The sequence below is a fragment of the Apium graveolens genome, chromosome 3, assembly GCF_009905375.1.
Source record: "Apium graveolens cultivar Ventura chromosome 3, ASM990537v1, whole genome shotgun sequence".
NCBI classification, from domain to species: Eukaryota; Viridiplantae; Streptophyta; class Magnoliopsida; order Apiales; family Apiaceae; genus Apium; species Apium graveolens.
The window spans coordinates 218921680-218993768 of record NC_133649.1 but is presented as its reverse complement, the minus strand read 5'-3'; the positions used below and the strand labels follow the sequence as shown (position 1 = coordinate 218993768).

Sequence of the window (72089 nt, the reverse complement as noted above, 5' to 3'; positions counted from 1 at the left end):
TATATATTATCCCCTGTAAGTTGGGAGGATTCGAAGAAACCTTGAGATAGTTCGAAGGATAAATAATGAGACGCGGATAGACTGAGGAGACAAGAAAGTAAGAAATCAAGAAAATTGGATGAAGGAAGTGACCTTCAAGAATGTGAAGTGTAAGACCGGTGGCTTGATACCCAGGAAGAGAGACGCCAGGTATGAAAGATATCCCAACATTGAGATGACTGTTGAGATAAACAACAAAAGTAAATAAGGATTTATTAAGAAGAAGTTCACGTTGAACACGACCAATATCTTCCAGATCATCCATGTGATCATTACCAAATCAGGAAAGAAAAACGGATAACCATTTTTATCTTTTGGAGGCCATGTGGATTGACCTTAACTTGAATAAGGATGCTATTGTGAAATTCGGTGTAGACTATCGAGGTGGAAATGATTGAACAAGATACCCTTATCAGGGATATATGACTTTATTTATCCATGGAAGGATGCAGGTACCTTTTAAAGGTGGAATTAAGGATAGAACACCGGTAACTTAAAATGAATCCTAGGGGAATGCATAAAGGTTGGCATTTCACCCTTAATAGGGATAGTATGAGTTTTGACAGTATGAATTGGAAAGGATTAAGGTAACAATAACCTTTAAGAATTAGTGGAGAAATTTTTCAAGATGTATATAGACAATGGTTCTAGTAATAGTGAATGGTATTTTGATATGCCCTGTATCTAGGGAATACAGGAGGAACGATTGAAGGATAACCTTAGAGGTTTTACAAGGAGAAAGGTAATATTCAAAATTCTCAAGAATAAAAATGTTGATAAAAGAAATATGACGTAATTATAATGATGCCAAGTGGGGCACGTGTTAAACCACGAGAAAGTATGGATCGAACCAGTAAAGGTCAAAATTGTTCAGGGCAATTAGGACTTAAAAAAAAAAAAAAAAAAAAAAAAAAAAGATGTTCTAATTATGATTGAGAGTCAGTCATGACAGTGATTAACCTCTAAAGACTGAGGCAATAACTTATGGAAAAATGGTGAATTTTTTTTACTCATCAGATTTTAAGGAAAGCATTTTCACATAAGCTGTGATTGAAATAAGGTAGAAATTTATTTGGAGGTGGTTAATGTGACATTGACTGTAAGGAAATTTTACTATCAGGAAAGGCCAAAGAGGTGGCCGACACTTTAAAGGTAAGAGGATAATTATAGGCGCTCGTGCGAGAGGAATACAGTGATGATGGTTAAAGTTGTGAAGGTTGTATTATGGTTTGGAAGATTGACTTTCCTTCTGATGACTGTGCAATACCCGACCGTAATAGTAGTTGGTAAAGGTTTAATTCGCGTAATCGCCATGAACGGGCTATCTATCTTAGGAGGTCCTATCTTGAGATAAGCCAGGACCATGTTTCAAAAAGGACTAAACAAACCTTTGAGTTAAGTCTTCTATTGAAGGCATATGATTACGAATGGTATTAACCTGCTATCGTTGCTTTGATTGAAACTCTTCTGCACTTTTATCTGCTTCATGTCATGAAGGTACGTCAGAGTTTGGAGTGTTCTTCATGAATTGTGATTGGTGGTTATGTTAACTCCTTAGGAGAATTAGATACGAGATGTATGGACTCCGTATGGTTAGTTATTAAGACTTCATGGAAAATGAATGACTACAGTAGGTCAGTGGTGGACCATAGTAAGGCAGTAATGATTCTGCGATTAATGAGCTGATTACAACCGTAAGAGTTGTATTGGAATGGGTGTTGAGATTGAGTACCACTAATCGGGTAGTGGTAGTGTATAAGTTATCATTGATAGACTAATTAAGTAGAGTATCTACCTAGTGAATAATTATTCTTTCTTATCAATAGAGAGTCGTATTATTATACGAGGAAGGTTGCGGTGCAAGCATAGAATTCAAGTAACGATGATGTCTAGAATGAGATCCCAGATTCGATTTTCGATGTCGAGGGAGTTTCAAAGGTGATTATGTATAAGCTCAAGGAAGAGTGTGGGTCCATAGAATGATGGACGGGATAGCGAAAATATTTAGGCATGGGAAATACGAGGCTATAATGCTTGATGCTGATATAAATACGTATATGTTTTGTTCTCCTATGACAAACCTCTATAGTTCAGAGGTAGGTTCCAAGCCAGATATTTTGTGGCAGTATATTTTTTTCATATATACAATTCTCTTCAGTTCGTTCTTTTCTCTTCTTTTCATTTCATGTAAGCTGAGAAGAACAACCCTTCCAAAAGGGGAGGTATTGCCGAATGACTATCTATCTGTGTGATAGAAGCCGAGTAGGATACCAGCTATTGTTTAATTGCTTGTCAAGTACTAAAGGCTGGCCACCTTCTGTACTAACTATGCAATATAACAAGTGTTCATGATCATAGTGATCTCTCAACAAATTCCTTTACTTCTATTTGATTGATCAAATTTTGGAAAATAGAAACAACTGATAAAAAAAGAGTAATAAAGTGGTGGTAGTATGCGGAATGGGAACACATTCGTGATACTAAGGTTGACGTGGTTATTAAAAGGTTATAGAACGCTAACGAGCAAAAGTATAACCAGTATAATATTAGGAACGGAAGGTAGTAGCGATTACGAACTGGAAAAGAATGGGTATTGAGAAGCAGAAGCTCTAATGATAAAAGCTATAATGAGAGTCTGTGCAATAGACTTGAAAGAATTTGGAATGATCACTTAATTCGGATTGAGTTATCTTACGACAATAGATCATATGTCATTATCGAGATGTCGCCTTATGAGATCCTTGAGGGAAGATAATGTCGATCTCCCTTATGTTAGGATGAAGTTGTAGAGCGCAAGATGCTCGGACCAGTAGTAGTCCAAAGGACCAAGGATATGATAGATCTAATCAGAGGACGGCTGGTAGTAGCCCAAGATGGACATGATAAGTATGTTGATTTGACACGAAAGGATAAAGAGTATGAAATAGGGGACCTAGTAATGTTATAGGTATCCCTTGGAAAGGATTGATGAGGTTCGGAAAGAAAGGAAAGCTAAGTCTACAATTTGTTGGACCCTGGGATATATTGAGACGTTTGGGAAGTTAGCATATGAGCTAGCCCTAACCCCGAACATGTAGCAGGTCGTAACGTGTTTCACGTATCAATGTTAAGGAAGTGTAATTCAGATGCCAGTTAAATAGGGGCATATGAGCGCATAGACATGCAACCAGACGTAACCTATATGGACCAACCAGGAAGGGTATAGATTAAGAAGGAACGAGTGCTTAGGAGAAGGGTTATCAAACTAGTAAGAGTTTGATGGTAGAACCACAATATGGGAGAATTGACTTGAGAGTTAGAAAGTGCAATACTAAGAAAGTATCCCTATTTGTTTTCTATCTGATTCCGGGACGGAATCCTTTTAAGGAGGGGAGACTGTAATAACCCCAAAATTTTTCAACTTTTTGTAACCCTTGTGAATAGTGTTTTAGCTGAATGAGAAAACTTTTCACGCCACACTATGTAGGGGTTCTGTTATGGATATTCTGGGATTTTATTAGTACTATATGAAGTATATAAGTGTATGTAAATATCGTCAGAACCCAATTCCGAACACTTTGGTTTTTCCCGGAAATCCACAAGATACGGAGAGAATTGAGTATAAGGTAACAGGATAAAAAGGATTTAAATTAAAGGATTATAATAGAGGATCATAAAAAGGAATATAATGTATTGAGAAAGGTCAAGGGAACCTAAGTAATAAGATCCCGGGTATGATCCTTCAAACGATAAACGAGAACGAAAGTTAAGCGAACCGTGCAACAGATCAGCGGTCATTAGGCAAACGATTAGGGAGTTAATCAAAGGGTTTAAGGGGAGTGATGTCATCCAACCAATAGAAAGGAGACAAGGAAGGGAGGATGACATCATAGGGGTGACATAAGCATGACATGGAAGGAAGGAGGTGTGGTTGATTTAGGACCACACAAATGCAAGGACAAGGTGGTAATTTGCTAAATCAAAAACAAAACCAAGCCAACCAACTAGCAAATCATTTCATCAAAAGTCAAAAAAAAAATCAGCCAAGGCATTGTTCTTCATCTTGCTCACGGCTTTTTGCATTTTTCAAAGCTTAAAATTTCCAAAATCAAGATCCAAGCATCCTTAATTGGTAAGAAAATTCCCTAACCTTCTTTATGCTTAGTAATGGCTATATCATAAGTTTAAGCCACAAATTCTTTCTCTAGCTTCTTGATTTAATCATTGGAGAAGACAATGAATAGTGTTTTCAAGTTTTAACTTGAGTTTTTTTCTTGTTTTCTTGAAGATCCAAGCTTTCTTAAGACTACTCCAAGCTTATTAAGGCTTCCTAGCTTCACCCACCAATCCAAGGAAGGTATACCACTTTCAAACCCTAGGTTCATATATATTATAAAGTGATTTTGATGAGTAAGATGTTATGGTATCTTGTTGTTATGTTTAGAGTTGAGATTTGGAATGGTGGTGAAATGAAATGATAATTTAGTGGTTTTGATTTAAAGAAACTTAAAGCATGATTAAAGTTAGGTTAAGCATATGTATGAATGAGTAATATTGAATTGTTTGGGATTGTTATGATGTGGTAAGGATGGGTGTTTGATGTGTGTGGATTTGAGGATGGTTTGTGATGATTGTGGGTAGTTTTAAAAATGGGAAATCGCGTAAACATAGCCGTCGTAATGTCCGATTTTCTTTGGACTGTTTTGTGCATAGCATTAGGACCCGAGAACCCCCTGTTAAATTGTGACCACTGCCATGTTTAGATAGCTCATGTTACGAGCTTCGTTTTGATATGTAGTTCGTCCGATTCCGATTTACGGTTTAGGAGAAACGACCGTTTCAAGTAACGGCGTTTCGCGAACGAAACTTTTTCCCTCGCCTTATTTTGGAATGTAGGTTAAAGACCAAAAAGGGTTAATTAATGTATGAAACATTTATGGTAAGTGTGTTAGGCAGTTGGTAAGTCATTCGCGAAGGAATCGCGTTAAAACTCGTAAAGGTCAAGTTATTAAAAATGGTGGAGCCGAGGGTACCCGAGTGACTTAAGCGTATCGGTGAGCGTAAAACTAGCATTAGAGTCTAAGTTAGTTAAAGCATAGACTTACAAGTGATTTTGGTTTAATTCCAACTTACTTGTTGTTTATAGGTTGCCAGACTCGTCCCGAGCCTTTCTCACCCCCAAGTCGCTCAGGCAAGTATTCTATCCGATACACTGTTGTTGTGATGTAAATGTATGTATATGCATTATCTTGTGATATTGCATGATTGTTATTTAGCAAATGTTGCGATATATTGTAGCATGTGATATGGTATATATGCATGCCTGTTTTATATTCTTGAGATATATATCTGTTGGTTTATTTGATAATACCTATGCTAGAGGATAGTTGTATCTTGCATATACCCTTAGTATAGGGACCCAAGGGTGAAAATATTTTCTAAAACCGGGAGTCGAGGATCCCGAGTAGATTTTATATGGATATGGATATATATATATATATATATATATATATATTTATATATATATATGGTTATAGTTTTCCAAACTATTAATCGAATAAGGTTTATTCGATAACTTTAAACTTCATTTTATTTATTGAATATTATTTGAATATTCATTTGAGGATGTATGACTCCTTTCTTTTATTTAATGAATATTATTTATAATATTCATTCGAGGTATTATGACTCAGCTTATTTTATTTATTGAATATTATTTGAATGTTCATTTGAGGATCTATGACTCCGATTATTTGCTGAGATATATTCTTTATTTTATTAAAGAATAAGGTGTCGATAATCAAACTTATTTTTGATTATTCAAATAAAGATATTACTTTCGTATAAGTATATCTTTGATTATTTGCTATTCATTTCAAGTATAAGTTTTAATACTTCTACTTCAATTATTTTATAAAGATTATTTTTTTTATGGGAATATTATTTAAATAATAATATTCAGACATTTTCTAAATATTCTGGGGACTGATTTACTTCATTAAATCAGTTTTACTCCAAACCCTCTTTAAAGTGTTTTCGAGTCTTTAAAATGATTTTCAAAAGATAGAGCGGATCCCAAAACTATTTTTATATTTAAGATCTTCCTTTTAAAAAGGGGATTTAAATACTCGCTCAAAACATGGGGGATCCGGCTCGGTGGTGTGTTTTATATTCGCAACAAGGTTGCTGTCTTGGTAAAAGAGTTTTTTTTGATTACTTACCCAATATTCGGGAAGTAAAATTCTTGGAACAAGTTAATCCATTAACAGGCATCGCCTGGGAAATATCGGTGAGTTTTCCTTTCCAACTAGGTACGACTTCTTGGTGGAGCCGTATCAACAAGTTTCTACTTGGGGAAAGGGGGAAACGAGCTTTACGTTTCAGAGTCATGGATTTCATCTGAACTAGGAGTGGCGTAAGTGGTCGAGTAGCGCCGGCCCAGCCTTATTATATTGGCCCAAATGGCCTGGAAGTTCCGCTAAGGCGGTCCATTCCTTAGGAGTTCAGTGTTCGGTTGACAAGTAAATCCGACAGGTTCTCCTCTACATGTAGAAAATGGTGGGGTTGTACTACTACGACTGATCATCGTAAGTGGTCTTCCTGGCGCGGTAAACTCCCGTAATGAGTTCATCATCCAATTGGATATTTCTGCAACACTACCCAAAGCACTTCGATAGAAAGGCTACGGTTGGGCGATTGTTGAGTGTTGGCAGGGTCAAGTTTTCAAAATAATGTTTGCATCAAATGAAGTATCTCATAACTTCATTTTATTTTGATGATATTTTAAAGGTTGAATCTATTCAAGTATTATCTTGTAGTCTCGTCTATGTGATGAACTTTGGAAACTAATTATAACTTGAATGGTGGTAGTTCAAGTAGTATTTGGAAAAGATATAAGTATATTGGAGTATTTTGTAACTTCATCTTTTAAACTTATATCTAGTAAATGATTATCTTATGCATGACAAAGATTTTCAGAAAAACGTTGAGACAAGGTTAGATATATGAGATCACCTCGCAACGATATTTTTATACAGTTATACACTGGAATTCTGTGTGTATTATGCATGGAAGAGGACTTCCAATATTTTGAAAAGTATATATGTATATATATACTGAATATTTTGCGACTTCATCGCATTAAGATATCAAACTTGGTTCATTTCTTTTGACCAAGACTTTCATGAGTATTATGAGTAGGCTCATATATTGTAAATCATTATACATACTATTTTGGTGGGCTTGCTGCTCACCCTTGCTTTATTTCTTCATCACACAACAACAGTTAGGAAAGATGGCCAGACTCCAGCAGACCCAGCGCAAGCGCGTGGGAAGCGTCCCGCGTCTTCCCGCTGATATTGTAGCTGCTATAGCTGCAGAGGTAGATCCATTGTAGTTTAGACCATCTACTTTTGAGAATCCAATTATGTATAATTATAACTTGTGGCAGATAATGGCAATTAACTGTAAATTATCAAGTAATCATTTTGGGTTGTAATAATTTTAAATTGTGGATTCAAAGACTTGTACTTATTTCAATTTCATCTCTGAGACTATAACGAGTTGTGGTGTGTGTTAGTGTGGGGTCACAGCATGAGGGTATTTATTATTAATTAAGTAAAGTGATATTGTGGAAAGAAAGACCGTGACAACCCGGATTCCCGACCCCGGATCTGGGGGTGTTACATGTTCTTTCTTTCAACTACCCCATTTTGCTGAGGTGTTCTTGGAGCTGAGAACTCATGCATGGTTCCATTTTCTTCACAGAACAGCCTCATTGTCAAATTCTTGAACTCAGTTCCATTGTCACTCCTGATATTCCTAACCTTCAAGTCAGGATGATTATTGACTTGCCTGATGTGATTGATAATGATTTCACTTGCTTCATCCTTTGATCCAAGAAAATAGACCCATGAAAACTTTGAGAAATCATCTACAATCACCAAGCAATATCTTTTTCTTGCAATTGACAATACATTGACTGGTCCAAACAAATCCATATGTAGCAGCTGTAATGGTTCATCAATTGTTGTTTCAAGCTTCTTTTTGAATGATGCTTTCCTTTGTTTGCCTTTCTGACAAGCATCACACAAACCATCCCTTGGAAATTCAACAAGAGGAATTCCTCTAACTAAGTCCTTTTTGACTAGATCATTCATTGTCTTGAAATTCAAATGGGATAGCTTCTTGTGCCATAGCCAACTTTCAGCTGAACTTGCTTTGCTGAAGAGACAAGTAATAGATTCTGCATCTGTAGAGTTGAAGTCAGCTAAGTATACATTTCCTTTTCTAACTCCAGTTAGAACCACTTTGTTGTCTTTCTTACTGGTGACAACACAGGCTTCTGAATTGAAGGAAATTGTATTCCCTCTATCACATAGTTGACTGATGCTCAGTAAGTTGTGCTTGAGACCATCAACTAATGCAACTTCATCAATTATGACATTCCTTGTTGAAATCAAGCCATATCCCATAGTAAACCCTTTGCTGTCATCTCCAAAGGTTATGCTAGGGCCAGCTCTCTCCTTAAACTCTGTGAGCAGGGAGAAATCTCCTGTCATGTGTCTTGAACAGCCACTGTCCAAGTACCATAGATTTCTTCTTTTTCCCTGGTTGCTTGATGAACTAACTTCATTTTCCTCAGAATCAGCCATGAGAGCCAAGTTGACATATTCCACATCTTCATCCTCTTCTTCTCCATCAGCTGCCCAGTCTTTTTCTTGAGTAATGAGAGCCCTCTCATTTTGCTTGAGCAGATCAAAATATTTCTTTTTGTAATCTACTTGGTCAAATTTCTTCTTTTCAAAAGTTGGCTTTCTGCACTCACTTGCAAAGTGTCCACTTATACCACAATTGAAACACTTAAACTTGGATTTGTCCACCATGTTCTTATGAGGTTTAGTGGCTCTAGTTTTTTTCCTAAATTTCATCTTTACAAATCTCCTGGACAGAAATGCAAGATGCTCATCAATACCATCAGAGTCATCTTGGCTGGAGTTGTCTTCATTCTCAGCAACTTGCTCCTTACCCTTGCTTGATTCTGATTTGCTTGTGCCATCTTTGGAGTTTGATGTAGATCTCACAGTTTCTTATCTGCATTCTTTCTCATTTTCAGCTACCAAGGCAACTGAACCTCCTTTCTTTCTTCCCTTCTCCAATACCTCATCCTGTTCCAGCTCTAGTTCATAAGTCTTCAAGATTCCATATAATCTTTCAAGAGTGAAGTCCTTATAATCTTGAGAGTTTCTCAAGGAGACAGTCATGGGTTTCCATTCCTTTGGCAAGGATCTTAAAAATTTAAGATTTGAATCCTTCACCTGGTACACTCTACCATACAGCTTCAGTCCATTCAACAGCTTTTGGAATCTATTGAATGTGTCATTTAAAGATTCATTTTCTTCAAAATGAAAATACTCATACTGTTGAATGAGAAGCTGCATTTTGTTTTCTTTTACTTGTTCTGTACCTTCACACAGTAGCTGAACTGTGTCCCAAACCTCTTTGGCAGTTGTGCAATTTATCACATTATCAAACATATCCTTGTCAAGACCATTAAACAAAATGTTCATAGTCTTCTTATCCTTGTGGACTTCTTTTGTGTCTTCCATTGTCCATTCTGCTCTAGGTTTTGGAATGGATTGACCAACAGCAATTGTGGCCGTAGCAACTATGGCTACTTTGTGGGGAATGTGAGGACCATTCTCAATGCAGTTTACATAACCTTCATCTTGGGAGAGTAGATGAAGGTGCATTTTCACCTTCCAATGGTGATAACTGTCTTTTTCAAGAACTGGGATTTTTACTCCAATATCCTTCTTGCTCATCTTTGTTAGTTTCCAAGATCTTTAAACTCTTTGTGTGTCAAGAGCTTGCTCTGATACCAATTGTTATTCCTAATGAACTAACAATGAGATTTACAGAAGGGGGTTGAATGTAAATCTCAAAACTTTTTCAAGTTTTGAGCAGTTTCAAAGGCTATGTGTTTAAGATAAACAAGTGTATGAATTGCTTTAAGCTAATACTAACAGATATATATTCAAACACTAATGTAAAGAACACAACAGACCTTAAAAACTTTTCTGGTGGATTGTTGTTCCACCAGAGATGGTATTTCAGAAAATCTGTGATTCAAGAAGTTGATCACATCTGCGTCCTAGTACAAACTAGATAATTTTTCTCTCAAGATTTTTCTAAACAGCTCTGGAAAAATTCTCTTCTAATTACTAGCTGCTACTTGGTTTATATAACACCAAGTGTACAAGTGAAGACAGAGATAAAAAGTACAATAATAAAATAAGTTCTCCACTTGTTTCTTCTCCATTTTACTCCAGTGCATTGTTGACTATTGCCTCTTTATACTAGAGTAGAACGGCTGCTTTTTCTGATGTTCCTGAAATAGGCTACCACATCTCAGTTGTCTCTGTCAACCCATGTGCCTCTGTTTGTAGGTACAACTACCACTTGTCAACTGCTATTTAACAGAACATCCGTTGAAGCCTTCATCCGTTGATGGCTTTATCCGTTGATGTGTTAGCAGTTGAAGCTCTATCCGTTGATGCACTCATCCGTTGAAGGATGTTATCCGTTGAAGCTTTAGAGACATCCGTTGAAGCTTTGTTTCTCATCCGTTGAAGGTCTTTAAGTTATCCGTTGACACCATTTCATTTATACAAAATTACAAGGCATGAAATACTTACAATTGGCCTTCCTATCTGCATATCCTCTAGTAGTCAACATGACTTATAATTTCCCTCAACATTTAAGAATTTATATCTCAAATTTCAGAGAATGAAATGTGCTACAACACTAGACTTATTTCTAAGTAAAGCTACACCATCAACGGATAGCCAAAATGGTCTTATCCGTTGAGGCTACAAACACTAGATTTCTACTTAAGTGTTTTGTTAAACATATCATCAAACTAATGCACATATATTCCTAACAGTATATTATGCTAGATTTTTCATGTTTTTGGGTAACCATCTATGTCAAGAGATTGTGCTTGAGTACCCAAACAACAAACTGGCTTGTTGGGTTCAAGAGAGAAGACTCATTGCAGATTTCAACAGAGCCAACCATCACAGGGATGTGCCAATGTTCTATTTTCCTGTAATGCAGGCACCTCAGGTAAGTGAGGTAAGTTCATCAATCCCTACAACTATTCCAACCTCCACTATTTCTTTGACTGCAGGAGTAGCTATGACAACTATGCCAATGACCAAACAGTTGCCTACAAAAGCCTCCAAACCCTCTACAATTTCCAAATCTAAATCAAAGAAAACCCTCTCTGGCATCTCTCAAAAGATGTCAGTTGAAAAATCCACAAAAGCAAAAGAGGGGAGTGTGAAGGAGGGAAAGTCAGGTAAGGGAAGGGGTGAACATAAAAGAAACCCCAAGAATAAGATTAGAGAGTTGAGTGAATCCCAGCCTAGCCACACTGCAGTTTCCCAACAAACTGTAGTGCTTAAAAAGGATAAAAGCTCACTTCTAGCTGCATCCTCCCAAAAGGATGCAGTTATTGAATAAAGCTCTCAGAGCACAGGCCAAAAGGGTTAGGGACACAAGCTCACCCCAAACTTACACAAGAAAGAAGAAATCTAAAACCTCTGGGGATGCACAGGGCACACACACAGTGCAAACTGGTGCTAAAGACACAGTCCATGCACTCTCTCAAATTCAGTTTGATGTGGCTCCAATAAATGTGGAATCACATCCAAAATCTCTATTTATAGAAGCATCTGATACACCATACTCACCAATAAACTCTCTGGAAGTGGATATGATAAACACTTCAATTCCTGATTCCCCTTCTTTAACTCTGTTGGGGAAGCCAAAATCTAGTGCAAGTGAGCATCATCTTTTAGATGATTTGTTGGCTCACTTGCCAATTCTTTCAGATACTATTGTGACATCTGTGCCTCAAATATCTTCAATCAACACAGAGTCAACAATAGTTTCCATTCCCACCTCATTCATTTCTACTCTCTCGATGGATATTGCTCATCCGTCGAGTAGTGATTGTATCCCGACGGATAAAATTCCGTCGGATTATATTACCACTCACTCGATGGATATCACTTATCCGTCGAGTATCTCTGCACAACTTCAAACTTCAATTATTTCAAGTGCAGAAGATTTAGTGGTTATACAGTCACTCTTAGGACTGAGAGAGGAGAGTGTATTGAGTGAGAGGCTGGGTTGCTCCCAGGAAAAAGGAGAGGAAAAGAGTGAAAATAAGCAATCCATTTATTCAGGATTGGTAAAAGTGAGTGAGAGGAGTCCCACCTTAGTAGGTGAAGGTGAGGGTGTGAGGGTGGGGAGCCAGGGTGAGACCCTGATGTAACAAAAGAGAGAGCATGAGAGAAAAGCAGGTACAAAAGCTATAAGGAAAGACAATTTTAGCAACATTACAAAGCTGTAATTAATAACATTTCCTTGGATGCTGACACTTTTACTCACCCTGTGTCAGCCTATCAACTGTTGGCTACTCAGGGCAACGTAGAGGCAGAACAGACTTTGAACTTAGTACACACTTCAGAATCTCTTCAAAGAGATAAAGCTGCTGTCAATAGGATGCCTTCTCAAGCTGGTGAGCCATCTGAAGAGTTTGAAGTAAATTCTAATGATGATGACTCTGTTTCTTTGGATGGAAGCATGAACTTAGGGGGAGATGAAGGCCCAAGTTCTGTTCCAAATTTACCTGAATGTGCATGGACAAAGGAATCTACACCAGGATAATTTGGTGTATCTTTGGTCAAGCAGGTTATGGCTATTCAAAAGGCCCGTCAGGAAACTTCAGTTGTTGGTACCAAGGCTATTCTTCAAGCTCACCTAGATTCTCTACATCTCATGAAGATACAACAATTAAGACAGAATCTGAGTGTGGATGAACTCAAAAAGGATATAGCTGACTTGAAGACCTACAATTCTGAGAAGCTGTATTCAGTCATGCCATATGGTACCATGCAGGATCTATTACTGAGACTGAGGAGAGAATCAGATTCTGAAAAGAAGCTGGCCAAGCTGGAAGATAGAGTTCAGGTTATTGAGAATTATGTGGCCATCCTTCTTCAAAATCAACAGTCTCAGACAAATCTTCTCATGCAACTGGCTAAAGCACAAGGCCTAACTCCTCAACTTGATGATAACAAAAAGGGGGAGAGAGAACCAAGTAAGGGGGAGAAAGGACCAAGTGAGGGGGAGAAACTCCAAGTACAAATCAGCAAAGTAATTGTACCTTCAATTACTGTCTCCAAGCCACCAGTTGCAGATGGTATAGATCTAATTAAAGCAGCAACAGCAAACTTGTAAGTTGCTGAGAAAGGAAAGTTGAGTTTGATCAAATGGGATAAGATTTGTAACACCCCCAAATCCGGGGTCGGGGATTTGGGTTGTCACGAGTTCCATTTCCCTTATCAATACTTAATCTTAATAGTCAACCAACTACTGCGTACTGTGACCCCACAATATACACACACACCACAAGTTATAGTCTCAGAGATGAATACCAAAAATAACACAAGTCATTTTATTCCACAATTATAAACCATTTCACCATAAAAAGGGTTTCTGAATAATTTACATATTCTTTGTCATTATTATAATTCATAAATATACATAAGTCTAGCACAACAAAAGTTGAAAGCCTAGCCTACTGGTAGCTCCTACCTCAGCTGTGGCGCCCTCCAAACCCGGGTCAGAAGTTTGGGGTCCGCACATACACCTTATTTATAACCTGCTTATAACAATAATAAAGATAATAATAATATATGCAGTGACCCTACTTACCAACCACCACGGACCGTAACAGGTTAAAGTATGCACACAAGCCAAACACACTAATATATTACAAACCGTTCAAATCCCAACTATTTCAAACTCAAACTGAGTATTAAACATTATTACAAACTTTTACAAACTTAAATTATTCCAAAAGAAGCCTATTAGCTCAGCTTTCTCAACCTGAACCCCTAGCTCTCGCGCTGGACTGGGGATCCTCTTTACCAACTGGTTCCTTTTTAACTGGAAAGAATATAAACAACATTGCACAAATGAGCTAACTAGCTCAGCAAGTAATGACAAAACTGAGAATAATGATCATCAGGTGAATATGGTTATGATATCAAGTGAACAATGGATTATGATTTAGAATTGGATATTATACTTTTAATTTAAAAACCAAGGTTAGGCTGCTGATCAGTCACGCACTAACCCCGAGCAAGGCACACAGCATTGCTCTAACTACTGGATCCAAGGCACACATTGGCCTAACTTGACCATTATATGGTATGACCACGAATCTGGTCCACAATTTTATAAAAACAATCCAATTCTAACATAATAACAGAATATGCAATAGTAAACAATAACCGAAATCATTAACAACAATAAATGTTTAACAATGAAAGGGTTTCAATCCTTGTAAGGATCAACCAGGTACTTTCAAAGCTTGAATGCTGGGTAAGGAAAGAATTGGATAACAAAGGAAACAACGTTTCAGGGTTTCAAGGATTTGGTCTTTCAAAGCATAAGATATCATGGATTGAGTATATAGTAATCCAGTTCAGTGTCTGGTATTTAGTTTGTATGTATTTGTGGAGTAGTATCGTAGATTTGTGGTTCGTGTTTGGGTATACAATAATCAATGGCTTAGAAAGAATATGGTTCATGGCTCAAGAACAATAACTGAAATCAGGATTTAGGTTTCCGTGCTTCAAAGCACTTGCAATGTCAACAAGACTATCAAGAATTACAATATCTCGAGAAAGTTCGGAACACTTGCCTGGTATTAGCTTACTACTCTGCACTCGCTTCCAATCACAACCGTCTTACTCTTCAACTATCTGTTTTCCTTTCCTACGTCTTACCTCTTCTGCTCACATATCATAAGCATCTATCAATCATCAACTCACAAGATTCTATTCAACACATACTTCTATCTACCCTTCGTTTTACCCAAATCCGATTAACGGATTGTAATCTATGCAATAATCAAGTAAACACCGAATATATACACCGATAGTCAATTAATAAGTCACATATAGCACATAATACATCACGTAATCAATGATATATTATTTATAAAGAAGTCTAGGGTCATAAATAGGCTTTCTGGTATTTAAAATAATTTTTAAAACATTTTTTGGAATTAAAACGGGTCGTTGGATCAATTTCGGGTTAATAAACAGGGTTCGGTTGGCCCATTCTGGCTCTGAAATAATTTTAGAATAATTATCGAGCCTTAGAAATAATTTAGAATAATATTTTAAAGCTCGAAACTATTTTTCAGAATTTTTATATCATTTTTAAATAATTAAATCTAATTAAATAACTAATTAAAATCAATTAATAATTAATTAAATCAATTAATCAATTAATTTTTGAATTAATTGACTAATTAATCAATAAAAAAATTAACTGAAATTAATTAACTAATTAATTCAGATTTATTTGTGAATTAAAAATAATTTTCGGAATTAAAATAATAATTTTTAGAATTTTCAGAAATTAAAAACGAATTTTTATAATAAAAATAAATAGGAAATATGATTTTTAAACATTTTTAAAACAGAAATCCAATTTTTGCAAAGTCTGTAAACTACAGGGACCAAACTGCATCGTTTTCAAAACAATAGGTACTAAACTGTAATTTTTCAGGGGGTCGCCGGAAAATAGTCGGGTTCGCCGGAGAACACGTTCCCGGCGTCCTCACCCCACCAACACCTCCAGATCACATCTACACCACATCAGGAACACAACCATGCAATCAATTCATCCTAACAATCCCTAAGTTGGCCGGAATTTGGCCGTGAAGTTTTCCAGTTTCCGGCGAACATCGGAAAACTTCAAAACACAACTCCCTTCTCTACAGATCTCGTTGGTTCATGAGACTTATACGACTAGATTACAAATTTCACAGAGAACACAACCCACTATAACACAACATCAATCTATCACAGAATAAGAAACCCCCAAATTTCAATTAAGAACATTCATACGGGTTATAAACCCTAATTTTGAAATTCGAAAATTAAACCCACTTTTGAGCATGTTATTGAACTCCAAATCAGACGTATGACATATGAAAATCATCAGGAAAACAAGCTCTACAACATGCAATCATCACATCATACAAACAATCATCCGAACAAAAATTCATATTTTTAATAAAATAAATTCGAAAATAAATAAATTTTTAGAAAAATAACCTTGATTTCTGCAGTGAAACAAAGCTCAGAATCTGATAGAACACCTCAAATCCTTCGTTTTGGTTACTCAAGCTTTAAAAATAGAGATCGGTAACGCCTTCGTTTTGCTGTTTGATTCTTAGAACAGTTTATGTAATTAGGGTTTTTCTCTGAAAATTATATAATTAACTATCTGCAAATGATTTTGATACGAAATAAAATACGGTAAAAGGCTATTTATAATTACGGAAAATTTGTATCCCGTTGGATCATTCCGGATATAAAACAGTACGTTTATCTGTAAAAACTGATCCAAACGGTATCGGTTTTCGGGATAATTATCCAAATCAGTACAATTTGTACTGCGGTCTTGGTCTCAGCGCCTGGTTACACGTATTACGAAGTGATAATTGGGATAGTTTAATAAAAAGCTCCCGTTTATCGAAAATACGGGTTTTATTGATTTACAGAAACGAATATTGTATCGAAAATGTTACGCCGGGACCCGCGCAGGACAAACCGTACGCCGGATCGAAAAAGTCGAAACATGGAATATGCTCGGAATATTACAATTAGGTTAGGAAGGAGTTCTTGAAAGAGTTTCGGGTTCCAAAAACGTAACAACGGTTGACGTCGGTTGGTTCCCGTTTTTATAAAATAGATTTTAATTACCCGGAAAAAGATTTTAGAAATTTCATATGATTCTTATAAATCCATAAACCAACATAAAAATAATTAGGAAGATATGACAATTATCTATATTTTATTTTGGACATATAAAAATTAAAATACTCAATTAATATTATTTTTGAATATTCAAGTACAGATAAAACTTAACAACTAACTCACAGAATAGATACTGAACACACATAATAATTATATAATAGCAAAAATAATTACACGATATATCCCGGATATTACATCCTTCCCCCCTTAAAAGGATTCTGTCCTCAGAATCTCTAAGAAAACAAATAAGGATATCTTTCTCTCATATCACTTTCTAACTCCCAGGTTGACTCTTCAACCTTTGGATTTCTCCACAATACTCTTACTAACTTTACCACTTTATTTCTCAATACTTTCTCTCTTTCTTCTAGAATCTCTATCGGACTCTCTACATATGATAAATCTGCTTGAAGTTCTACTGGCTCATATTCTATTACATGCCTGGAGTCTGGATTATATTTCTTAAGCATCGATACATGAAAAATATTGTGAATATGCTCCATGTGCGGAGGTAACGCCAATTCGTAAGCTACTTTGCCAACGCGCTTTAGGATCTCAAAAGGTCCGACATATCTTGGGCTTAGCTTCCCTTTCTTTCCAAACCTCGTTAGTCCTTTCCATGGTGATACTTTCAGTAATACCAAGCTTCCTTCGTCAAATTCCATGTCTTTCCTTGACTGGTCTGCATATTTCCTCTGACGATCTTGAGCGGCTGTTAATCTTTTCTGGATAAGTTCAACAACTTCCTTTGTCTGCTGTACCAGTTCAGGTCCAAGTATCTTGCGTTCTCCTACTTCGTCCCAATATATTGGAGATCTACATTTGCGTCCATAAAGGGCTTCATAGGGTGGCATTCCAATGCTGGCATGATAACTGTTGTTGTAAGCAAACTCTACCAGAGGTAAATGTTCGTCCCAACTTCCTTTGAAATCGATCGCACAAACACGTAACATATCCTCGATTGTCTAGATCGTTCTTTCACTTTGGCCATCCATTTGGGGGTGATAAGCTGTACTCATATTCAGTCTTATTCCCAAACATTCTTGAAAACTCTTCCAGAATCTTGAATTAAACCTTGGATCTCGATCTGATACGATAGACATTGGAACTCCATGACGAACTACAATTTCTTTCAAGTACATATGGACTAACTTGTCGAGCGAAAATCTTTCATTTATAGGCAGAAAATGAGCTGACTTGGTAAGTCTATCTACTATAACCCAAATGGCATCATGATTAGCCCTTGTCCTTGGTAATCCAACTATAAAATCCATGGTAATATGTTCCCACTTCCATTCTGGAATCTCCAATGGTTGTAGCAATCCGCTTGGTCTCTGATGCTCTGCTATAACTCTCTGACAGGTATAGCATTTGCTAATCCATTCCGTAATTTCCCTCTTCATATCTGGCCACCAATAATTCTTCTTTAAATCTCTGTACATTTTGGTACTCCCTGGATGGATGGAATATCTTGAACTATGTGCCTCTTGTAAAATTTCATTTTTCAGCTCCGTCACTGGTGGAATCCAAATCCTTGAGGAAAACCTAAGAATACCTTGATCATCTTGTTGCGTGCATAATTCCTCACCTACCAAACTATTTATATCTTGATCCATTACCTCTTTCTGGCATTTCTTTATTTTCTCCAATAACTCCGGTTGAAAAATCATACCATACACTTTTGCTTCCTCAGGCTTGCAAATTCTAATCTCCAATTCCAATTTTTGAAATTCTTTATATATCTCTTCAGGTACGGATAATACATTTAACTTTTCCTTCCGACTTAACGCATCTGCTACAACGTTCGCCTTACCGGGATGATAATTGATCGAGCAATCATAATCTTTGATCAATTCTAACCATCTCCTTTGTCTCATATTAAGTTCCTTCTGGGTAAATATATATTTCAAACTTTTGTGATCCGTGAAAATTTCACACTTTTCTCCATACAAATAATGTCTCCAAATCTTCAAAGCGAAAACTATAGCTGCTAACTCCAAATCATGAGTAGGGTACCTCTGTTCGTGTGGTTTTTCAATTGCCTTGACGCATACGCAATCACCTTGTCGTGCTGCATAAGAACACATCCTAATCCTTTGTAGGAAGCATCGCTATAAATTACGAAATTCCCTTGATCGTCTGGAAGTGACAAAACAGGTGTTGTGATTAATCTCCGCTTCAATTCCTGAAAACTTTCTTCGCACTTATCATTCCATATAAACTTTTCATTCTTTCGTGTAAGCTTTGTCAATGGTGTTGCAATTCTTGAGAAATTCTGAACGAATCGTCGATAATATCCTACCAATCCCAAGAAACTTCTTACCTCAGTGGGTGTTCTCGGTCTTTCCCAATTCGTAATTTCCTCGATCTTTGCCGGGTCCACTTTGATCCCTTCGTTACTGACTATGTGTCCTAAGAACTAAACTTCCTATAGCCAAAACTCACACTTCGACAATTTAGCATATAACTTCTTTTTCCTTAAAATTTCCAAAGATGTCCTTAAATGTTCCGCATGATCCTCCTCCGTCTTTGAATAGATCAAAATATCATCTATAAATACTATAACGAACTTGTCCAAATATTCCTTGAAAATTCTGTTCATCAGGTCCATAAACGCTGTTGGGGCGTTGGTCAATTCAAAAGACATCACTAGAAACTCGTAATGCCCATACCTTGTTCTGAAAGTTGTCTTTGGTATATCTTCTGGTTTAATCTTTAGTTGATGATATCCCGATCTTAAATCGATTTTGGAGAAATACTTGGCTCCCTTCAATTGGTCAAACAAATCATCAATTCTGGGTAACGGATACTTATTCTTGATTGTCAGCTTGTTGAGCTCCCTATAGTCGATGCACAGTCTCATGCTTCCATCTTTCTTCTTGACAAATAATACCGGGGCTCCCCACGGGGATACGCTGGGTCTAATTACTCCTTTTTCTAACCATTTCTGCAATTGCTTTGCTAGCTCTTTCATCTCAACAGGCGCCATTCTGTACGGGGCCTTGGACACTGGTTCTGTTCCAGGTGCTAAGTCGATCGCAAATTCAATTTCTCTATCTGGAGGAAGTCCTGGTAACTCGTCGGGAAATACGTCTGGAAATTCATTCACTACTGGAATATCTTCAAGTTTTGCTGGCTCCTGACTTCTGTCGATCATATATGCTACGAAATGCTCACATCCTTGTCGTAGTAACTTCTTGGCTTGAATCATCGTTAAGAACTTCTTTACTTGTTTCTTACCTTTGAACGTTACTATTCTTTCATCTGGTGTTTTCACCATTACTTTCTTATTTCGACAATCTATCTGAGCATCATGCTTAGATAACCAATCCATTCCTAATATCACATCAAATTCTCCTAACTTAAATGGTATCAAATTTACACAAAACTTACTACCAGAAATCTTAATCTCACAATTTCCACAAACTTGGTTCACAGTTACACGTTCTTGATTTGCTAATTCCACAGTCATTATTTCATTTAAGCACTCAACTGGACAGTTTAATTTACTAACAAAATCTTGTGAAACAAACGATCGAGTTGCTCCCGAGTCTATTAACAATTTGGCACATAAAGAATTCACATTAAGCGTACCTGCCACAACATCCGTATCCGGGATCGCATCCTTCACCGACATGTCAAAAACTCTAGCCCTTGGAGTCTCATTCACTGTTGGGGTAGATCCCATAATTCTCAATGCATTACTAACTGGGGCTGGTGTCTTGCAATCTCTGGCCATATGTCCTGGCTTCCCACACTTAAAGCATGTAAATCCAATGACTGGAACTTTCACTGCTGGATTCCGGATAGGTTGATCCTTATTTGCTGGCTCTCTTGCTGGCTGATTTCGGCACTCCCTCGAGTAGTGCCCTTTCTGGTTGCATTTAAAACATACCACATTCAACTTGTTACAAACTCCTCCATGCTTCTTTCCATATACTTGACAATCTGGAAAAGTTAATCTCAACTGATTCGGCTGATTCACATTAGCTGAACGATTGCCCTGGCCTCCGTCTCCTACATTTTGTCTCCTGAAATTAAAATTTCTCCCTGGCTGAAACTTGCCCTTCTTAAAATTTGGAAACTTCCCTGTTTGTGACTGACCCTCACTTCCCTCAACTTTCCTTTTCTTGCTTTCCTTTTCCTTCTGGAACATCTCACTCTCCGTCTCTGCGATCATAGCCTTCTGTACTACTCCTGCATAAGTCTCCAATTCAAAAATAGCTACTTTCCCCCTGATCCATGGTTTCAAACCTTGCTGGAATCTCTTAGCTTTCTTTCTATCAGTATCAACATATGACGGCACATACCTTGACAATTCCTCAAACTTCCCCTCATAATCTGTTACCGACATGTTTCCTTGCTTTAATTCTAAAAACTCCAGCTCCATTTGATCCTGAACAAACTGAGGAAAATACTTTTCTAAAAACAATTCCTTAAACCTTTCCCAAGTAATAACATCTGTGCCTTCCAATGTCTTCACCATTTCCCACCAATAGGTGGCCTCATTCTTCAAATAGTAACTTGCAAACTCGACCTTCTGTTCTTCCTTTACTTTCACTAAGGCAAATGCCTTCTCTATTTCCTTTAACCAAACATTTGCTTCAATTGGCTCTAACCTTGAATTCTGGTGGGTTTACTGCCTGAAAAGTTTTGAAGGTTACCTGGGGATTGGTCTGTCTTTGTTGTTGTTGTGCCAGGTGAACTGTTTGTTGGGCCAAGATTTGAAGAATCTGGGCTATTGCTGGGTCTATAGGTCCTGGGTTCACATTCGGGTTTGTATCATCTTGATTGTTGTTGTTGTTGGTTTCTTCATTCTGGGTGTTGGTGCGGGTATTTCTTTTGGGAGGCATTTTCTGTAAAGAATCAATCAATTTATTTAGCTTTTGAATCAAATATTTGCATAAAAGAAAAGTTTTGTAAAACAAGAATATCTCTTTTTGAAAACAGTTGTAACTAAGTAAATTGCATGCTTCTTTACAGAATATAAACAGTTATGGAAAACATGGTACATGGTATCACAGGGTATAACTGGTGCAATAAATAAGGTAAGGTAAAATAGGTGCAATAAAATAAATGACAGTGCTGGAAAGGAAAAAGGTACTGATATATATAGATCAAAAGTTTTAGGGTAGTACAAGCGTAAAGACGCTTCGAAAGTAAAAGCAAAAAGGGTACAACAACCTACTCACTAGTCAGCATCGCTAGTCTATAAATACAACTCAAAAGTCTACTGATACACACTACACACTAATGTCCATATTACATAATCATAACAACACTACTCAGCATCTTCATCTCAAAATCTCTAACTCATAGCAAATCTGGACCTCCTATCTCCTCAAGCTCCTCTAGAACCCACTTAGTCCACTCCACTAGGAAATCAGGGGTGATGTCCTCATGTGTAGCTTCAGCAATCCTTACAGCAGCTGCTCTACGAAACGTCTGGAGCCTCTCCCTAAGTCGCCTCTCACTACTCCCCATCTCTCTGGTACGCATGATATGCAATAACTCCTGGATCTTACCCTGTAGAAATCGCTGCTCCATAAGGCAAGCCTCAAACTGATGATATGGAACAAGATAGGAAGAGAACTGGAAAGGTACTCCTGTGACTGAATGACTAGTAAAGCCTGAATCAGCAGGTGGGGGTCCTCTAACAGGTGGCCTCCTGCCTGGAGGTGGAATAGCCTGCAATGGTACGGGCTGCAACACCGGTGGAGTAGAATAGCCAATGCTGGTGGAATAACAGGACGTGGATCCGATGTTGGTGCTCCAACTGAAGGCTCTGAGTGATCAGCTGATACGGGAATAAAAGAGTCGGCCATCTCTGTTATCTGAAATCATATCGTAATATAAGAATCTCGTACCACGACGCAAACTATACTAATACCGGTTATACCATAACACTCAACCTCTCGACGTTCTATCATCCTATACCTTACTTCTAATTCTATCCCTCTACCCATTCCCGTCAACCTAGGCTTGTGTCAGTGACTTATAACCTGTAGCTCTGATACCAAACCTGTGGCGCCCTCCAAACCCGGGTCAGAAGTTTGGGGTCCACACATACACCTTATTTATAACCTGCTTATAACAATAATAAAGATAATAATAATATATGCAGTGACCCTACTTACCAACCACCACGGACCGCAACAGGTTAAAGTATGCACACAAGCCAAACACACTAATATATTACAAACCGTTCAAATCCCAACTATTTCAAACTCAAACTGAGTATTAAACATTATTACAAACTTTTACAAACTTAAATTATTCCAAAAGAAGCCTATTAGCTCAGCTTTCTCAACCTGAACCCCTAGCTCTCGCGCTGGACTGGGGATCCTCTTTACCAACTGGTTCCTTTTTAACTGGAAAGAATATAAACAACATCGAACAAATGAGCTAACTAGCTCAGTAAGTAATGACAAAACTGAGAATAATGATCATCAGGTGAATATGGTTATGATATCAAGTGAACAATGGATTATAATTTAGAATTGGATATTATACTTTTAATTTAAAAACCAAGGTTAGGCTGCTGATCAGTCACGCACTAACCCCGAGCAAGGCACACAGCATTGCTCTAACTACTGGATCCAAGGCACACATTGGCCTAACTTGACCATTATATGGTCTGACCACGAATCTGGTCCACAATTTTATAAAAACAATCCAATTCTAACATAATAACAGAATATGCAATAGTAAACAATAACCGAAATCATTAACAACAATAAATGTTTAACAATGAAAGGGTTTCAATCCTTGTAAGGATCAACCAGGTACTTTCAAAGCTTGAATGCTGGGTAAGGAAAGAATTGGATAACAAAGGAAACAACATTTCAGGGTTTCAAGGATTTGGTCTTTCAAAGCATAAGATATCATGGATTGAGTATATAGTAATCCAGTTCAGTGTCTGGTATTTTGTTTGTATGTATTTGTGGAGTAGTATCGTAGATTTGTGGTTCGTGTTTGGGTATACAATAATCAATGGCTTAGAAAGAATATGGTTCATGGCTCAAGAACAATAACTGAAATCAGGATTTAGGTTTCCGTGCTTCAAAGCACTTGCAATGTCAACAAGACTATCAAGAATTACAATATCTCGAGAAAGTTCAGAACACTTGCCTGGTATTAGCTTACTACTCTGCACTCGCTTCCAATCACAACCGTCTTACTCTTCAACTATCTGTTTTCCTTTCCTACGTCTTGCCTCTTCTGCTCACATATCATAAGCATCTATCAATCATCAACTCACAAGATTCTATTCAACACATACTTCTATCTACCCTTCGTTTTACCCAAATCCGATTAACGGATTGTAATCTATGCAATAATCAAATAAACACCGAATATATACACCGATAGTCAATTAATAAGTCATATATAGCACATAATACATCACGTAATCAATGATATATTATTTATAAAGAAGTCTAGGGTCATAAATAGGCTTTCTGGTATTTAAAATAATTTTTAAAATATTTTTCGGAAATAAAACGGGTCGTTGGATCAATTTCGGGTTAATAAACAGGGTTCGGTTGGCCCATTCTGGCTCCGAAATAATTTTAGAATAATTATCGAGCCTTGGAAATAATTTAGAATAATATTTTAAAGCTCGAAACTATTTTTCAGAATTTTTAAATCATTTTTAAATAATTAAATCTAATTAAATAACTAATTAAAATCAATTAATAATTAATTAAATCAATTAATCAATTAATTTTCGAATTAATTGACTAATTAATCAATAAAAAAATTAACTAAAATTAATTAACTAATTAATTCAGATTTATTTGTGAATTAAAAATAATTTTCAGAATTAAAATAATAATTTTTAGAATTTTCAAAAATTAAAAACGAATTTTTATAATAAAAATAAATAGGAAATATGATTTTTAAACATTTTTAAAACAGAAATCCAATTTTTGCAAAGTCTGTAAACTACAGGGACCAAACTGCATCGTTTTCAAAACAATAGGTACTAAACTGTAATTTTTCAGGGGGTCGCCGGAAAATAGTCGGGTTCGCCGGAGAACACGTTCCCGGCGTCCTCACCCCACCAACACCTCCAGATCACATCTACACCACATCAGGAACACAACCATGCAATCAATTCATCCTAACAATCCCTGAGTTGGCCGGAATTTGGCCGTGAAGTTTTCCAGTTTCCAGCGAACATCGGAAAACTTCAAAACACAACTCCCTTCTCTACAGACCTCATTGGTTCATGAGACTTATACGACTAGATTGCAAATTTCACAGAGAACACAACCCACTATAACACAACATCAATCTATCACAGAATAAGAAACCCCCAAATTTCAATTAAGAACATTCATACGGGTTATAAACCCTAATTTTGAAATTCGAAAATTAAACCCACTTTTGAGCATGTTATTGAACTCCAAATCAGACGTATGACATATGAAAATCATCAGGAAAACAAGCTCTACAACATGCAATCATCAAATCATACAAACAATCATCCGAACAAAAATTCATATTTTTCATAAAATAAATTTGAAAATAAATAAATTTTTAGAAAAATAACCTTGATTTCTGCAGTGAAACAAAGCTCAGAATCTGATAGAACACCTCAAATCCTTCGTTTTGGTTACTCAAGCTTTAAAAACAGAGATCGGTAACGCCTTCGTTTTGCTGTTTGATTCTTAGAACAGTTTATGTAATTAGGGTTTTTCTCTGAAAATTATATAATTAACTATCTGCAAATGATTTTGATACGAAATAAAATACGGTAAAAGGCTATTTATAATTACGGAAAATTTGTATCCCGTTGGATCATTCCGGATATAAAACAGTACGTTTATCTGTAAAAACTGATCCAAACGGTATCGGTTTTCGGGATAATTATCCAAATCAGTACAATTTGTACTGCGGTCTTGGTCTCAGCGCCTGGTTACACGTATTACGAAGTGATAATTGGGATAGTTTAATAAAAAGCTCCAGTTTATCGAAAATACGGGTTTTATTGATTTACCGAAACGAATATTGTATCGAAAATGTTGCGCCGGGACCCGCGCAGGACAAACCGTACGCCGGATCGAAAAAGTCGAAACATGGAATATGCTCGGAATATTACAATTAGGTTAGGAAGGAGTTCTCGAAAGAGTTTCGGGTTCCAAAAACGTAACAACGGTTGACGTCGGTTGGTTCCCGTTTTTATAAAATAGATTTTAATTACCCGGAAAAAGATTTTAGAAATTTCATATGATTCTTATAAATCCATAAACCAACATAAAAATAATTAGGAAGATATGAAAATTATCTATATTTTATTTTGGACATATAAAAATTAAAATACTCAATTAATATTATTTTTGAATATTCAAGTACAGATAAAACTTAACAACTAACTCACAGAATAGATACTGAACACACATAATAATTATATAATAGCAAAAATAATTACACGATATATCCCGGATATTACATCAGCTACAACGGCATCAACGCCTACAGGAAACTGCGGAACGTTTCCTAACCACTCACAAATTGGGAGATTGATCTTGTTCATCTTGTCTATCTGTTGTTGTGTGATGAAAGAAGAAAGCAAGGGTGAGCAACAAGCCCACCAAAATAAAATGTATAATGATTTACAATATGTGAGCATCCTCATAGTACTCATGAAAGTCTTGGTCAAAAAGAAATGAACCAAGTTTGTTATCTTAACGCGACCAAGTCGCAAAATATTCAGTATATATATATACTTTTCACAATCTTTGAAATCCTCTGACATGTATAATATACACAGAGTTCCAGTTTATAACTGTATAAAAATATCGTTGCAAGGTGATCTCATATATCTAACCTTGTCTCAACGTTTTTCTGAAAATATTTGATATGCATAATATAATCATTTACTAGATATAAGTTTAAAAGATGAAGTTATAAGATACTCCAATATACTTATATCTTTTCCAAATACTACTTGAACTACCACCGTTCAAGTTATAATCAGTTTCAAAAGTTCATCACACTGATGAGACTACAAGATAAGACTAGAATAGATTCAATCTTTGAAATATCATTTGAAAGAAATGAAGTTACGAGATACTTCATTAAGTCTCGATATATATATACACACCTATATATATATACATTTCATACACTCCTTGAAAACCTCTGCTTTGAAAATTATAAACAGAGTTGCAATATCCAATGAATTTGGAAAAACAGAATTTTGGCATAAATCTGATATCTTGCTGATCAGGCAAAGATACCAATTAAGTCACCTTTTCTACTAGTAGATGGATGAATCCCCCACTGGTCATCACCCTGGCCACATTAGGGCCTTATGCTGGACTGCCACTGAGCCACTTTCGCATTGATGGACTCCCACTGAGCCACTTACACTTTCATGGACGTCCACTGAGCCCATGTTGCTTATGCCGACTCAATAGATGGACTTACTTCCCGAACGTTGGGTAAGTAATCAATTCATTTATCAAAGCAGCAACCTCGTTGCGAATATAAAATACACCACAGAGCCGGATCCCTCAGGATTTGAGCGAGTATTTAAATCCCCTTTTAAAGGAAGATCTTAAATATAAAAATGAGTTTTGGGATCCGCTCTAACCTTTAAAATCATTTTGAAGACTCGAAAACATTTTTAAGAATGTTTGGAGTAATGCTGATTTAATGAAATAAATCAGTCCCGATATATTAGAAAATATCTGAATATTATCATTTAAATAATATTCTCATAAAGGATATTCTCTATAAAAATAATTGAAGTAGAAGTTTTAAAACTCATACTTCAAATGAATAATAAATAACCAAAGATATACTTATACGAAAGCACGATCTTTATTTGAATAATCGAAAATAAGTTTGATTATCGAAACATTATTCTTTAATAAAATAAAGAATATTATTTAATAAAATAAGCGCAGTCATAAGTCCTCGAATGAATATTCAGAAATAATATTCATTTAATAAATTAAGCGGAGTCATAAGTCCTCGAATGAATATTCAAAATAATATTCATTTAATAAATTAAGCGGAGTCATAAGTCCTCGAATGAATATTCAAAATAATATTCATTTAATAAAATAAAGTTATCGAATAAACCTAATTCGATTAATAGTTTTGAAAACTATATCTATATATATATAAAAATATATATATATAGATATTATACTCGGGAACATCGACTCCCGGTTTAGAAAATATTCACCTTTGGGTCCCCTATACTAAGGGTATACGCAACTACTGCTTATCTCTAGCATAGATATTATGCAACTTATAAGCATTGAATCAACAATTAGATATCAAGATTACGAAACAAACATGCATATAAATATCATATCACATGCTCCAATATATCGCAAGATTTGCTAATAACAATCATGCACTTATCACAAGATAATGCATATACATATATACATCACAACAACAGTATAACGGGTAGAAAACTAGCCTGAGTGTTCCCGGATAGACTTAAGCTTAAAATGGGTCCGATAACCTATGAACAACAACATAAGTCGGAATTAAACCCCGGTCGCTTAAGAAACTAGACTTTAACCAATTAGACTCTAACGTTCGCTTATGGTCACTTCTACGCTTAACGAATCACATAAGTCGCTCGAGTACCCTCGGCTCCACCATTTTTAATAAATTAACTATTAAGAATTTTAAGGCAATTCTTTCGCGAGTACCCTACCAACTGCCTAATCCACTTTAAAAAATTGTTTCATACCCCAATTAGTCATTTAAGGGCCTTAACCAAGGTTTCAAAGTAAGGCGAGGGGTAAAGGTTCGTTCGCAAAACGCCGTTACTTAAAACGGTCGTTTCTCCTAAACCGTACATCGGATTCAAGCGAACTACATACCAAAATGAAGCTTACGACACGATCTAACTAAACATGGAAAAGTTACAGATTGGTCAGTGAGTTATCTGGTCCGAGATTCATGTACAACAGTCTAAGGAAAACAGGCATTACGACGGCTATGTTTACGAGTTTTCCAAGTTTCTCACTACACCAAAACCTCACCAAACAACTCACAATTATTAACACATCAAAACCTCAACTAAATAATACTATACCAGTCCTTATTCTCCAGATTCTTCATCTCAACCAACTACAATCAAGTTCTATTAACTATAACAAGATTCATTCACCAAATCACTCCAAATTCAAATCAAACTACTAATAATCAAAGATCATGCTTCTCATTTAGAAAACCAACCATCAAACTCACTAATAATCAAAGTAAAGGCTAGGGTTTATAGGTGTTATACCTTCCTTGGAATGATTAGAGTAGATAGGGAGCCTCCTACAAGCTTGATCTTTCCAAAGAAATCAAGAACACAAAGTTAGGTTTTGAAGTTTCTAAAAGTCAGATTGAAAGAACTATCAAAACGAGGGTCTTACCATGCGTATTTGGACGAGACTTGTGAACAATAGTTGTAGGCCATCTCAATACATTTCCAAAGAGCTATAAAACATAATATTTGAGTGAGTATTGAAGGAGATATGGTAGTTTGAAGTTGCTGCTCTGGTTTTGGCCGAGAGCTTTTTGAAGGAAATGAAAGTCAACTTGTATTTTGTGTTTTTGATTTGTTTTGGCTTGGTTGCTTTGTTTTGTTTTGTTAATTATCCTTTTACCATGGTAAAAAATGAATGGCTTAAAATCAACCAACCAATCCCTCCATTTGTCATGCTTATGTCACCATGCCTATGTCATCCATTTGCCACATGTCTCTTCCTTGTGGTTTGATGATGTCACAATCCTTGGCTTCTTGTACAAGCTTGTCTCTTGGTCGCTTATTTATTTTACGGTTCGCTTAACTTTCGTTCTCGTTCGTCGTTTGAGGGATCATATCCGGGATCTTATTACTTGGGTTCCCATAAACCTTTCTCAATATTTTGTATTCCTTTTATGATCCTCTCTTATAATCCTTGAATTTAAATCCTTTTAATCATGTTACCTTATACTCAATTCTTTCGGTATCTGGTGGATTTTCGGGAAAAATCAAAGTGTTCGAATTCAAATTCTGACGACCTTTACATACACTCATTTACTTTATGGAATACCAATACGATCTCAGAATTTCCATAACAGTACTCCTATATAGTGTTGTCTGATAATTTTCCTTAATCAGCATCATCAGCAAAAAGTTACTATTCATCAGTGTTTCACAAATTCCAAAAATTGGGGTTATTACAAGATTGATGAGGAGATACAGAAAAAGTTTGAACTTGTCAAGGAGCCAGTTAAGTCAGCCATCCATCACTCTCAAGTCAAGCAAATCAGTGTGAATGACATGAGCATGAATTATCTGGAAAAAGGACAATCTTCCTGCATCAAGTCTCCAAAGGCTGAAATAATTCTTAAACCAAGGGAAAACTATCCAAAATCATCTTTGAAGAACCCCTTGGACACTGTGTATGAGACACCCAAGCCTGATGAGAAGAAGCTTCTGTCAAGATCAATTGTCTTCTATAAAGATCCAGTTGATTCAGCTTCAAAAAGAAGAATTGCTAAGATATTCAGAAATGGAAAGGAAATTTGTGTGGTAGCTGGACATCCACAATTTGCTCAAGCAAAGAGAGAAGAAAAAGCCAGATTAAAGCAGGAAAAGAAGCAAGCTGCTCTAGATGCAAAGAAGACTAAATAAAAGAAATAGCAGATTGCTATCTTGGCCAAGCTACAGGCTGTGAATTCATCTCAACAAATTCCCCCTCAACCATCTGAAGCCACTGAATTAAGGAAGCAAATTGAAGAACAGAAGAAATCCCCAAGGAAGAAAGAATTGGCTAGAAGAATAAAAAGGAAACTGGATATTGTTGACAAGGAATTGGAAGATCAATTTCCTAAGGTACCCACACCAGCTACAAGTATCAAAGCCCTCTGTGGTATTTGGAGATATAAAGGTGGTGGATCCCTACAGGAATATTCATGGTGAACCTATTGTGCCCAAGGATGAGCCAATAGAGTGAGATAACATACCAATTCCTGACTTCAGTTTACCAATCCTTAGCAAGCAAAAAAGGATAAAGTCAAGGGCAGTCAAGAAAGTGAAGCTGTCACCTCTCAAATCCAAATCAGTAGTTAAAGCTCAACCCAAAGTCAACAAGGGAGACTACTTGTACTTGTGTGATATCAAAGAATTTTCTGATTTAAACCTCTATCTGGATGAACTAGATGAAGTGAGGGAAATTGATGCATATAGAAACCTACCTGAAAGGTTAGTGTTCAAGTACAAAGGAGGAAAGGAGATTGTGTGGCCACTTCACAGGATTCTTCAAGAGAGCCAAGCTGTACTGATTAAAGTTTATTCATCCTTCAAGAAGAATTTTGGGTTCAATGTAACTGCAAGAAGACTAGTATTGAAGAAGATTGAAGAACTAAGGAGTATTAGAGCTAAAGATGCACTCCCAAAGACTCTAATCATCCCATACACAGGGAGAAGAGTGCATCTAAGGCCCTACTGGCTAATGGAGTTCATGGATGACAAAGGTGTGAGAAGATTCTTCAGGTTAGAAGACCAACTGAGTATCTCTAGCAATGAGACTCTCTTGGAAATGCAAGAAAAGCTAGATCTCTCAGAATCTGATGAACTGGAATTCCACAGGCAGCTCCAAAATCAGATTGATGAAAACAACAGAAAGCTTGGAAGAAGATCCAGACTTTCAAGAAACTAGAAAAATCTGCTCAGGCTAGAGGAGCATCTTGAAATGACTGTGAGCCAAACTTTATATATTTTGATTAATTGAAGCACTTTCAGTATTATCTACTTATCTTTAAAGCTGTATGTTTAGGATGTTTTGTTATCATCAAGTATTTCTTAATTTATGGCTACAATTCCAGTAGACATAAATTAGGGGAGATTGTTGTGCATATGTTGTGTACTTGATGATTTCATAAACAAAACATCTAAGTAGATTTTACTTAGTGAAATAATGTAGCACTCGACGGATAAGAATTATAGTCCTGACGGATAACTTATTATAGTCCCGACGGATGTTGACTTATTATCCATCGAGTGAGTAGCTTATGTAATAATGAGCCAGTAGCACAGTTCTGTATACATCTTTGTATATATTCTGTAGTAGCTATAAGTCATGTTGACTTTAACTAGATATGCAGAATAGGTTGATTAATTGTATATAAATGATGTCTTGTAATTCTGCGTAAGTGAAATGAAGTCAAGTGCCAAAATAGCTACCGACGGATGATTGACAAAGCCATCGACGGATGATCAAATGACTATCAACGGATGTTTAATATAGCAGTCGACGAATGATCAATGAAGCCATCAACGGATGTTCATAAAGTCGACGGATGATCATATATCCAACGGATGTTCATAAAGTCCAACGGATGATCACATAAAGAATTCAAACAACAGTTGAACAGTGACAACAGGGCACAGACGTCGAGATGTATACAAATCTACTGTGGAAGCCCATTAACTGGGTAATAGAGGACGAAAAGTAGCAAAGCTTAAGACTGATAGTTTTTATATTTATTCAGTCTTTTTGACTTTGTAATCTTGGTAATATATAAACCAAGAACGTAGAAAATAAAAATAAGAGAGCTGAGATACAAAAACAGAGAAATCTTTGTAAGCAGAATCTTTAGCATTTCCCTGTATTCTCAGTAGTTCAATTTATAAGCAGCTGTGAGCATTCTTGCACACAGAGTTCTCTCGATATATAATATATATCTCTGGTGGAATTGTTTAAATCCACCAGAAAGTTTTTTAAAGACTCTTGTTTTTAATTACTTATGTTTTGATTCAATTAAGTTTCTATTCCGCATTGTGCTAATCAAAACACTTATATCTATATTCGAGTTGAACATTTTTATTTCGAGAAAAAGGTTCAAGAATTCCATTCAACCCCCCTTCTGTAATTCTTGCTATATTGTTAAGGGACTAACAAAATTTTATAAGGGTGATCTTGGTGACAAGTGATAATTTTCAGGAGAAAAGATTTGTGGTCAACATAAACGACTCAGGGGTAGACAGCTGTATACAAATGTCCCTTAACTAACAAGAAGGGCATCTGAGTTGGACATTCTGATAAACAAAGTCAATAGAGTAATTCATCAAGACACTCTCCTGCTAACTGAATTGAAGAAGGCTCAAGTAACTGCTTTTCCAGAAGCATATTTACAGCCAAGTAAGGGAGCAGCATACATCTGTCCAACCACCAAACATTGCAAACACTTCCGAATTCCTAAGCAATGTGTAATGGAAAACAAAAAGCTGATTATGACTTTGGAAACAGACTTGAAAACCAAGCAATACAAGACTATTGAAGATGAAAAAATGATCAAGCTGTTGGGAGATATCTGAGAGATCCTGAAGCCAATTTGTCCAAAATTCAAATCAATAAGGATGACTTGGATGATGATAAGCAGAAGAAAGATGATCAAAAACCTTATGGCGTAAATCCAAGTCAATCCTCCAAGGCAACTGGCAGTAAAGAAAATGAGAAGAAAAGAGATGCCAAGAAAAAGGGAAATGATGAGAAGAAGGGTGATGAGAGAAGAAGGAGGATGTTTCAGAACCAAAAAAAATTCCCTACAAATCCAAATCAAACAAACTCAAACCCCTAAGCCAACAAAATCAAACACTTTACCACCTCTAACCTCTAAACCTAAGTTTTTCTATAAACACACTGCAAATACCATACTGAAAATACCAATCACTTCCAACCAAACTTCTCTAAAGAAAATCTCAAACCTACCTTCCTTCAAGCCACCAATAAAAAATCATTATAAATCTGTTGGAAGAAAGCCAAAGAAACTACAAGTTACTGAGAGGGCCATCTGGAACTACCTCAATCAAAATGATTTTCTACCTTTAAATTGGTGCATTATAGATGATGACTACTTTCAATAATTAGCTGAAGAAATGGTCAAAGTTTGGGTTGTATCTTTGAGGGAAGTAATAATGTATTTTCAAGATGGATCCTACACTTTACTTGGCAGGAATTTAATGGATATATTTTTAACCATAGAGATGAAGAGAGTCATAAGCTTACTGAAGGATAAGGATACTGGTACAATGGCATGGAGGTCTGTATTGGCTGTATGGTTGATTGTAAGGGAAGAAAGAAGAGCAAAACAAAAGGCTGAAAGAGAGGAGAGGAAAAGAAAATATGTTGAAGAGATAGAAATGTTTGAGCAAAGATATGAGAACTCAAGTCAAGGGGGATGAGCAGAATTTTCAAGGATGGACATTTTCTGAACATTAAAGTTGGCAGATTCTCAAGAATTAGAGTTGGTTACTTGAATAATTATTCATTACATGAGTGTCTCAAGCTTGTAGAAGCTCTAAGAGGAACTCAAATCATAGAGGAACTGCAAGTACTTGTAGAATTAAAAGACCTCATTAGACAAGAAACAGGCTATGAGAAATTTGTGTGATGAATGTACTTATCAAACTCATGTAATCACTTTATGTATAAAAGTTGTACTTCTGTCAATTTTTTATATAATGTTCTATTGTTCATTGTAACTTGGGGTTAGTCTTGTTACCAGCCATGAATTTGTGATAAACAATCTTCTCACAAATTGGGGGAGATTGTTGTGTAAGACATGCATGTACTATAACAAGACTAAGTCAGATTGACATCTCTAAGAATTAGTTGAATGAAAATCTAAATCTATATTTTGTATTGTATAACTTGAGTCTGTAAAAATGCCAAAAATTAGACTGGAGTATTTTTTCTGTAAACAGTCTCAAGCCTAATAATACACTCTGGAAGAAGATCAAGAAGATCATGCCTCAGAGAAAATGTGAAGAAACTTGGAGTTGAATAAATCTGTTTTAGGAAAAATATTCCAAGTCAATATATCTACAAGTCACAGATCAAGTCATATAGAGAAGTCATTTGAGAACTACAGAATGACTTATCGAGAAGTCCAAAACAGCTTATAGAGTAGTCTCAGAGATATCGACAAGCCAAATGAAGACATGAAGATTGGAGATATCGACAAGTCAGATTATCATTAGAGATCTCAGAGATATCTACAAGTTAAAATTTATATAGAGATCTCTGAGATATCGACAAGTCATTTCTGCATTAGAGAACTCAGAGATATCGACAAGTAAAAATGAAGATATGAAGATTGGAGATATCGACAAGTCAATTCTCATTAGAGATCTAAGAGATATCGATAAGTCAATATTCTTATAAAGATCTCAGATATATCGACAAGACATTTCCACATGCAGAAATTTGGAGACCTCGACAAACCAAGTTCACTTATAGAGAACTCAGAGACCTCGACAAGTTAAAGACATTTATAGAGAACTCGGAGATCTCGATAAGCCATTATACTTATCAAGATGTCAGTTCTCTATAGATCAAACCGGAGATCTCGATATGAAGCTCAAGTACAGAATGCAGACAACTTAAATATTCAAGATTATCAATCAACAAACGATCTAATCACTTAGATTGAAAAGTCCAAAATCAGCTTGAGGAGTGTAAGATCAAATGCCAAGATTAACTGAAAAAGAAAAGTCACAGATTCATTGGATTTGTAAAGATACACTAAGCCAGAAATGAAAAGCTTTAGAGATAATTTAAGTAGGGTTTAGTACATCTTATTGCATGTTGTGTAAACCTGTGTTTACTAATCTATAAAATAAATACTGGTCATTTGCTTTTAATTGTATCAAACAGATCTAGAATTTCTTGTAACTCTCTCAAGGAAGGAGCTGAGTTTTTTACTTACGAAGAACCCATAATTTGTAGCAAAACACTAGCTTGATTTTAATACAATATTAAGTGAGTTTTGAAATATTGTGTGCACTATTTATTTTTAGTTAACATAATATTACTGCATTTCTAATATGCTTTGTTCACCAAGTAACAAATATTTAAAAAGCCTTAAAATTATCCAAAACACATTCAACCCCCTCGTGTTGTATTCATTACCTAACAACGGTTCAGTAATTACAGCACATTACCTTATATAACCGTGCACGTCTTTACTGCTCCTAATTATTTGTTCCATGATTATTTACTGATCAATAACATCATGTCACGTGTCATACTAATGTGAACCGTTTCTGAGTAATGGAGTACATGATTATACAAAATCAATTTTTGATTTTAAAATTATCACTTTATCTTTAATCAAACTTTTTTCAGTCTCTTACTTCTTCTTTTCTCTCTCCTTTAAACTCTGATACCCTAATCGATTTTTAAGCTTTTTCTCAAATAGTTCAAGATGACTTAACCAGTTACGAGCAAAGCTTTTACTTACAATGGAACCAAATTTGTGACTTATAACTATGTTGCTTTTCATGAGCAAACTGATGTAAATCCTGATTTTCATATCTTCAGGATTTACTTGCTGCGAGTGAGGTGATATATGCACTTAAAAATCCCAAAATGGTTTCTGGTACTCAAGTATTTTTATATATACACAATATTTAATAGATTTCGATAATTCGGGTATTTCAATAAAATAACTAAAAAAAATTGAAATTTCGAATAGTACATAAAAATCATAATCGAATTAAATATTGAATTATTTTAGTTCGATTATAGAATCAAATTATTTCGATTATTTTATTTCAGCTTTGGGTTAACCGAATCAAATGTTCAACCGTAGGGTAAGTAGTGCCTCTTCGCTTCACTTCTCAAAATTAAAGTTATCATGTACTCTCTTAGTCCCCATTTATTTCTCGAGATTGACTTTTATACGTAATTTAAGATGCATTGACCGCATAGTTCAGTTGATTATTTTTAAATTTTATTTTTATGATTAAAAATTTACGATTAAAATTTTTATTCACAAAAAACAAATTTGAAAAATAAATTAACGGAATTATGTGATTAATATACCTTAAATTACGTATAAATGTTAAATTGGACAAGTAAATTGGGATTAAGGGAGTAGTTAAGTCTGGAAATTATGGTCGTGAAAAATTAATAATTAAACATGATTAAAAAAGAAAAGTTAATTTGAAATCAGAAATCAGACTTAGCAAGTGTCAACCAAAACCTTTGACAAAAACATGAGTTTCCATTTCCAAGACTTGAAAAAATGAAATAGAACCACATAAGAGTTTGTAGAATAAAGCTTGTAATTAATTAATAATAAATATAAAGGGCAACGGTTTTCCCCGCGAAAGGCAACGAGAGACAGAACCCTAGAAGAGAAATAGAAATGGGTGAAAAAGAGGAGAGAGAGATTCAAGTTCGAAGTCTAATGGGAGATTCAATTACACTCTCTCTCTCTGAATCCACTACTGTTCATCAACTCAAGCTTCTTCTCAAACAATCTTTCTCTCCTGCTTCCTCTTCCCCCTACTTCCATCTTTTTCTTAACGTATGTGCTTCTTTTTTTTGATATATATCACACACGCACACACCAGGAGTCGAATTCCTTACTAGCTCAACCCGTCTTTGTTGGCGCGTTTCATATCTTTTATTTATCTCTGTTATTGTTTTGCTTACAATTGTTTAAATAATTCAGTTTGTTTCAATTTTAGTTTAATAACCTATTGGATACCAAGTAGTACTTCTGCATTCTTCGTACTAGGTCGTGTTCACTTCGAAGAAATGGAATGAGGTAGGAACGGAATGGGACATGAATGGAATTAGACATTCCATTTCTTTGTTTTTTTTTAACTAAATTTCAACTGGAATGGAATAAAAATAATATAATGATTTTACAACTTTTTAATTTCTGAGAAGTTAACGTTTGAGTATGATCTATCTCTGGTATAATTCCAAAATAGAATTAAAAATTATTTTTCAAGCAAAGTTTCAAATTTGGAGAATTTCTAATGAGATAGATGTGTAATGTAATATACATTCATGCGTGTGAGTGAGATACTTAATTTTGATATTGAACTTTAGATAAAGAGAGAAAGAGACTTAATTTTATATTGAAGTTTACACAGAGAAGACTTACTTTTGATATAGAATGGAATTGGCCTGCGAATGGTTTTGTGACCCAGCCAAACAACCTGAATTTTAACTCCGACCAGATTCGTCATTCCATTGCTACCAAAACATTTCATTCCTGCTAAGTGAACACAAACTTTAGTTTGTAGGTTTTTGAAGTTAAGAATTCGGTTTTGGAAAAGTATTTGTTAAGATACCTGCCAAGGGGACATTGTGATTTGTTCTTTCCTGATGTCTTTCATGATTTCTGTAACATAATCGTTTTTTTCTGATTGTGTACAAATTCTACATTTCTGTTTTTACCCTTGTTCAGATTCTTATATGTCTGGCTTGCTATGGATCAGGGCGTGAAATTGAGTTTGGGAAGTCCACTTAGTAACTATCCCACCTATCCTGGAGACTTTTTTATTTTTATGCCATTTACAAAGAAGGATCAAAATAAAGAGCAAAAATCTGAGGAGGTTACCACCGCATCTAATGTCACCAGTCAATGCTCATCTTCAAATCTTGCTGATTCAGCCTGGTCTGATCTGATGCAAGATTTGTCTTGCATGCAGAATACAGCTACAGTCGCAAATCAAGATGATACGGACCTTCAAGGATTGACTTCTGATAATACACCTGGATTTATCAGGAGACATAACGTAACTCGTTCTTCAGGGACAAAATGGAGAACAAAGGCTGTCAGCAGCGAACATGAAGAGATCATAAACAGTCTCATAGAGAGCATTTTGCAGTCATCAAGTAATGAGGTATTTGATAGCAAAAATTGGGAAAAATTTCTTCTGTTATCGGAATCAATAAATTGTCTAGCAGACCCTCTCTCTGGGATATGCATGTTAGCCAAAGCTTTTTCAAAGGACGGTGAAACGGGCCAATATGTGAGCAAGGATGGTTTATGCTTGTGCCCGTCATGGCTGAAGGATTTAATGAAGAGATTTTGCTTCTTAAACCTTTACTCCGAAGTTCTTGAAATTCAGGGAAAAAGGGTCACCTCCAGTGGTTTGAAAGGAACTCTGGACCAACTTACAGAATTTGGATTTCAGATAGGAATTTCGGACCTTGAGGAACTGTCAGTACTATGTCCCAAGGTATTTCAGTGTCCATAATCTCTAGAGTTTCTTAACTTGGACCTGGAACACACACTTTATTTTTTGAAATGACTGTTGTGACTATAATCATTTAGCATTAAGTTTTAGGTTTCTGCAATATGCGACCATTATACTTTATATATAATGATCTAGTGCTAGAACTGTACAAACACGCCTCTTTAAGTTTTCGAAAATTACTTACCGCCACGTCATCGACTGCGTAGTTAGCTCTGAACCTAGCTTCAGTGTCTTTTGCTCTTTAAACACAAAGCTATTTTCTTTTAGGATAGCCAATGGAATGGTGATAAATAAGTTTAATGATATTTTTTGATATGTCTGCATCCACTTGAACCTTAATTTGCCATGAAGTTTATGAATTACCCTTGTTCAAGTGATTATACATTGGTGAACTTTATACGTCTAAAATACTCTATCTATCACAGGGGCTATTGACTACATAGTTATTGCTTCCTTTTGTTGTTTAATTCTGTTTTGTACTTCTATCAGTAATTCTGTAATACCGTATATTATTATTTTAAAGCACCCTCGCACACATATAAATTTGATATTTTCACATTCAGGTTGTTCATTTTGTGGACAGTGAGACGGAAGGAAAGAAATCTAGCAGTGTCCTTGTTGTGATAAAATCTCAACCTGAAATAAGTGATCAAGTTATACCTACAAATCCTGCTGGTAATTTGATGGCAGTTCTTATTTTCTTTCATATAGGGTGTTCACTCTATGCATAACTGTTAGCTTTGGTTTAGCATTAACCTTGTGAATTGTGCTACTCTTTGGTAGCTCATAAACGCATGTCTCTTCTAAAGACAGTCAATGCAATGAAGAAAAGGGATGATTCTTTCAAAACCAAATTATGGAGTACTATAGAATCGTTCTTGGTATGCCCACATGCCCTTCTATTCCAGCTTTTGAAGCTTTACTAGTGTGTATATCTCTTGTTCACAAACAGAGTTTGTAGTTCTGTTGCCTAACGGTTGAGAGGGTTCAGTCAGTCCTAATTAGCATATATATATATATATACATACATATATATATATACATATATATATAGGGGCGGGTTCAGCGTGTGACTGAGTTATATGAGTAAATTGAGTAACTCTTTCTTATTGGTCAGATTATATACCCCTCAACCGTAGCATACTTCACACATGTTCAACTGATTTAAAAAAACATTTACGGTACATGTGAATTCTATAAAAAAAATTACAGAACATAGCTTTTGTATAAGTCATATGTGTAGACACGTGAAATTTTAGTAATTAATTTTATGTGTTCTGTAACTTTTGAGTTTTATAAGTTTGTGTTCTCTAACATTTTAGATTTATTGTTCCGTATTTATTAATCTATACTAATAAACAATAATCGTTTTCATAAATTATAACACAAAATTTATTGGCATAATTTATTATTTTTATTTGGATAATATGTATTGACATGCATGTACTGAAAAACTAATGCATAACTGTTAAATGTCCCGTAAAAAAATATAAAAAATATATATAGTATTCTGTAAGAAAATATAGTACGGTTAAGTGAAAAAAAAATGAACATTGCATAAGTTTATAATATTTCTAACTGTTGTAACCTATACATTTGTTTGAACGTGGGATGATCATCACCTGCCACGTATTAAAAATTGAACAATGAGGAAGAGTTACTAGGTTACTCAAATAAACTTGGTTCCTAGTTGAACCTCCCTCCCTCTCTCTCTCTCTCTCTATATATATATATAGTGCTCAGTCTGTTCATTTAAAATTGAATTCTTTATTATGCTGATATTCAAAAATTACCATTAAAAATATGCTTCATTAAGACACCATGTGACATGTACATTTATAAGTTTATGTTATTTTATTATCGTAAGTTGTTTTCTTCATATTTACTGTTTCATTTAAAATTGCGTGGCCATGTATTATCTTTGCTCAAGCATGCTGATTAAGAACAGATATGCATTGACAGCATTGCATATATTTGATTGTTTACTCACTCACTCTTTAATTTAGTTGTCATGTTTTTGTTTTTCATATATATGACTTTGTAATCCACTATTAAATTATTGCTGAAATGTGGATCTATTTATCCTAGTGACGTAAAAATAAGCATTTCTATAAAATTACGCTAGAAAACTAGTTATTTTAGAGTATGAAACATTTGCAAATAGTTCATTTTCTACTGTTTCTTGATGATTATACTAATTAACAGTTGTATTCTCCATAAGTTTTGTACTAATAATAGGATACTTTGGAGATAGACTCAAAATGGTGTACATTATTTGCTTCTAGTTTTAGGCCAAGGTGTCATGCTTATTTGTTAGTGTTCTTGCGGAATCAAAAAAACTACTTGAGCATAAAAAGGAGGTAACATTAATTTTTTATTGAAAGAGATATGCCTGTAACGTATTATTGTTGTATTATTTGGTTTATCAGTCTTAGGTCTCAGAGTTGAGTAAACCTGAATCAATGTGTATGGCATCTGTAAATAGTTATTGTTTTCCGTAGCTTCATTTTTATGTAGTTGGATAAACAGAACAATCTGAAACAGCGTGAAACTGGAAATGATATGGCAAAGTGCTTCTCTCTGGAATATATTCTAATGTTTGTGGAAGCTAAGTGTACTGCTAGTAACATAAAAGCTAAACGGCCTAGAAGTTGCACATCTGCCCCATCAACTTCTGTTTCTTCCAAAGAAGTCTGTCATGTAAGTCAGACTCTTTTTTCTAGTGGTTAAAAGATAGAGTGGTGCATATTGTATTTCGTGTTAGTACATGCAAAGGAAAGTAATGAAGTAAGGGACAAATGATTTTACTTTGTCTTATTTTTTTCATACTTCCATGCATTATTTTTTATACTAAATTTATATTGCTTGCATTAAGTTAGGTATCTTTATACTATACATGATCACTCAATACTATCTGGCTTCTGCAATTCATTTTAGAAAGTCGCGTCTCATGATTCTTATCATTTTACCAATATCATTGCTTGGTTGGTCAAGTTCAATTATTTATGAGGCTGTTTTAGCCTTTTAGGCCCTTACAGTTCTTCACTTTTGGCAGGACACACAGCCATTATTACCAGTTGAAATGGTGGAACATCTGAGAATGGGTATTGGATCTAAAGGACAGGTAGCAATTCACTTATTGTTTGTTTCCTTTCGCAATTATTGGCCTTCATTTTTTCCTTTCTTATCTCTGTTTTCTAGTATGTAGATATTTTGGGTGGGGGGAAGGGGAAGTTCGTGGAAAGATACCTAGGATGCAAGCCTTCATGTGAATGTGAAGGCATATCTCAGTTTGTTTAGAATAATAATTTTCCATTCAATTTAGCTGAATGATAGACTCTATTGATGCAGATTGTTCACATTGAAGATATCCCTGGCAGAAAAGCAAATTATGTTGAGATCCCAGTTGAAGTATCAGAAAATGTGAAATCTGCACTCAGACGTGTTGGGATTACTAGATTGTATAGCCACCAGGTGTGGAAGCTTGCCTATTATTTGTGATCCTTTTCGATTCTTAACTTACTGCTCATATTTGTATACTTTTGCTGTATACACAGACAGAATCAATTAAAGCTTCTCTTTCTGGAAAAAACGTAGTTGTGGCAACCATGACATCTAGTGGGAAATCTCTTTGCTATAATCTTCCAGTCTTGGAAGTGCTCTCTCAGGATGTGTCTGCTTGTGCTTTTTACCTTTTCCCAACAAAGGTCATCTGCACTCGACGTTATGTGTTTTCTTATATTTATTTGAGCTTTGAAATCACGTTGTTTTGATTCCAATTTTATTATATTAGCCTTCCGGTTGCGTTTTAGTGTTTAGTATAATTCAGACCGAATTGGTTGTTGCAGGCTTTAGCTCAAGACCAACTGCGAGCTTTGTCAGAAATAGCAAAAGAGTTTAGTACCAACTTAAATATAGGCACATATGATGGAGATACTTCGCAGGATGATCGGCTATGGTTGAGGGACAATGCTAGACTTGTATGATTGCTTGAGATGGGGATTTTTCTTATTATCTTCAAGTTGGCCCACTTGTTTATTTTTACTGATTTGTTTGTCAGTGTTCTTGCAGTTGATTACGAATCCAGATATGTTGCACATGTCAATCCTGCCGTTCCATGGACAATTTAGAAGAATGCTAGAAAATCTTAGGTATCTTTAGCATACAATGAAATGCAGCTGATCCAAGAATATTTTAGTTTTCAAATTTTTTATTTATATAATTAATATTTTCTCTATTTTTCAGGTTATCTCTTCATAATGTATATATCATTTCGTTTTTAAACTTGTATCCGTAATATTAGGTTTGTCATAATTGATGAAGCCCATGCATATAAAGGAGCATTTGGTTGCCATACTGCTCTTATTTTGAGGAGGCTTCGTCGAATCTGTGCTCATGGTATCAGTGCAATGTGTATTATGTAATATATGTGTAGATGTAAATTTACGTGCTATATCTATTTAATATATTAATATATTGCCTCCGTCAAACAAATTATAAGTTGCCTACACCATGTGGTTATGCAGTGTACGGCAGCAGTCCATCATTTGTGTTTTCTACTGCGACTTCTGCTAATCCCTGCGAGCATACAATGGTGAGATACTAGTTTTCTTATATTTTTTTTGTACTTGTAGAAATTTCAATTTCTGAAATGTGGGGAATGTTTACAATTACTCTCCTGGGAGCAACAATGATATTAGTTCTCTGAAGTTGGCTTGGCCAGTAGGACTGATCTCATGGTCTTGATAATGCTAGACACTTAGATTGGAGACATTCGCTGCCAGCTTGAGTTCTCATACCATGTTAAGTTACCAGCTACTAAATTTTTATGTTGTATTTGGTTTCGGTAAATGGAATGGAATGATTGAAATATAAGGAATTATTAGGAGGTGTAATGAAGGTGGAGCATTCCTTCACAATTCGTTTTTTGGTGGGAAAGAGGTTTGAGTTCTAGTTAAGGTAGATAGGAATGGATGGTGGAAGGAATGAAAATATTAACCTTTAGCTATATTATAGTTCAAATTTCATACTATTCCCTTCATTTTCATTCACCCCAACCAAACACAACATTCAAGTGTCAGGAGAAGGGCTTACGCGGATCATATACCATATTCTTCATATTTGATGACAATTTAAAGATTATATTTAGTAATTCTACATTTAAAGTATACTTTGATTACCACAAGTCTTACATTATTACATTGTTTTGGATGATACAGGAGCTTGCTAATTTATCAGCAGTTGAGCTGATTCAAAATGATGGTAGCCCATCTGGTCTCAAACGTTTTGTCCTTTGGAATCCACCTTTGTCCATGAAAACTGTAGGTTTCATGTACCTCTAAGTGAAACAATGTTTTGACCAGAAATCTTCCCTAAAAATTATACTGACAACATTATGGTGCAGGTTTCCAAGAAGAGTAAGAGCGGTACTGGAACCAATAAATCCTCTGAGAAAACTGTTGTTCTCGGACGTTCAAGGTAACAGTTTTCTTCACTTATGGCATGAACTTATTCGGTTTGTTCGATCAATATAAAGTTAACTATGAGTTTGTTTGATGACTAGATGCTTGTCATGTGAGGGTTGTTCTGGTTAGCATATAACTTCCAATATGTTCATCACTTTTTCTTTTCCTGATGTTGGATTCCTGATGTCTATATTCCTATATTCTATCAGGACTACATGAGTTTGTCTTGTTGTAGCTTTGAATATAAGTGAACTAAGTCTACAGATACAAATGGGTTGAGAAAGCACAAATTTTTGGGTTACATGCTTCCATATTACCACTACTAGGAATCTACTTAATAATCTTTGCCTAACAGATTCTCGGAGATTCTTTTAAAGAAATTTATTTGGGTAGATGAGTTTGTCTGTTGTCTATTATCTCAAGGCACTTGCCAAGGGTGTGCTGAGTGCTTCTCAAGCTGTGCCTTGCAGGTATTTTGACAACACTACCGAGAGTGTTTAAGATCCTTTTTGGTCTGCCATTAGGTTGCACGCAGAGATATCTAGGCTTTGTTCTTTCGTTGATCAAACATGTACTTTGAAACATAATTGTCGTCACAAGCATGATGACTTGATAGCCTTCTGAGTGAGATGCTTGAGACACCAGTTTTACAATATGACGAGTGATATTCTTTGCCAAAAAAGAGAAATAGAATTCCAGAACAAGAAGTGCTTAATAATCTGCAACCAAAAAAACTAATATATATTTCTGTATATTGCAAGAACAGACTTAACTATTGTGTGTTGCAATGTTTTAATTGTTTTTATCGGCTAAATACTAAGAATAGGAAAGCGAGAGTCATTATATTGTACCAAAGATGGTATTGGCACTTGCTGCTGAATTCTGTCGAGTTAAGCCGAAGATGTTAATAGAACTATGAGTTAGCTTGATAATTCTTGTGGTGTTTTATCTTATCGTGTAAGATAGAAGCTTGCTTCTTGAGTGGGGTCGAGGATATAATTTTCCTTATGTAATCAACTTAATCCATGTGTACATGTATGTTATGAATAAAATGTGATCCCAAGTTGTCTACAACAATATTTTATGATCTGAACATGCAGACAGTACATTGTCAAACTTCAGTGATACCTGTAACAAACTCTATATTGCATTACTTGTAACAAACTTTATAATGCATTGCATCTTTCCTTGCAGTCCCATTATGGAGGTTTCCTATCTCTTTGCGGAAATTGTTCAGCATGGACTTCGTTGCATTGCATTTTGCAAATCACGGAAACTTTGTGAACTGGTGTTAAGTTATACGTATGTGTCCTGAAGTTTGTTTTTAGTTATATTTCCTGCTCATTGTTTTTCTATAACATGTTGATTCTATCAATTGATGTTCTACATTTCAATGCAGACGTGAGATTCTTCAGGAGAGTGCTGCTCATCTTGTTGACTCTGTTTGTGCTTACCGTGCTGGATATACTGCCCAGGTTGATAGGTTATCTGTTTCTAGCTCAATCTTTTCATTAATATCTTATCAGTAATGATGACATCTTTGGAATGCTATCTTTTAAATGTGATGTGTGTGTGGACACGGGTCTTTTTGGTGCGGTGAGTAAGATGCTAAGAATGGGCACTACTATTGTCTTCGGTTGGAAAAGCTTTTGTGTATTAAGGCTGCATGGGCTAGGGATACTACGTTTCCTATTGCATTCAAAATGAATTAAAATGTAGTGTTTGTTATTATACATGTCGAGCGGAAATGACATGGGTGTGGGTATGAGATCTGAGTTGGGATCCTTTATATGAAAGCTGGACACTTTGACTTCAAGAAATATAGTTCGAAATGATTTACAAGGCCTCACAACAACTTATTTCCGGATAGGAATGTCAATATATTACTATTTTGATGTTATCCGTTTGATTTATGCTATAAATATAACATAAACAATTATGTATATGTTTTCTTTATTTGTTAGAGGATACGAATAGGAAATGTGAAGTATAAGAAGCAGGTATTTTCACTTATGTGAAGGTTATATGCCCAATCCCCGCTCCTATGTTCAATTTTGGATCTATATCCACGAATCCTGATTTTTCAAAACTAAGAGTCTGACACTTGGATCCGCAACCGTGTCCGACATCAGTACCCTGAGTCGGGGTAACTTAGGACATATGTATTGTTGTTTTGCTAAACTGGGCAACCCACAGAATTACAACTTCTCTAGAGTTGAAGTTTGTTCAACAAGCATGACCATACCTTTTATTGGTCAAAGTAAATCAAAATGCCTTCTGTAAAAGTAGACATACCTTTTATTGGTCAAAGTAAATCAAAATGCCTTCTGTTAAAGTAGATTTATTTGCTCAAGAAGTATGTGATGTAGGACAAGTACCCAAGTCATCGAACTGCAGAAGAACCACTACCGTAGGATAACTGAGAAGATAAGAATTAGCATATATCGCAGTTCACAACCTATAACAACAAAGAGAAACAAATTCTTAATTTTAAAAATCAATTGAAGTCTTCTAATACTAAAAGATAACATTTTCTTATATGGATTGAAACCCTAAAACTTCAGCAAGAAGGAAAAAAGTGAATGAAGTAAACAAACCTTTTTTATTATTCTACTTCTATAACCTAGAAGTTTCTAAAAATCTACTTATTCAGTATATTCAAATAAGTAGACCCCCTGTGTTATTATATTATAGTTCCGTGTAGTAAAATCTAAGTACCAAAGTCCAAGTACCAAAAAAGAAGTACATTAAAATTTTAATTGTAGAATAAAGGGACTAAAGTGCAAGTATTAAATATGAGTACGGTACGGAACGACCGATCGACCACCAAATTTTTAATGTTTCGATTATAATAATATTAGTATAGATAGATTTCAAAATCATAAGAAATTACAATACTTTATCCTAAATGAGAACATGCAATATATACAATAAGTATATTATAAATCTGTCGTCCACATCAGTATAATTGCACAGTTTTCCAGCCTCAAAAAGTTGTGATGTAAATAATGCCCAATCTTATCATTTCGATATAATTTCAGAAGATGGTTTTAGGTTGTGTTACAGCTTGTTGACATTGTTAATTAATAGAGCAGGATCGAAGAAGGATTGAGAGCGAATTTTTTGATGGGAAACTTCTTGGCGTTGCTGCAACAAATGCCCTCGAGTTGGGCATTGATGTTGGGCATATCGATGTAACACTTCATCTTGGTTTTCCTGGTAGTATTTCAAGGTATTTACATTGTAGTTTTGTTATTGCCACCAATATTTATTTTTCTTTGTTTCACTAGTTTTAACTTATTCCCATTATTAGCTTGTGGCAGCAAGCTGGAAGAGCTGGGAGAAGGGAAAAGACATCACTAGCGATATATATAGCATTTGAGGGGCCTATGGATCAGTATTTTATGAAATTTCCTGAAAAACTCTTCAAGAGCCCTATTGAGTGTTGCCATGTTGATGCAAATAATCCCCAGGTTTATTGTGGTCTAAAATTTTTACCCACAAACATCCATCTTTCCTTTATCTAGGATTCGGAGCTGCACCATTGCATTTCAGTTTCCACTTAGTCGGGAAACATATGTTTATTCTCTGCCTTTCATTTCCTCTGTAGGTTCTCGAACAACACTTGGTCTGTGCTGCTCATGAACATCCATTAAGCTTACTCTATGACGGAAAGTATTTTGGTCCAGGACTAGAGGATGCCGTATTAACACTGACGGCTAAAGGGAACCTGAGTACTGATCCATCCCGTAAATCTTCAGACAAAATTTGGTGCTATATAGGTCATGAGGTATGAAATTATCTAATTCTTTAGGTTTTATGCTCCATATACCTATATAGGTAATTTTATAATAAAGTCCTAATATTTGCTACTGTGCCTCTTGTTTGATGTAATATCTTTTTTCCCAGAAAACTCCTTCGCATGCTGTTAGTATACGGGCTATAGAGTCAGAAAGATACAAAGTAATGGATGAGAAAAACAATGAAGTACTGGAGGAGATAGAGGAAAGCAAGGCATTCTTTCAGGTAAGATGATTAATATTAATCATATTTTTTACCCACTGTCTTCGGATTTGAGATGCAATTGCTCGGTTTTCGAACTCCATCTGCTCTAGCACTATCTTCCAATATCAAGAAGCAAACTACAATAGATGATATATCCTCAAGCTTATGTACTTCTATATATGTATGCCAATATAGCGGTTAATTACCACTTGGCTGTTATGTTATTACATGGATGGCGTAAGCTGAGTTTCAAAGTGGAAAATTAGATCTTATAAACATTTCTAGGAGCACTCAGGTGGCTGAAATGGTGTCTTGCATAGATTAATTATTTTTAAATAGGTATTAATCCAGCACATTGACCGGGCTAATCCCTTTTATTTTCCTCTAACTATATAAGCTTCCTTCTGTTTATTTTGACATTGACTTGACCTTGAGATCTGGCCACATAATCTTAACTAATGCTTTGTAATATTTCACTGTCACCCAAATCGTTCATTTTTATTATGTCACCTCTCAAGGCTGCATATAAACATTCACATTTGGTTTTAGTGACTCAAGTTCCTATGTTGTGTCTTGGTTACTTAAAGTCAATCTTATAAGAGAACTGCATGTCTTGTTGCCATTTTAATGATTTGAAGAATCTCAATGGTTTTAAAGTTTTCTTATGACTGGCCATTGGCCAAGCATACCAAATTTCTGATATTGTAACTTAAATGTATTCAATGTATGTCGAGAAGACCAATAGTCATTCAGTTAAAACATGCAACTGTACCTATTAGGGTGGAGTGTTCTATTTCTTAGTTATGGAAGTTTGGTTTTGACACATGCGCAAAGGGTAGTATGCTTTGTATCAATTTTTTCCACAACAAAAAGTTACTTATGATTACATCTTGACATTCTTTCACCAGATTTTAGGTATTTCTTTTTTATATTTTTGTCTTGATACTTAAATTTATACTTCAGGTTTATGAAGGTGCTGTCTATATGAATCAAGGGAAAACTTATCTGATTAAGAAGTTGGATTTGTCAAGTAAAACTGCTTTGTGCCAAGAAGCAGACTTGAAATATTATACACAAACTCGGGATCATACTGATATTCATGTCGCTGGTGGTAAACTTGTATGTAGATATTAGAATATTTTTCTATTGTTTGTCCTAATTTCGATTTTTTTATCCATTGTACACACCCCATGAAGTAGACTAAGTTGTTAGTTCTTCTGTATAGGCATATCCAGCAAGGTTTCGCAGTGGCTCATTCTCTAAAACAAGTGCTCAAGTACATACTTGCAAAGTAACAACTACTTGGTTTGGTTTTCGTCGTATATGGAAAGGAAGCAACCAAGTGTTTGACACAGTTGAACTTTCGCTTCCTGATTACTCCTACAATTCCCAGGTGTGAGTGCCACTGTTGGCGGACAGTTTTAATGATGCTACTTACATATTTGAATCGATGTTGTGTTTGACAATTTTGTTAATTTCACGTGATTATCTTCTTTTCTTTAATAAACAATAGGCGGTTTGGATTCGAGTCACACAATCGGTAAAAACGGCTGTGGAAACTGAAGGATATTCATTTCGTGGAGGATTGCATGCTGCTTGTCATGCACTTATGAATGTAGTTCCTCTGTAAGTTATAATCACTTTTCATGTACTCCCTGTTTCATTTTATTAGTCGTTTTAGACTTTTTTATGTGTTTCTTTTTATCAGGCATTTTAGAATTTCAAGGAGTATTTAATGAACAGTTTTACATAAATTACCCCTACTTTATTTGTTGCTCCCTCATTTTATTCTTTAAACTGAAGGCCATGAAAGTAAATAAGAGACTGTATTTAATGTGTTTTAGTGTAATAATGACTTTTTTTGGTATGTGAGTTTTTTCCTAAAAAGAAACAATTAAAAAAATAGAGGGAGTAATATATAATAGTTTTAACAAAGCAAAATATATCTACAAAGTTTATAAGCTGCGTGTCGTTTTACAGTACGTGTATATGTAGATATGTACTACTTGTTAATATTCTTTACAACTGATATTTGACGTTGACTTGCTGAGAAAAATAATAAAAATAACAAGTTTTGTTACTTGGTCTAACAGTTTTTATGATACTTTGGCATGTAGATATATAATATGCAACTCATCTGATATAGCTTCAGAATGTGCAAACCCTTACGATACCCGCTATGTTCCTGAAAGAGTTTTGTTATATGATCCGCATCCTGGAGGAACTGGCATTTCAGCGCAGGTTAATATGCGTAACCTACTAATTTATTTTGGTTTTGGGAGGCTATATTTTGCAGTGTAAATTTACAGTTTAACAAACACATGCTCACAATGATGTACACGTAGATTCAACCTCTTTTTACTGAACTAATGGGTGCGGCTTTGGAACTTCTAACGTCTTGTTACTGTTCTGGAGATGCTGGTTGTCCAAATTGTGTTCAAGTCAGTTATCTTCATTCTGATCACTTTTATGTTCATATTTAACTATCCGGAACTAATATCTGGTTTACGAATCGTGCAGAGTCTTAGTTGTCAAGAATATAATGAGGTTTTGCATAAAGATGCGGCAGTGATGATTATTAAGGTTGTCTTTTATGTAACGAAACAGGTTTGACAGACTATGAGGTTCCGCTGTTTTGATTACATATTAACATCCTGTGAATTGTATTGATGTTGCAGGGTATTCTGGATGAGGAGAAATCCTAGATTAGGAAATTGGAATAATTCTACAATTCTTGCTGAATAGCTCAAATGTAGGTGCTGTTCTGGCTGTTACACACATCTGCATGTAACATATTCATTAAATTCTGTTATTGTTTGTCTTGTTACACACATCTGCATGTAACATATTCATTAAATTCTGTTATTGTTTGTCTAAAATGCTTTAATATTTTAAATATAGGTGCAATTTTAATATTTTCAGAATTCCTTAAAATTTTCTCTTTCCACTGAAAATTTTGTTCTGGATATTATTTTTGTCCTGCACGGGTGATATGCATCATCAAGACATGTGTATCTTTGGTAAAAATATAAAATAAAAAATATTTATAATTCCTTGCACGTTCAAAATTCTGAAAACTTTATCTTATTCCGGAAATTTAGTACTTTGTTTCAAAAAATTACTCCATTTAAACAATTTAAAATTGATAGAAAACTTTCATTTGTATCAATATTTATTGCATTATATGTAATTGAATATAGTGGAATTAATCTTAGAAATATTAACTAGGAATATGTGAAGTAACGTTGATTATGAAAAAATGAAATAGAAGGTAGTCTTGAAGAATCATATCGAAAGTTAGAATGGCCAACTAATTCAAAAATAATTTCTGTTTTTCAAATGTACAACTAGTTTGAATATAAGTTCTCTAAGATGATGGTAGTACAGTTTGCCCTGAAATCTAGAGAGAGAGATTTAAAAGTCACAGTATTACATTGTGAATCTCAAAAAAATTAAAAATTGAACGCCCATCTCGAAAATGATATTCTAACATTTTTATTCCATCCAAACTCCGATGTAAGATTGATTATGTAAGGCTGTATTTTGGATGTTGCTTGTATTCTTTTCTTGCGCATTATTAAATTTTAGAATTGCAGAATTTAAGAAATTCACGATTTTTTAATTGCAACTACATTTCATTTTTGGACTTTTTTCTTCTAGTATCTGTTATGTAATGGCAGAAGAACTGCCATTTTTATTTTTGTACATATTAAAGATGTCATGACTCATCACACATCTTAATTTAATTTGACTTCACAAGTCTTTATTAAGCAATTAGCAGACAAGGAGATTATTAATTAATTACTTTCCGTCAGGGGTGGGTGATTAATTATTTTACAGTGGTTTGTGATTTTCACTTATGAATATAGTATAGTTTATTACTTATAAATAACTTCGAACTCCCTGAAGTTGTTAATTTTGTATTTATTTATTTATTTATTTACATTTGATCAACAAACTCTCACTGTGTAATCAAATGGGTTGGGCCATCGCTTTACACGGCGGCGCCGGAGTTCCGAAGAACCTGCCACCGGAACGCCGGAAGCCACGGGAAGAAGGGCTCCGACGTGCCCTTGAAGTGGGTGTTTCTGCACTCAAGTCTCATGCTTCTGCTTTGGATGCTGTTGAGCTTGTGGTATTCTTCATTTTCCATTTACATATCTAACTTATATTACATTTATCCATTAAATGTGTTTTTTATTTCACATCTTTATGGTACATGTGCTTCTTTTTTTGTGTGATGCCATGGTTTAAAGTTCGTACATAAACCAAACTAAACATAAAAAGTATGTCTATAGTAACATATACATTTAAGTTACCGTTAAAACTAGAGTATAGATGTACCAGAGTATACAGTTAGAAGTAGAGTAGAGATGTACGCGGATGTTGTGTACTTATTAGTGCCCATTGGCCTTGTATTAGTTCTTTTTAAGCAAAAGTGCTTTGTAAATTAGCTGGTATGGTATGGACATGTTAGAACTTACAATAGCCGGAGCAGCTTTGTTATATTCTGAATCCAAAATGTAATTTTTTTGTTGCGAAGATAGCACCATGTCTCCAATATATATATATATATCTCAACTAAAGTAAATTTGTTTCAAATTTAACTAATTACTTGTCCCAACACCGTTGGAGATGCTCTTAGTAAGAAAGGAACTTGCGGATAGATAAGGACACTGATTACAGCAACCTAGTAAATTGGCATGCGATATATAGTACTTTTGGTTTTACTTTGTTTCTTTCTAAATGATTCTTTTATGTTTATTTATTACTTAACAAGAAAACTCATTTGTTCAGGTACGTGAACTAGAGAATAATCCACACTTTAATGCCGGTAAAGGGTCTGTCCTTAACAGCAATGGCTCTGTTGAAATGGAAGCTTGCATCATGGATGGTAATACAAAGAATTGTGGAGCTGTTTCTGGTCTCAGTACTGTTGTTAATCCTGTATCTCTAGCAAGGTTGGTAATGGAGAAAACTCCGCATATATATCTCGGGTTTGCTGGCGCGGAGGCATTTGCAAGAGAACAAGTAAGTGCAACAAAAAAAATTATCCTTTGCTCGACTGTGGTGTTCTCCATCAATTTAAGACTTCCATTTCGACCAAACTTACCTGCTTCTGGTCCTGTCACAGACTTGTTCATGTTTCATTACAAAATCTCCATATATTTTATCTTTGGTTATACAGTACTGTATGTTCTGTTCTGGTTTTCGGTTAAACTAGCAGTTTTAGACGAACAGAGTCAACACAATTACATTACGCAACTTGTTACATTTAGGGATTTATTAACGTAATCGTTTATAGTATAAGTTTTGTTTAAACCTCGATGTTTTGTCCTCTTTGGTCATTTTAGCATTTCTTGTTATGTTCAAATGCTGCTTCAGCCATGTCATAGCTTGTCAAGGAATCTCTTGGTGTTTAAAATGAGAAGAGATATATAGCATTAGGAATACACATTTAATTTATTAGCATATAATTTAAGAATACTTAATATCTTCATATTGTAAATTATTATCAGTCGGAGACATTATATCTCGTGATCTCGTCTAAGTAGGATATCTGCCAGACTTTTATGTGTCAGTTACTTAAATCTGTGTGTCTGAGTGAGTATATATTTTTTGTGATTTATGGCTGATTATATCTTGCAGGGGGTTGAAACTGTTGATCCAAGCCATTTCATTACTAAGGAAAACATAGAGAGACTAAATCACGCAAAAGATGCCAACAGGGTTCAGGTATCCTTCTAGACTTCTCTTATCATTACCATACTAGCCTTTAAAAGCTTTTGATTAGAGGTTGAAGAACAAAATGAATTCCTTAGAAAGATGAAGTTTAGATGCAATATTAGCTTGATAAGTGATAAAAGTACAATAGCCATTCTATTAGTTGACATTATCTTTACGCTATATATATATGGTACCTGACATTATGTATATCTATATGATTATCTCCTGCAAACGGATGTTTTGTGCAGAAAAATTTATAGAAAATTTCCATTTCTTCAGTATTAAATAGTACGGGTTAAATTTCAAGTGGTCACACAAGTGAAAGTACATATATCACTTTAGGCATCAATTTAAACATGTATCATTTGAATCACTATAGTCATAATATATATCAAATAGATACCACTATATATGTACTCGAGAATTAAAAATTATTTATATGAATTTTCATACATTTTTTTATGAATGCTACTGCAACCAAATGAAAAATTATGAATTCTAGTATTTTAGATAATATATTCTGATTTTTAAAAATGTATCTACAATTTATTTTTAAATTTATAGTTATTTTATTTGATTTAAATAAAAATAATTAGTTTAAAATCTAGATATATTATCTTAAATACTAGAATTTAGAAATTTTCATTTGATTGCAGTTGTGTTCACTAAAAATGTATATAACTCCATAAAAATAATTTTTAACTCTCTAGTACATATTTAGAGGCATTTGTTTGTTATTTTTTATGACTTCAGTTCAAATAATATCCCTTTGAGATTGGTGACTAAAGTGATATATGACCTTGACCACTTTGATATTTAACGCTAAATAGTACAGTTACAATTGATCCAAAGTGATGGCAATTACTAGTTTTATTTCTAATTTACAGCTTGATTACACACCGCCATCTCAAGCCACAAATGAGAAGGACACTGGAGTCCCTGAAGGAGACAAACTTGGAACAGTTGGATGTGTAGCAGTCGATAGTCATGGAAACTTGGCTACTGCAACTTCAACTGGTGGATTAGTCAATAAGATGATAGGAAGGATTGGGGACACACCCATCATTGGTGCAGGAACATATGCAAACAGTTTTTGTGCTATCTCTGCAACTGGAGTAGGCGAAGAAATAATACGTTGTACAGTTGCAAGAGACGTTGCCGCTCTTATGGAGTACACAAATCTTTCCTTGAAGGACGCAGCAGATCAAGTCGTCAAGGGTGCCTCAGAAGGCACTACTGGCTTAGTTGGTGTATCGGCCGGAGGGGAAATAACTATGCCATTCAATACAATAGGCATGTTTAGAGCTTGTGCTACTGAAGATGGCGTTCCAGAAGTTGCAATATGGCCTTCTCTCTGATTGTTGAATGTGTTCTTACTTTCATCTGAATGACATTGTTGAAAACAGTAACCAGGTGAGAAAATCTGGTTCCTGACTCTATCATTAGTTACATAGCTTTTCATATTCTAATCAAGTGGACCGGATTTGTTGAATTAGATGTACACAAACAAAAGATTTGTTCGAAATCGTGGAAACTCTCATATATACCATCACAAAATATTTGTCTGAAACCTTTTTTTATTCACCGTAATTCTGTTCTTTGTTTTGTTCTGCACGCGTTACTCGAGTGCACAAGAGTGAAAGAAATTCTGGAATACCATAGAGTGATTGGAAGGTTGATATCGAATAGGCAAAATTCAACAACAGATATCGAATACGTAAAATTCAAAAATTGAACACCCATCTCGAATTTGATACTCTTAACATTTTGGGTGGTGGCCCTAAATGTCATATGGGGTTAAAAATGACCCTAAATATAAATTCAAAACGGCACATCGTGTACCGTTTATGCAAATCACCTAAAACGGAACTTCGTGTAACGTTTTGGCATTTTAATTTTTTTTTATGCGTAAAACGGAAGATAAAGTGCCGTTTTGGTACAAAACGCTATATGATGTACTGTTTTGAGCCAAAACGCTACTTCAACCTCCGTTTTGCACATTAAAAAAAAATAAAAAATAAAGTACCAAAACGGAGCACTAAGTTCCGTTTTGCATTAAAAATACAAAACGGAAGACGAAGTACCGTTATAAAGTGACATTTTGGGCCATTATTTTCAAAAGTGACATTTTAGACCATTTAACACTAAAAAATGACATTTTGGTCCATTGTTCCAACATTTTTATCCCATCCAAACACTGGATGATAAGATTGTTTATGTAAGCTGTAAAATGAGAGCTGCGGTGCTGATATTCATGTTGCACTTAATTATATAATTTAAGACCCTCTCCCAGGCGTGCCCAAATGTAGCATTGAGAACCGTGACCCGGATTTAGAGATGCACAAAAAATCCGGGCCCGAAAATCTGACCCGGTCCAATCCGGTCAAGCCCGGTCAAGCCCGGCCCGGCCCGGCCCGGTTAAAAGTCTGGGCTTCGACCTGACCCGATTAAAAGTCCGAAAAAACCCGGTTATAATCTGATTATTCTAATATATTTTCTTATATAATTATAAATTCACATTTACTATAAATATAAATAATACTTTAAACACATATATATTTATATATTTTTGATTAATAATATTATTTATATACTTCGTTGCATAAATAATGAAAGAAGATATATTAAGTACACTATATATATTTGGATATCATTGTTATCATAACAATGATAAAATATATTATATAAACATATTTATTTTTTGCCGAACTTAAATGTTTTCAACGAAGTAATGTTTTCATAAAATATTCCATGTAAACTAATACATTTTTAGGATGATCTAGTTGCTAACACATGTATTCTTCGGAATCTCTAATAATACTCGATCCGATTTAAATTAAAAAAAAGTCATGCCTGATCCGATCTTGGCCCAAAAAAAGCCCTGTTAGGCCCGCCTCGAGGGCCCAAACGGGCTTTGACATTTCCAGAAAGCCCGGCCCGGTCAAAGTCAAAGCTCGAAAAGCCCGACCCGGTCAAAGTCAGGGCTTTTTAAAGCCCGGTCAAAATCCGGCTCGGTAGGCCTTTTGTGCATCTCTATCCGGATCCCACTTCCTCTTTTATGCATCGGAGAGAAAGGTAACTTGGGCACGGACATGCAGCTTTTTTTTTGCCTTCATGTATGTTCCAGCATCATGATTAATCATTAAATTGTAAAAATCGTCCGCACCGCCTATACTGCACCTCAAAATGAGATTTAATTTTTTTGTGGTGTAGTTGCAATTTGAATTTTTTATACCCCGTGCGATGTGATTTGTGGTTTAATATTTTAACATTGCGGTTTAAACTGCACCAGACCGCAATTATATTTATTTATTTATTTCAATATTATAAATTCATTTTTTGTTTAATCTAATTTTCTATTATAAATGCTAGCTTAAACATTATAAAGTATTGACATATTTTTACTTTTAATCAACGACATTAGTTTTCATCTCATTTTAGCTAAATTTTTATAATATCTGTATGTAATCATATTTTTTTAATATATAAATCGCACAAACCGCACCACACTGCATCACATTTTCATGATGTGCTTTATGCGATTTTTGAGGGTGCATGTGCGATTTGAAAATTTGATCAAATCACATATACGATTTAATTTGCGATCCGCACCGCAATCACCCCTAACCCGCATGTGCTCCCATTCTGCTCCCCTGTTTTGAAATCAATTAAAAACTAGATTTGGGTTTTGCATTGGATTTAGTTGGCCAGTTTATTTAAAATGACCACTTCTGATGAGGTGGCCTACAAAAGGAGGATGCTGACAGTGAACTTGGGCTCATCCACAGGAGATGGTCTACGAAACTCTTTCTCTTCTTTTTTTGTAATCACGTGTATTTTTGAACTTCGTATATGTCATGTAAGAACATCTTAAACGCTAGCTAATCATGTCTAACTGGCAGTTTGGTCTACAATATTCACGTTTTATATTAAGTTATTCAAGTTTTACTTTTATTTATTGCATTGATTTTATATATAAATTAAGTAAAACTACATGATAAAAATAAGAGGTTAAATTCAAAATATAAATACAAGCTCACGCCGGTATGGAAATGAACAGTTTTGTCAAAAAAAATCTAGAAATGAATCGTATATTGGGACGTGAATATATATTACGGCTCCATATAAATAGGTTTGGTCGATTTTGGGATCAAATTGAACCAAACCCAAACATTTTGGTTTATCATATTATCAAACAAAACTCAAATCGTTTTATTTATCAATGATTTATCATATTATCAAACAGAACTCAAATCATTTTATTTATCAAAAGTAATATCATGGTCATTGAATGTTTGATAACAAGCCAAATCTAATCGGGCAGAGCAAAGTAGAAAATTATTTTGAAAGTAAGAAATAATGAATAATTTTAAAACAATAAATATATTATAGTATATATATATATCAATTATAATTTTAAAATAATATTCAATAAAATAAAATGCCAATGAAAATAATTCTCACATAAATTACAAATTATATTAATAAAATGACAAGGAATCTAATATTCAAGGAGAGTAACGAAGATTTGCAAATGATGTCATTAAAAAATACATTAACAATGATTATCAGTATGGATGGGCATTTCACTCGTCCCACCCGTACCTGATCCGATCCTCCCCATTCGGGGCGAGGGATTTGAAAAAATTTTCGGGTTCGGGTGGGAAAACAGGGAAAATTATATTTAAAAAAAATCGGGGATCGGGGAGGACGGGGATTAGGGTATCCCCGCCCCATTCCCCGATCTTGATCCTAATTATCATATTTAATATATTTAGATAATATTTGTTTGTATATTTATTAAATTATAATGAGTTAATTTAATGTTTATACAATCGTGAAGTTTAACTTTTTTTTAAAAAAAAATATTATAGTAATTTTGTAGTAGATTATGATATAATAAATATAGTTTTATTATTATCTTTTATTATAAATAAATTTGAATTTGAATTTCTATTTAAAATATGATGTTAAATTTAAGTCATATTTATATATCATAATTTAAAATTATCTTTTATTAAAAATGCATTACAAATATAAATTTATTTATTTGATTAAAAAATAATAAAATCCTCGAATGTGGGCGGGGATCCATGTTTCCCGTTTGGGACGGAGACGTGGGAGCAAAATCCCCGTTTGGGACGGGGACGTGGGAGCATATTAATCTCCGTTCGTGAATCAGGGCGAGTTCGGGGAGTGGGTTTGGATTCAGGAATCGGGAACGGGGATATAAGTCCCTGATCACGAAATGACCCGACACCCATCCCTATTTATAAGCATTTAAAAACCTAATTTGAAATAAAAAAGATATACTTTACTAAGAACAAATCATGTGCTCTTAAAAAAGAGAATAAATCATGATAATTAGTCTCAAATCCATACAATATTTGGAATACTGGTTGACCAATCTATATGTTATTCCCAGTGGGCTAACAATGAGATTTACAGAAGGGGGATTGAATGTAAATCTCAAAACTTTTTCAAGTTTTGAGTAGTTTCTAAGGCTAAGTGTTTTAGTGAGCAAATGTGTGTGAATGGCTTGAAGCTAATACAGACAGATATATATTCAAACACAAATGTAAAGAACACAGAGAACTTAAAAACTTTTCTGGTGGATTTGTTGTTCCACCAGAGATGTGTTATTTCAGAAAATCTGTGATTCAAAGAATTAAATCACAGCTGCTTCCTAGTACAAACTAGATGATTTTCTCTCTGGATTTTTCTAAACAGCTCTGGAAAATTCATTTCTAATTACTAGCTGCTACTTGGTTTATATATCACCAAGTTTACAAGTGAAGACAAAATTGTAAAATACAATTAAAAAGGCTCTTCACATGTTTCTTCTTCATTTCTCTATCCAATGCAATTTAGGCTTAGCTGTTGATCTTTGAATACTTCCTTGTTTGCACCAGAATGGAAATGCTGCATATTCTTGATTCCTCCTAGAGGCTTCCACATTCCAGTTTGTCTCTGTCAACCCATGTGCCTCTGTCAGCTTATGAATTGTCACTATCAACTGCTAATGAACTAAGCATTCGTTGAAGCTTTCATCCGTTGATGCATTATCAGTTGGATTCTTTATCCGTTGAAGCACTTATCCGTTGATGGATATTATCCGTTGAAGCATTAGAGACATCCGTTGAAGCTTTGTTTCTTATCCGTTGAAGGTCTTCAATATCAGTTGATACTTCTTCACTTATACAAAATTACAAGGCATGAAATATTTACAATTAGCCCTCCTATTTGCATATCCACTAGTAGTCAACATGACTGATACTTTCCTACAACATCTAAGAATTACAACTTGAATCCAGAGAATGAAATGTGCTACAATACTAAACTTATTGCTAAGTAAAGCTACTCCTTCAACGGATAGCCAAGATGGTCTTATCCGTTGAGGCTACAAACACTAGATTTCTACTTAAGTGTTTTGTTTAACTTATCATCAAACTAATACACATATTCCTAACAATCTCCCCCTATTTATGTCAACTAGAACTGTAGGCATAAATTTGGGTTTAGCTTGATGATAACAAAACACTTGACAAATATATTAACTGTAATAAAGTAGAAATTCAAAAGTGCTGCAAAAATGTGTATGCTGAGATGGAATTGAAGAATTACATTGTTTCCAAGGGTGCTCCTCTAGCCTGAGCAGATTAATTTCTTTTCCTTTGATCCCTTATTTTCTTTCCTAGCCTCCTGTCATTCTCCTCTATTTGAAGTTGAAGTTGTCTGTAGAACTCAGCTTCATCTTCTTCATTGATGTCCAACTTAGATTGCATATCCTTGAGAGTTTCATTACTGGCAATCTTGAGCTGATCTTCAAGTCTGAAAAATCTTCTAACTCCTTTGTTGTCTCTGAACTCCATCAACCAATGAGGTGATTTGTGAACTGTAATTCCTCTTTCTTGAATGAGTAATGTTCTAGGTAAGGCATTGGGCTCCCACCAAGTTTTTCTTATGTTGGCAATCTTGTTGAGAATCTCAGTCTTGGCAGTCCTGGTAAAGCCAGAATCCCTTTGTATGGCTGAGTAAACTCTAACCAAGGTAGAGTAACCTTCATTCAGAATCCTGTAGAGAGGCCAAGTTCTTTCCCCACTTCCTTTGTATTTGAACACTAGTCTTTCTGGTAGCTGTCTGTAGGCAGCTATTCCCCTTACTTCCTCCAGCTCATCCAGATAGAGTTCAATGTCTGAAAATTCTTTTATGTCACAAATGTGAACATAATCATCCTTAGAGGCTTGTGGCTTAGGCTTAGGCTTCTGAGTGAATTTGATTGAGGTTTTAGAGGGTGTTGATTTGATTCTTCTTTTCTGCTTCTTTGATGGTGGAGAAGAGGTTAAGAAGGTGGGCAATTTGATGGTGTCCCAATCAATTGGTTCCTCCTTAGGAATGATTGTTTCACCATGAATGTTTATGAAGGGGTCAGGCACAATGGGTTCAGGAATAGAAGGTAGTGGTTTGGATTTTGATTGGGTTTCTTCAGTCTCATCTACCATCTTTCTCTTTGCATTGGCCTTCTTTCTGTTCCCTTTCTGCCATTCCTCTCTTTCCTTACTTCTTTCTTTCATATCATTATCAACCATGTCCCCCATACCTTCATCTTCACTTTTGTCTTCAATTTCTTTCTTTTCTTCAGCTTGACTTGACTTTAGCTGTTTTTCAAGCTTTGCTTGTGCTCTTTTGTCAGCCTTTAGCTTTTTGGCTTCTTCCTTCAACCTTCTGGTTTCTTCCCTCTTGGCTATTGAGAATTTGGGATGTCCTTGCATCACACAGATGCTCTTTCCCTCTCTAAAGATAATAGCCATGTTCCTCCTTACAACCACATCCATGGTCTCTTTGTGCTTTATAATACTTCCACCCAAAACCTTGTCTTCATCAGGCTTTGGAAGAGGAAAATTCATTTCTTTCATCTGAGCAAGGCTTAGAGGATTCTTTATAGAGTCCTTATTGGATCTGTTGTTGGGCTTGAGAACCATAGGTTTCAGATTCTTGGAAGAAGTCTCTCCAACCTTATTCCTCCTTACTGGCTTGAGCTCTATAATAATTGGTTCCACCTTTGTGCTATGCTTCACAGATTGTGATTTAGAAGTTGTAGAACCAAAAATTTGTTGCATCTTTTCATCAATTTTCCTCCTTTGCTCTTTGACTTGCAATTCAGCTGCTACTATCTGGATTAGATCAATTCCATCAAGCTTTCCTTTGATTTGAATAGTTGGAGAAGTGGTGATGGCAGGAACTAGCACCTGAGATATTTGAACTATTGTTGATGGCTCTCCTTCCCCTTCCCCCTTATTCTCCCCCTTTTTGTTATCATCAAGGGTAGGGGTCAAGCCTTGTGCTTTTGCCAGCTGTATTAGTAGATTTGTCTGAGTTTGTTGATTCTGAAGAATGGTGACCATAGAGTCTTCAATGATCTGAACTCTGTCTTCCAACCTGGCCAGCCTCTTGTCAGCATCAGATGCTTTCCTCAGTCTCCCCAACAAATCTTGCATAGTACCATAAGGCATGACTGAATCCAACTTCTCAGCATTGTAGGATTTCAAATCAGCAATGTCCTGCTTGAGTTCATCCACACTTAGATTCTGTTTGAAATGCTGCAACTGCAAGAGATGCAGAGAGTCCAGATGAGCTTGAAGAATTGCCTTGGTACCAGCATCTGTAGTCTCCTGAAGGGCCTTCTGAATAGTCATTACTTGCCTGACCAAAGTGACACCAAACTCTCCTGGTGTGGATGCCTTTGCCCATGCCCAATCAGGGAGATCTGGAACAGAACTTGGGCCTGCTTCTCCCCCTAAGTTCATGCTCTCATCCAAAGAATCAGAGTCATCATCATTAGAATTTACTCCAAATTCTTCAGATGGCTCACCAGCTTGAGAAGGCAGCCTGTTAACAGCAGCTTTGTCTCTGAGAAGAGATTCTGATGTGTGTACAATGTTTAAAGTCTGTTTTGCCTCCACATTGCCCTGAGCAGCCAATAATTGATAGGCTGGAACAGGGTGAGTAAAAGTGTCAGCATCCAAGGAAATGTTATCAATTACAGCTTTGTAATGTTGCTGAAATTGTCTTTCATTTTCTGCGTCATCCACTATCATTGACTCACTAGCAATGGCTGGATCCACCCTTATAGCTTCTATACCTTCCTTTCTCTCATTTTCTCTATTTTCTTGCATCAGGGGCTCCCCCTGGCTCACACACACCCTCACACCCTCACCCTCACCTTCTAAGATGGCACTCCCCTCACTCACTTTTGCCATGCTGGAAGAAATAGCATGCATATGGTGACTCTCAACCTCTCCTTTTGCCTGGGAGCAACCCAGCCTCTCACTCAAATTATCACTCCCTTCCCTCAAACCTAAAAGTGATTGTACAGTAACCATGTCCTCTACAGTTGGAATTGTTTATGTTATATGTGTAAAGACCATCAACGGATAGGGAGTATCCGTTGAAGTGGAAACTGATGATCAACGGATAACTGCTGTTAAGCTTATCCGTCGAAGAACAACCACTTGTCAACGAATGAGAGATATCCGTTGAAGAAGGAAAAGATGTAGATATAGAAAGTGACATAATTGTTGAATCTGTGTGAATTGATTTTAAGTTAGGTGACACAGATTCTTCAACTATATCTGAAAGAATTGGCTGATGATCCAACAAATCATCTAAAAGATGATGATCATCAGGTTTTGAGTGGGGCTCCTCCCTGAGTTTTAAGGAGGGAGAATCAGGAAGTGATGTGAATATCATATCCACATCCAGAGAGGGTGATGGAGAGTTTGATGATGGATGTGTTTCTATTATGAGAGAATGGGGCTGTGACTCCATATTTGCTGGAGTAACATCAAGCTGAATTTGAGAAGGCAAAGATACAGGTGGATGTATCTGTGTTGTGTGTGCCCCTTGTGTGGAAACTAGGGTCTTGGCCTTCTTCTTCCTTGAAAAGGCTTTGATTGGTGAATGTGTGGCTTCAGTGTCCCTCCCTCTTTTGTTCTGTGTCCCTGGTTGGGGACTATTTTTAATAGTTGCACCCTTTTGGGAGGATGCAACTAGGGATGTGTTTGACTCCTTTTGAACCACCACAGTCTTTTGAGAGACTGTGGTTTGGCTGGCTGGGGTACCACTCACCTCTCCCACCTTATCCTGGGGGGTTTCTTGATGTTCACCCCTCCCCTCACCACTCACACCCTGTTCACTCCCTTCAGGGTTTATGGTAGTTGTTACAACTGTTGTCTTTTGAGAGACAACATAGGTGGTTTTCTTTGACTTGTGTTTTGAAATTTTAGTTTTGGTGGCTTTGGTAGGAACCTGTTTGGACAAAGACACAGATTCCATTGCCACACTGGAAGGAAAAGAAACAATGGGGTTGGAAACAGTAGGAGTTATAGAAGTGTTTACTTCACTTACCTGTGGTGCATTCATGATTGGCAAATATACCAATGGCACCTGGCTGTTGAGGTTCATTCTCAAAAGGTCTGCAAGGACCCTTTTCTCTTGTGCCCAGCATTTGAGTTTATTGTTCTCATTTGATATAACCAATCATTCAGCAACATGGTTAGCCAATAACATAAAAAATCTATCATAGTAGATGTTATGTGGTCTATTAGCTTTGTTACCTAATCTGGAACCTAATTCTAGCATGACACAGTTGCTAAAATTAAAGTACCTATCAGAAACTAGCATATAGAGCATATTAACAAGAGATGAAGTTATGGCATCAAAATTTCTAATCTTCCCAGAGAAAACCTTAATAAAGGCATCTCCAAAAAAACTCCATTCTTTCCTAAGGCCCTTCCTTCTAATACTACCTAAACTAGCAGAATCAAAAGCATAGCCTATGGAATCTAACATAGCAGATACATCTTTATCAGTGTGTGGTGTCATGGCATTATTCTCAGGCAACTTAAAGCAAGACTGTATATCATCACAGTTAATGCAATAATCCTTACCTTTGAGAGAGAAGGCAATAGTCATATCTGTGGAGTTGAACTTGCAGTTATCCAAATCTCCTCAATCACCTCACAGTAGATGGTTGGGGCTTCCAGCATTGCATAGCTTAGTTTGCAGTTTTTGATGAAGTCCATCATCTTGTGATAATTAGAATGGGCTTCATTCTTTTCAACCAAGGCTACGAAATTATTCTTTTCATAAACAAATCCAGATTGAGACATAATTTTCACTACTGGTGCCATTGTTTTGAGTAGAGATTGCAGAGAAAAAAAACTTGAGAATTTTGGGAGAGAAGGAGAATATAAATTGCAAGAAAGCGTAAAGTGAAAATTAGAATTCAATGGGCTTTTATACTTTCTTGAATTAAAACGTAAATAAAATGATTAAATGATACTTTTAAATAAATTACAACCATTTAAGAATAAAGAAAACTGTAGAAATTCTGAAAACTGCCTTTAATACAAATATATACAACAGTGTATATCTGTATCAACGGTTAAGTAAAAGAATCAACGGCTGTGACTCACTTAAAGTAACTGATGTGACACTTCAACGGATAAGGTAAATAGTTATCCGTTGATGATCAACACTATTTTATCCGTTGAGGGATAAAATTACCAGAAATGTATTTGTCTTTCAACGGATAGTGAACATCCGTTGATAGAACAATTTTGGCTTTCAACGGATAGGGAATATCCGTTGATAGAATAAGTCTTACTTAAAGCCAACTTTGTTCTTGCAGCAAATTCATTTCAGGCTTCAAGGAAGATTATATAGAGGACATAAATTTATGAATAATTAAGCATACCTAGCTCACTTACTAATCTTGTGAATGTTGATTCATCAAGTGGCTTGGTAAATATGTCTGCAATCTGCTTTTCACTTGGAATAAAATGAAGTTTCACTGTACCTTTCATCACATGTTCCCTAATGAAGTGGTACTTGATGTCAATGTGTTTGGTTCTTGAGTGCTGCACTGGATTTTCAGTAATGGAAATGGCACTTGTGTTGTCACAGAATATAGGTATTTTGTTAACAGTTAGTCCAAAGTCAAATAGTTGATTCCTTATCCATAGTATCTGTGCACAGCAACTACCAGCAGCAATGTACTCAGCTTCAGCTGTTGATGTAGAAACAGAATTTTGCTTCTTGCTGAACGATGACATAAGCTTGTTCCCTAGAAATTGACAGGTGCCAGTTGTGCTTTTCCTGTCTATTTTGCAGCCTGCATAATCTGCATCTGAGTAGCCAATTAGATCAAAACCAGACTCTCTAGGGTACCAAATTCCTAGATTTGGAGTCCCTTTGAGATATCTGAAGATTCTTTTAATAGCCACTAAGTGAGATTCTTTAGGGTCAGCTTGAAATCTAGCACAGAGACATGTAGAAAACATTATATCAGGTCTACTAGCAGTTAAATATAAAAGTGAGCCAACCATGCCTCTATAACTTGAAATGTCCACAGACTTTTCAGCCTTGTTTAATTCAAGCTTGGTGGCAGTGGCCATGGGAGTTTTTGCAGATGAACAGTCCATTAAGTCAAACTTCTTTAAAAAATCATAAATATATTTAGTTTGACTAATGAAAATTCCACCACTAACTTGTTTAACTTGTAAACCAAGAAAATAAGTTAGCTCTCCCATCATGCTCATTTCATATTTACTTTGCATTAACTTAGCAAACTTTTTACAAAGCTTATCATTTGTAGATCCAAATATAATATCATCTACATAAATTTGAACAAGTATTGTAGAGCCATTAACATTTCTAAAGAAAAGAGTTTTGTCAACAGTACCTCTTGTGAAGTGATTATCTAGAAGAAATTTTGACAAAGTCTCATACCAGGCTCTAGGTGCTTGCTTTAGTCCATAGAGTGCTTTCAACAGATAATACACATAGTCTGGAAAGTTTGGATCTTCAAACCCTGGAGGTTGGCTTACATAAACTTCTTCCTCCAATTCCCCATTTAGAAATGCACTCTTGACATCCATTTGATAGACTTTGAAATTGGCATGGGCTGCATAGGCTAGAAAGATTCTGATGGCCTCAAGTCTGGCAACTGGAGCAAATGTTTCATCAAAATCTATTCCCTCTTGTTGAGAATAGCCTTTAGCAACCAATCTGGCTTTATTCCTTATGACAATGCCATTTTCATCCATCTTGTTTCTGAATACCCATTTTGTGTCAATAGAACTCTTGTTCTTTGGCTTGGGTACCAGCTTCCATACTTTGTTCCTCTCAAATTGGTTTAGCTCCTCTTGCATTGCTAAAATCCAATCTGGATCCAATAGAGCTTCTTCCACTCTCTTAGGTTCCTCTTGTGATAGAAAGCTACTATACAGACATTCATCTTGAGTAGCCCTTCTAGTTTGCACTTTAGATGTAGCATCACCAATGGTCAGTTCAAAAGGGTGATTCTTGGTCCATTTCCTTTGAGGTGGTAGATTAGCACTAGATGAGGTTGCCTCAGTATTGTCATGATGTGAGATAGAATGTTGATTGGTTGAAACTCCCCCTGAGTTGCTGATCCTTTGAAAGGAATTGGGAGCTCTATCAACTGATGAAGTGAATTGATTATCCGTTGACAGACTGTGATCAACGGATGCTTCATTATGAACTTCAACGGATGATGCACTTTGTCTTTCAACGGATGCTGCATTGCTTCTTTCAACGGAAACTGGATTATGACTTTCAACGGATGCAGCATTCTGTGCATTATCCAAAGGCAGATTTTGAATTTTTCTTGAGATGCCTTCTTCATCATTCTCATCTTCACTATCATCACAATATATCTCAATATTGTCAAATTTGAGTCCTTCATGATGTCCCTCATCTGTTAGTCCATCAATCTTTTTATCATCAAACACAACATGCACAGATTCTATGACAATGTTGGTTCTTAGATTGTAGACCCTATATGATTTTCCAGCAGAATAACCAACAAATATTCCTTCATCAGCCTTTGCATCAAACTTCCCTTTGTGATCAGATTGATTCCTTAAGATGTAACATTTGCAACCAAAGACATGCAAAAAGTTTAAAGTTGGTTTTCTTCTCTTGAATAATTGATAGGGAGTCATGCCTTTTGCCTGATTGATTAGAGAAATATTCTGAGTGTAACATGCACAGTTAACAGCCTCAGCCCAAAAGTAAGTTGGGAGTTTTGACTCTTCAAGCATTGTCCTTGCAGCTTCAATTAGTGATCTGTTCTTCCTTTCCACCACACCATTTTGTTGTGGAGTCCTTGGAGCTGAGAACTCATGCATGATCCCATTTTCTTCACAGAATAACTTCATGGTTGAATTCTTGAACTCAGTTCCATTGTCACTCCTAATATTCCTTACTTTGAAATCAGGATGATTGTTGACTTGCTTGATATGATTGATAATGATTTCACTAGCTTCATCCTTTGATCCAAGAAAACAAACCCAAGGAAACTTTGAGAAATCATCTACAATCACTAGGCAATATCTTTTTCTTGAAATTGACAATACATTGACTGGTCCAAAGAGATCTATGTGTAGCAGTTGTAATGGTTCATCAATTGCAGATTCAAGCTTCTTACTGAATGATACTTTCTTTTGCTTTCCTTTCTGACAAGCATCACACAGTCCATCCCTTATGAATTCTACTAGAGGCATTCCTCTAACTAAGTCCTTTTTGATTAGATCATTCATTGTCTTGAAATTCAAATGGGACAGCTTCTTGTGCCATAGCCAACTTTCAATTGGACTTGCTTTGCTGAGAAGACAAGTAATGGATTCTGCATCTGTAGAGTTGAAGTCAGCTAAGTACACATTCCCTTTTCTAACTCCAGTTAGAACCACTTTATTGTCCTTCTTACTTGTGACAATACATGCTTCAGAATTGAAGGAAACAGTATTCCCTCTGTCACATAGTTGACTGATGCTCAATATATTGTGTTTGAGACCATCAACCAATGCAACTTCATCAATGATGACATTTTCTTTTGAAATCAAGCCATATCCCATAGTGAATCCTTTGCTGTCATCTCCAAAGGTTATGCTAGGGCCAGCTCTCTCCTTAAACTCTGTGAGCAGGGTGAAATCTCCTGTCATGTGCCTTGAACAACCACTGTCCAAGTACCATAGATTCCTTCTTTTTCCCTGCACATAACAAAATCAATCAAGTTGATTTTGGTACCCAAGTTTCCTTGGGTCCAGCCTTGTTAGTCTTTTTCCTAGACTTCATTCCTCCTGCATCTTTTGACTTAGGTAACTTTGGGTCAACCTTGATCTCAGATGTTGTTGGTTGAAGTGTAGGGTTAGTCACATAATCATTTAGCACATTTGATTGAATTTGATAAGGAATAGATTGTGCAAACATGTTATTCCACATAGGCATATTGTATGGCATTTGAGGCATACTAAATGCAGTAAAATAAGGATTATTAATATATGGCATGTTTGAAAAATGTGCATGGGGATTCCGATGAGACATAACAGGCATGACATGCAGAGGTGACATAGACATGTTAGGCATGGAGGGATTTGAAGGCATGGGAGCATTTTTAACAGATTTGCAATTATCAGATAGGTGATTAACACTTTTACAATGCACACAGCTTTTTCTAGGAGCATACCTATCAGGTGTGTAATTGTTATGTTTATTAATCCCTACCTTCCCATTTCTTTTAGATTTTCTTTTAGTTTCCTTCTTATCCTCAACCAACTTAAGCCTATTTTTCAGCTGATCTAAAGTCATGTGTCCTATATTCACCTTACTGACATCTTTGGATGTGCTAGCTCCTTCTTTGACAAAGTTCTTGAAAGTTGAATCATCCTTCTTATTGAGATTTTTATTTTTAAAGTTACTTGCCTGTTTTAATTGATGAGCCTTCAACGAATGCTCTTTTTCTTCCTTCAACGGATAACTTTCATCATCCGTTGATTCCACATCAGTTGACAATCCATCAATTAATTCTAACTCCTTTTTGTTTTTCTTCCATGCATCCTCACAGAATGATTCAATTCCCTAAACCTTGGCAATCTGAACACTAACATCCCTAGATGTTTTCCAGGCCTTGATTACCTCTTGCTCACTTTCTAACTGTTTAAAAAGAATTTCTACTTTCTTAACAGCTTCTTCTAGTTCACTCTCAACAGTCAAGCATTTAAGTTTAATCTTTTCAAGCTCAATTACCTGATCCTCTAACACAGCATTCCTGTCACTTAAAAACACATTATTCTCTTTGATCCTAGTATTTTCTTTAGCTAGTGATTTAAGGGAAACACGCAAATGATATAATTCATTGAACATATCATTTATGGCTTCATTGCATTCATTTTTAGAAAGCTGAGAGAGATCAGTAGTAATTACCTGGTTGCTTGATGAACTAGTTTCATTTTCATCAGAATTAGCCATCAGGGCTAGGTTGACATATTCCATATCATCATCTTCATTGACTCCATCTGCTGCCTAATCATCTTGAGTGAGAAAAGCTCTTTCCTTTTATTTGAGCAAATCAAAATACTTCTTTTTGTAATCAACTTGCTCAAATTTCTTCTTATCAGAGGTTGGCTTCCTACACTCACTTGTAAAGTGTCCACTAATGCCACAGTTATAACATTTGAACTTGGATTTGTCCACCATGTTTTTGTTTGGCTTAGTGAATTTTGTATTTTTCCTGAACTTCATCTTTGCAAACCTCCTAGACAGAAAAGCCAGATGTTCATCAACATCATCAGAGTCATCCTGACTGGAATTGTTTTCATCCTCAGCTACTTGCTCTTTACCCTTGCTTGATTCTGATTTGCTTGTGCCAATTTTGAGACTTGGCATTGTCTTCTCCTCATTCCTGGCTTCAACCTTCTCACTGTCAGCTACAAGTGCAACTGATCCTCCTTTTCTCTTCCCTTTTTCCAACATCTCATCTTGCTCCATCTCAAGTTCATATTTCTTCAAAATTCCATATAATCTTTCAAGTGTGAAGTCCTTATAATCTTGAGAATTTCTTAGAGAAACAGTCATAGGCTTCCATTCCTCTGGTAGAGACCTTAGAAATTTTAAATTGGAGTCCTTGACTTGGTAAATTCTGCCATACAGCTTCAATCCATTCAACAGTTTCTGAAATCTGTTGAAGGTATCATTCAATGATTCTCCTTCTTCAAAATGAAAATATTCATACTGTTGAATGAGAAGCTGCATTTTGTTTTCTCTAACTTGCTCAGTGCCTTCACAGATAAGTTGCACAGTATCCCAAATTTCTTTAGCAGTTTGGCTGTTAATGACATTGTCAAACATATCTTGATCTAGGACATTAAACAGAATGTTCATGGCTTTCTTGTCCTTGTGAACCTCTTCAATATCTTCAACAGTCCATTCTGCCTTTGGCTTGGGAATAGACTGTCCAACAGCAACTGTTGCAGTAGCAGCTGTGGCCACCTTGTGAGGGATGTGAGGACCATTTTCAATGCAGTTGATGTAGCTTTCATCTTGAGAGAGAAGATGTAAATGCATCTTCACTTTCCAGTGTTGATAGTTATCTCTTTCCAAGATTGGAATCTTTACACCAATATCCTTCTTACTCATGATGTTAGCAGAATAGATCTTTAAACTCTTTGTATGTTAAGAGCTCGCTCTGATACCAATTGTTATTCCCAGTGGGCTAACAATGAGATTTACAGAAGGGGGGTTGAATGTAAATCTCAAAACTTTTTCAAGTTTTGAGTAGTTTCTAAGGCTAAGTGTTTTAGTGAGCAAATGTGTGTGAATGGCTTGAAGCTAATACAGACCGATATATATTCAAACACAAATGTAAAGAACACAGAGAACTTAAAAACTTTTCTGGTGGATTTGTTGTTCCACCAGAGATGTGTTATTTCAGAAAATCTGTGATTCAAAGAATTAAATCACAGCTGCTTCCTAGTACAAACTAGATGATTTTCTCTCTGGATTTTTCTAAACAGCTCTGGAAAATTCATTTCTAATTACTAGATGCTACTTGGTTTATATATCACCAAGTTTACA

General features: G+C 35.5%; 2 protein-coding genes across 4 annotated transcripts; both read left to right on the top strand.

Annotated features, from left to right (window-relative positions):
* The first annotated feature begins 37012 nt into the window (after positions 1-37012).
* On the top strand, positions 37013-51337 carry LOC141713110 (uncharacterized). Of its 3 annotated transcripts, none has more exons than XM_074516355.1 (27): positions 37013-37262; positions 38188-38934; positions 39516-39627; positions 39736-39833; positions 41497-41652; positions 42008-42076; positions 42304-42426; positions 42510-42659; positions 42801-42932; positions 43024-43103; positions 43256-43350; positions 43479-43546; positions 44172-44273; positions 44357-44430; positions 45612-45719; positions 45817-45892; positions 47513-47649; positions 47731-47890; positions 48028-48207; positions 48327-48443; positions 49386-49541; positions 49648-49815; positions 49936-50048; positions 50540-50663; positions 50768-50863; positions 50943-51005; positions 51101-51337. In XM_074516355.1, exons 1-27 carry the CDS (start codon positions 37101-37103, stop codon positions 51125-51127), a joined length of 3693 nt encoding a protein of 1230 aa, XP_074372456.1. In that variant the 5' UTR covers positions 37013-37100; the 3' UTR covers positions 51128-51337. The 3 variants fall into 3 exon arrangements, with proteins under 3 accessions (XP_074372456.1, XP_074372455.1, XP_074372457.1); XM_074516354.1 differs by having other exon boundaries at positions 41482-41652; XM_074516356.1 differs by having other exon boundaries at positions 37137-37262; positions 38157-38934; positions 41482-41652.
* Positions 51338-52326: 989 nt separating this feature from the next.
* Positions 52327-55729, top strand: LOC141713109 (isoaspartyl peptidase/L-asparaginase-like). The gene is made up of 4 exons (XM_074516353.1): positions 52327-52557; positions 53220-53453; positions 54072-54158; positions 55037-55729. The coding sequence occupies exons 1-4, from the start codon at positions 52399-52401 to the stop codon at positions 55505-55507; spliced, it is 951 nt and encodes a 316-aa protein (XP_074372454.1). The 5' UTR covers positions 52327-52398; the 3' UTR covers positions 55508-55729.
* The last annotated feature ends 16360 nt before the right edge of the window (positions 55730-72089 follow it).

What these genes read in the sequence shown, in the direction of transcription:
- LOC141713110 (XM_074516354.1), top strand. Translation starts at nt 37,101, where the DNA reads ATGGGTGAAAAAGAGGAGAGAGAGATTCAAGTTCGAAGTCTAATGGGA. An exon ending in TCGTCGAATCTGTGCTCATG is followed by an intron (nt 43,351 to 43,478) that starts GTATCAGTGCAA and finishes GTGGTTATGCAG; the next exon opens with TGTACGGCAGCAGTCCATCA. An exon ending in ATGTCGCTGGTGGTAAACTT is followed by an intron (nt 49,542 to 49,647) that starts GTATGTAGATAT and finishes TCTTCTGTATAG; the next exon opens with GCATATCCAGCAAGGTTTCG.
- LOC141713109 (XM_074516353.1), top strand. Translation starts at nt 52,399, where the DNA reads ATGGGTTGGGCCATCGCTTTACACGGCGGCGCCGGAGTTCCGAAGAAC. An exon ending in AGGCATTTGCAAGAGAACAA is followed by an intron (nt 53,454 to 54,071) that starts GTAAGTGCAACA and finishes TATATCTTGCAG; the next exon opens with GGGGTTGAAACTGTTGATCC. An exon ending in AAGATGCCAACAGGGTTCAG is followed by an intron (nt 54,159 to 55,036) that starts GTATCCTTCTAG and finishes TCTAATTTACAG; the next exon opens with CTTGATTACACACCGCCATC.